This window comes from Solea senegalensis, linkage group LG2, assembly GCF_019176455.1.
Source record: "Solea senegalensis isolate Sse05_10M linkage group LG2, IFAPA_SoseM_1, whole genome shotgun sequence".
In the NCBI taxonomy this organism is placed as follows: Eukaryota; Metazoa; Chordata; class Actinopteri; order Pleuronectiformes; family Soleidae; genus Solea; species Solea senegalensis.
The window spans coordinates 1,020,669-1,076,246 of NC_058022.1; the positions used below are offsets into that span (position 1 = coordinate 1,020,669).

Here is a 55,578-nt window from a genome sequence, read left to right on the forward strand (position 1 = left end):
CTAACACCCCAAAACCACTACTTTTAACATAATTTGTCTCATTGTCTGAGTCAAATCAATCCCCGCCCCCCCAACCATGAAACAAAGAGGTCGAAGGCGGCAGCCGTCCCCAGTGAGCCAGGTGTTCCACAGGGCTCAATTCTGGGTCCTTTTTTAACTCATGCTTTCTCTTCATGTATCTGTATTTGTATGTGTGTGTGTGTGTGTGTGTGTGCACATGCCCATGTGTGCATGAGTGTATGTGTGTGTATAATGGCCCCTGAGCATGGTGTGTCTGTGTGCAGCTGCCTGCCGAGGGCCCTCCTTTGTGTCCCGCTCCCAACAATTGTAAGCTCTGGCCTTCTCGTCCATTCATGGCCCAGGCTGGCGGATGGGCTGGCGGTGTGTGTGCGTGTGTGTGTGTGTGTGCGTGTGTGTGTTAGAGAGGTTGTGGTTGGGGAGGGGGTTGGAGTTATCCTAGTTTATCTTAAAGTCCCTTTTTACTGGTGGGGAGGTGTGTACAGAATACACTTTGGTAAAGACAGGAAAGTGAGACGTGTGTGTGTGTGTTTGTGGTCAGATCCCTGCCTCCCCATTGGTCAGTGGGCAGACCCAGTGTGTGAGGAGGGGTAGGTAGATGCATCAGCCTCCATCTGTTGACAGTCACACAGCAAAACGTGCAGCTTCAGGACACTGCACTCTGCTTCCAAACCAAAAAGGAGAACTTGAGGTCTGATCTCGACGGATTGCTGCTACATTAAAAGCCCCTGTTGGATTGACTGCTTTGGAGTGGATACTGAAATTTGAGTGAATTTTTTTATTGCATTGAAAGGGAATTTGCTTCCACATTCAGGCGTGTTTATCACCACCACCTCTGGAAATTTGTTCCTGCAGCTGGAATCAGACGTGGATTTGCTGACTTGCTGTTTCTTGGAGCTGTGTGGTAAGTTGTTTATGTTTATACTTGCACGTCATATTCCACAAACATCAGTGGCAGCATATGAACGTTGAACTGGTCTTGTATATATTTAACAGAATTCCTTTGGATCGCATCCAATCATGTGATTTAAATTTAGAAAAGGGAGCAATTTATGACAAAATTTTGATAAAAATGTCCTCTTCAGATTTTAATTGATTTAAAGCAGTTTGTGTATGTGGAGTAATGCTACATCTAAAACGTTAATTGCTTTATTTGCTGTGGTGATTCTTGTAAGTAAGTAAGTTTGAATTGTTGAGTTTGTTGAGTGTGTTCACAGAGCCTTCAGTTTGTTCCTGTAAGTGAAAGTGAGACTGAAAGACTTTGAATCATTTGGGTTTTCCAACAAAATTTCACTCCAATTAACCAGTGAATTCAGTAAATAGTGTGTGTTTGTTGAAGAAAAATTAACTTTGAGCATTAGTCAAAGTAAATGTTCACGGAGCTTCTTTGTCATTTTTGTAATGTCATTTATTACATTTACTCAATAGATAGATAGACGATAGATAGAATTTTAGCTAACTAGATAGAAAGATAATATGTTTAGCTAACTTTATACTAACTAGATAGATAATATGTATGCTAACTTTATGCTAACTAGATAGATAGATAATTTTTTTAGCTAACTTTAAGATAACTCGACAGATCATATTTTTAAGCTAACTAATTTATTCAGCGACAGTGGCAGACGTTAGCCAACAAAGAGAGAGTCTGAGGTGAAAGTGAGATAGAACTACCCACAACCCCCTACTTCAAAGGTCACATGACAAACACCGGGGACAGATATGTTCCACTGAGGACAAATTTAGACACCAGTTGCAGGGAAGCAGTACAGGAGCAGGAGGAGAAGGAGGAGGGAGGGAGGGAGGAGGAGGACGGGGATGCTTTCACGTAGGTCCCCTGTGGCTCCAGCAGGCATCTGTTGCCCCGCTGCACCACCACCCCCACCCCCTCCACCTCCTTTGTCCCCCTCCCAGCCGGTCACTGGTATGGCAGACTGGTTCACTGCTGGGCTCAGCTAGCAAATGGCAGCCATTCTGTGGCCCTGAGGACAGCCCCCACACACACACACACACAGAGCCCCGGTCTACACGGCCTCGGGGGAGCTCATCCCTCCTTAACCCTGGACCACGACACATGCAGAGAGAGAGTGCAGAGGCAGAGCAGGCAGCCGGGGTCGCGGAGGTCGAGGTCGCAGCATCTGCTCTCTGTGGACGACCTCCAGGCTCCGCCTCCCTCACCTCACCTCACCTCACACACACACACACACACACACCGACACACGTTATACGCAAGCTGAGTTATAAGATATTCATTCTCTCTGTGTATTATGTTTGGAGTCCAAAATAAGTTGCATTTAAATGGTTCCCAAAGAGTGGGTCGGGACCCAAAGATGGGTCACGGAAGGCCTTTTTTTTGGGTCCCCAAAACTAAACGTTTATGTCATGATTTATGTCTAAATGCGTCCAATAACATGCGTAAAATAACGTTTAATGGATTTACCAAACGTCATCAGAGCATTTTTTGCTCTTGGCACGATTTATATTGTTGACAGTTTGACAGTTATTTAAAAAGTGATTCATGAGGTCGCTCGACTTCAAATATCTCATCTAAAACGTGCAGGTTTTTTGACTGCGTGAGGTTGTCATGTTTACACAAAATATTATCTAAATAATGTACAAATATTTGTTCCTCCCACATCTAAATTCACCTTAAATATCTAGTTTAAGATAAGATCTGTCACACTTTGTTGACTAAACGTAAACATGTTTACAGATAACATTCAAAACAGGCAGAAAGACCAGAAAGACCATGTTGTTGCTCAATATTTTGCCCTAATTTTATGAGTTTACTTTCATTTTCAGTTTTATTCACTAATTAATTTATAAATAAATTAATTAGTGAGGAATTCTTATTATTACATATATATTATTATACAAGAATTCTTATTATCAGTGGGAGGTCATCACAATTTTATCATATGTCACAAAGTGAAATGTGTAATCTGGGTATAATGTTGATAAATTACTCTGAAAACTGGGATTTATGTTGTTTTATATTGCATATTTGTCTAAAACTTTAGTGGGGTTTTTATAAAGTAAAGATCACAGACTTTGTATTTTAAATTTTGCTGAATCACTGTGTCATTTTTCTGCTGAGTCTTCAAACATTCTATCTGGAGACGTGTGAGTGAGTGAAGCTGCTGAATTACCAGGCATCAGAGGAATGAGTTTGTGTGTGTGTGTGTGTTGTTGGGAGGGTGAATAGGTTTAAACCCCCCCCCACCCTAGCCTCCGTCTGTGCATGCTGCTCAGGCTGACAGAACAATACTCCCGTCACAGGAGGACAGATTGGGTGGCAGCTGCATTGTTGAGCGACAGCAAGCCAGACACACTTCTTCTCCCCCCACACCCACCCACCCTCTGACACACACACACACAAACACACTCTCACTCCTTCCTTTTTGTGCCTCTTTTGTTGTTGTTGGACTAAATTATTCCAGCTCTCTTGTGGCATTCAGGCTGACGAACAGTAGCGCGGCAGCTTAGACACGAGGGGTCGGGACATGAAGAGACTCCCACATGACCAAAGATCCAAGATGTGTCTCTCTGTATGTGAGCGTTTTGAAATGTTTCAACCCAGTGACTGTGTAGGTGACACATCTGGAGAATGATTAGTAAGCATACAAATAAAATGTTTGAAAAAAAAACAAAGAATACTTTGTACTAGTGCAGTACCCATACCCATTTTTATACCATTCTTAGTGATACAGTCACTGCTGTATCACAGCAAAAAAGCACTACTAAAAATAAGCAAAATAATTTTAACTCTCAGACATCAGTTTAATTTACTACACTCTTCAGTCATTAAGGACGAAAATGTCCACTTTCAAAATACTGCTATAAAAAACATCAGCCCTGCTCTAAACTACCAAACATTCAATCAGAGGATTTTAACCTTTAAATGCCAAAAACCAACAACAATAAATTTGTTTGTTTATTTATTTATTTATATCGGTCTTGTATATATCAAAACATTGACTTTGACTTTTATTGTTTTTTGTGCAGTATCAGATTGTGTATGTACTGCCCTCTTAAGTCATTGAGGACTTTTAAAAATCTGTGTTTTTTGACTTCATAATAATCAAACTGGCATTTAAAGGGAAACAACTGTTTGGTGGTTTTGAGCAGGGCTGAAGTTGTTTGAGAGATGTATGCAGAAAAAACTGTAATCTTCCTTAAAATTAGGAAAAACAGGCCAAAAACTGTCCAAACGTTAAGAAAGACATGCTCATCATCAGCAATGAAATTCTGTCACATAAGAAATGTTTGAAGAAAGAAATTAGTCTTCCTTTACTTTTAAACCAACTTTCCCACTAAGCACCAACATTCTTCCTTTTTAAAAGCACCTATATTTGACCTTATTATTGATATCAAATGCTAATTAATTTTTAACGATTTTAACCATTTAAATGCTTGTTAAATGCTTTAACACTTGACAATGCCATCTAGTGGAAATAGCTTGTTTTTTTCTCCATATGCCAGTTATGGCCAAAAACTGTGCCATCTGATGGAGAGTAGTAAAAATGATCACTTCTAAGGCAGAAGCCCAGATTGACACCCAGTTTCAATAAAATGCATGTATTACACTTTATTAGAAGTGAGATCAAAAATTGCAGTTGAATGGGTTTCAATGGGACATTTTTGGCACTTAACGGTCTGAGTGTAACACTTGTTTTTACACAGTGTATTTTAGCCTGACTGTAGGAGCTGAGCTGGAAATAAAAAGGTCAGATAAATATACACAATCTGGACAAAAATTAATGCATGAATATGTATGAACACATGCAAAGAAAAGCACATAAAAAATGTGCACAACCACTCGTCACCGTTAAAGTTTAATCCAAACCGGAGAGAAACTGAAGCTGACAGAATGACAAACACACTTATTACATATCAGTGGTTAAAGGTAAAAACACCAAAGCCACAGAACAGCTGACACATTCAAAAATTGAGTCGTTAGTCCATGGAACTGGTTGATGCTTTGGAAGTACCCTTTGTGGGTATTTCCACACAAAACAACACAGATTTCCGTGGTTTGAACTGGTGTGAAAATCGGCCCACAGCTACTGTGTGTGTGTGTGTCCATATCACAGCGGTGATCACTGGTGCTTTCCTGCAGCCAGGTATCAAATGACTGAAAAAAAGCAAGCCAAGTCAAGGCAACTGAAAGAATGACGCTGCATTTTTTTTGATCATTTGCAACACAATGAAGAAAACGCCCTGAGGTCGTTCTGAGGGAAACTCAAACATCAAACAGAGAAAGACTCGATGAAAAAGTTCAGTAAAGGAAGGATTAATATGTGTTTAAAAAAGGATGATCACGATCAAACGGAATGCATTTTCTTTTTAAATGGGTCACTGAGCATTTTTTATACTTTATTTTTATACCTAACTTTGTCTTAATAAGATATTACACCTTAGTTTAAGATTTAATTACCAACAAAAAACAACCAAGGAAGATTTTCTGATGTTAAAAATCACTATCAAAGATTGGTGTTTGTGCAAATATAGGGCACTTCAGCTTAATCAAGGAAAGGAAGACTCATTTTAAGTAAACACTTCTTACCTGACAGACTTTCTTTGCTGATGATAAGCATGTCTTTCTTAAGGTTTGTCCGGTTCTTCCCCTCGGTGTTAAGGATCCTTAGAGTCTGAGAGAGGCTGTAGATTTATCCCATTGGCAGGTGCTTTTTCTGACAAACAAGAAGAAGATTTAAATACATTTATGAACATGTTGCTTATTTCTACTAGAGCTGTTTTTGCAGTGTGCACTGGCAACTGTGGTGTGTGTATGGATAATGCAGTAGTACATGAATATAAAGAAGAACACAGATAATTGAGGTTGTGATACTGCTCTTCTCTCCTGTGTTAAAGTAAAAGTCATTATCACAGTGTGGTGTACGTATGCAAATTTAACACATTTTAACACAACTGACATAATTTCTTTGCTGTGATAAGTTCAACTTTTCAGTTTTGTGTAGTTTTTGTCCCATTTGTCCTTATATTAAAAAAACATTACAGTCTGAAAGTGGCTAAATTTACAGGCTAGTACATTTTCTAGTCTAGCAAAACTTTTCTTTTTGTTAAAATAAGAAACAGTTTTGAGACTCAGAGCAGCATTTGTGCATTTTCCAACAAAAATGTAGAACAGTGCATGTAATGTTATTTGTTGAAACCTTATTCAATTTCTCTCTTAAGCGACCAGCTTTCCAATTTTACATCCAATTTCTTTCCCCTTGAGAGCAAGGTACCCAGTACCCATTGCTCATTGTTAATTGACCCCATGGGGGCTACATCTAGTGCCCCAAACCCAGATAAAAGGGTATGCGGTGTAAAAATCTCTGCCAAATCATATAATCAATATGGGGATCATCCTCTGTGGTGACCCCTACATCACTCTGATGTTTACCTGCTGTCTCCTGCTGTTCACTGCACATGCGGCTCCCAGCAGAGAAAGGTAGAAAGCGAGATGTCTCTACTCTATATGATGATGTTATCGGTTATTAAATCCGTCCATCGATTTTTGTCACCAATGTTGACTTATCGTTGCAGGCCTACCCTTTATGCATCATTCGTCTGATTGGCTGTAGGTCTATTCAATTGTGTACGTCCATTGGTCACGCATCTAAAGGTCCTTGTATAACAACACGCAGCATGCAGACGGGTTTTAGAAGTGAGAGGTGCTTACACCCTTTCCAGACTCAAACTCGATTAGAGATGCACCAGTACTTAGCGATACTCTTAAATTTCTCCTTAACTTGGTGCTGAGGACACCTGAACATGATTTTAAACAATTTCTGCCAATAAACCTTCCCAAATGTTACAAACTGGATATTTAACAGCAGCTATGTCAACCCATATTTGTTTTGCGTGTTTATTCAAGGGCATATTTTGCATTCTGGATAAACATAATGGTGTGTTGATTGTGTACACACTCTGCTGCAGATGCCAGTGCAGTCCACGCGTACGCTGATGAATTTATTCACGAGTGTGGTGCCGTCTATTCACACAAACTGTGTGAAAAACAGACATAATCACCAACGGACGTATAATTATTTTATTTCTCTTGGATTCTTGAGGGCATCGATAATACTGACTGACACCTTCTTGGCCTCGGCTCCCGGTAATTATGTACATGTCAGGGGAGTGAGGTGTTTGGCACCGCTCTGCTTGGGTGCAGCTCACAGCAGCTAAAATGCAAATCAGCAGAAGTGGAGCAGCAGGTAAGGGAGGTTACAACCTTTTAAACCTTTTCTCTCTTTAAATGCCTGTAAAAACAATACGTCCTGATAAGCTTTACATTAAAGCCATTAATTATCTGGTGTGTGTATATATTATTACCTCAGCTGTGTGGTAACGCTTCTATATGCAAATTAGTGGGTGTAGCTTGAGGCCTTGAGAGAGAGAAAGAGAGAGAGAGAGGGAGAGAAAGAGAGAGAGAGAGAGAGAGAGAGAGGGAGAGAAAGAGAGAGAGAGTGTGCGTCCATGGTACAGGGAGGTTTGTTCTGCTGCAGACTCACACAGGAGTTGTAGGTTTTTGGAGGAGATCGCAGCACAGAGTAAGGTGACTTTTCCCCTTTTCCTTTGGTTTAAATGTACCCATTTGCATGAACGTGGGTTTTTCTGTATTTGAGTGAGACTTTCAGGCACAAATCACAAGGTAACGTCAGGTGTCATGAAGTCAAATGGGCTGTTTGGAATTTTAACCCCTTTTTATTTTTTAAGTGTTTTCTTTTCGTGTTAATACAAATGACATACAACTTGACCTTTACAGCTATAATTATTTTTATCACCATCGTCATTATTATTACTAGAATTGTAATTTGAATGCCAGTTTTGCAATATCTTCCTCATACTACATGATGGTAAGATTTACTTTAGAGGAATAACACAGGATTTGGATTTACAAAAACATTTGTAATTGTTTTATGATTTATTATTTTTTGTGTTGTGTCACTTAATCCCTCTCAGCACCTTAAGTGCCAAAAATGTCCCGTCTATATCCGTATACACAGCATTAAACAACAGCTTTTTTTTCCATCATAAATTTAACCAACATGCGTCCATGTCATAAGAAACTGAATTCATTTATTTCAGTATTTTCTGAATGGGCCCCCACTGCCCAATTATACTACAACACCACCTGTGTGGGATATCACATCTAGGCCAAACAGAGGTAAATTAGTCAACATGATAGTTGACTCATTTAGCTCAGAATGAAAGTATAATATCATGGAAAGAATGACACGGTGAGAGTTTATAATGGGTTTGAATAAGGACACTTTGTGTGCATAAGACACAGAACGTAACTATTTGTTTTACACAGTGTAGTACGGCCAAGTCATAGTCTGAATCCCATTCAGAATAAGTGTACAGAAGTATTATGCTGTTATTCTCACATCCTGTCAGGACTTTTTTTATCTCTATAAATAAGCAGTGCATGTGAGACATTGTGAAAAAATAAAAAAGTATTTATGATTACAACTGGTTAAATTGAACTAGTATTCCGTGCCTCTATGTGAACAGTTACTGAACAGTTTTCAGTAATTTAACCAATCGTTTGTTTGTGTTTCCCAAAAGCTTTGCTCCTAGGATCAGTCAGGGAGCAGTGAACTACCGGCAGTAACAGTGGGGTCAGTTCAGAGCCCGGGAGGTGACGGAGGGCGTGGAGCTGGATGTATGAGACGGCTTCATGGGCCTGAAGGACCATCTGGAGGATGGAACAGGCCACATCCTCAGCCTGGAGCTGGACCTGGACTACCTACATGTGGACGGTACTGAGCGGCAGGGCAGCCTAAGTGCTGCAGCGGGGGCTGGGAACATCCTGAAGGTCAGAGGTGGAGCCTCCAGTAACGGCACCAACAGTATTGGCAGCAGCAGCACTAGTTTTAGCTCAGATTCAAGTTGCAGTAACAGCAGCAGTTGTAGTAACTTGTCAGAGGAGAGTGCAGTGTCCGACAGCGAAGATGAACGACTTCAGAATGGGTCCAGTTCTGGATCTCATCAAGATCAGCCTCATCTCCACCATCAGGACTCTTCCTCTGTCCGTCAGCCAGTCAGGCTGGACCTGACCCTCAACCGATCCCTGGAACCCCCCACACAGGCAGAAACACCCGCTCTAGTTGACCCCGTCACCGAGTGCCGCACCAAGGTGGAGTTTGCTCTAAAGCTGGGCTACCCTGAGGATCTGGTGCTGCTGGTGCTGAGGAAACTGGGCGCAGACGCACTCATCAATGACATCCTGGGTGAACTGGTTAAACTGGGAACCAAAACAGAGATGGAGCAACAAGTATGTCCAACTGTGTCCCAGTCTCCATCTGCCTCTTTATCCTCCTCCTTCTCCTCTTCCTCGACTTTCAACTCCTCTCTGGACTCGTGTCGGCTGCTGTGTCCATCCCAACTCCTGGAGGACAAAGAGAACCTTCGGCCAGTCGTGGTAGACGGCAGCAACGTAGCCATGAGGTAAGGAAAAGAAAAATCTGGAAGTTTCCTATTGTGACCACACTAATCCTTAACCCTGGCCACATGGCACACAGGAGTTGTGGCTAGCACTGTTCCCTCACCAGTTCAAATTTCGGTTCAACTGAGGGTCTTTCTGTGTAGAATTTGCATGTTCTACCCTTGTTCTCCAGGTTCTCCAGTTTCTTCCAACAGTCTAAAAATATTCAAGTGTGCTCTCGACATTACTTTATATCCTTACAGTCATGGAAACAAGGAGGTGTTCTCCTGTCAGGGCATCCAGCTGGCTGTTGATTGGTTCCTGGAACGAGGTCACCGTGACATCACTGTGTTCGTTCCTGCCTGGAGAAAGGAGCAGTCGCGACCTGATGCTCTCATCACAGGTAATAACACGTCTCATTACACCTACTGCGTCATTTTAATGTTTTTTTTTAACATTATCGGTCTCTCTTTCTTCAGACCAGGAGATCTTACGGCAACTAGAGAAGGAGAAGATTCTGGTCTTCACTCCTTCCCGACGTGTGCAGGGACGGCGCGTGGTTTGCTACGACGACCGCTTCATCGTCAAACTGGCCTACGAGTCGGACGGAATCATCGTCTCCAACGACAACTACCGTGACCTCGCCAACGAGAAGCCGGAGTGGAAGAAATTCATCGACGAGCGTCTGCTGATGTACTCCTTCGTAAATGACAAGTAAGGAATTTGTTAGGGGGAAATAAATGTGATGATTAAAACATTTTTTTAAAAGTAACTTTTTTACTCAAAAAACGTGTATTGCACAAGCTATTTTCAGAGGCAATATGATCACGCCAGAATAGAACACTTTTTCACTTCCTCATCACTGATCTTTTGATCTTTATTGCTTCCCTCATTTTTGCTCCAGTGATCGATCCCTCTTGACTCTGACTTTAGATGTCCTCTTTCAGTTTTTCAGGCTGTCTATTTTCCATAGATTATTGAAGGCAAAATATGTTTTTGCTACAGTATTAGCTTAAAATCTTAAACCGACAAGTTAAATCATTTTTGTTTAATGGTTTTCTGAATTATCTTGGGATTTAAATACACTGTAAAAACCTGCAGGTACACAATCGTGGAGCCAACTGGGTGTCAAGATGCAGGCAAACAAAAGACAAATGCAGAAATATAAAAACACAAGATCATAAAAGAACTGACAAACTCTAAATAAATCTAAATAAAATCAAACAAAATCCAAAAGAAAAGGGACATTGGACCAAAAATATGTCAATGTGTCACTGTTGGACATCTCAGTTTGTCCTGTAATTGTTTATACCAGCCATTCCCAAAATTAGAAGTGCTGGGGTCAACTTTGAAATCTGAAAATCCTTTGACGCCCACCCAAACCTTAAATCACAACTCGGATCAACACACGAAACTAGGATCCGTAGGAATTCCCATATGTATATTGTAGTTTCCATGTGGACATGGGATATAACACCGAGTCCACTTTATTTCTGAGCTTGTATATATTTAAACACATGCAAGTGGTTCTTTCAAGTTGGGTTCCATGAAAGGTTTAACTTCACAACAATGTGAAGATATGAGATACAGGAAACGGAACGTATTTGACATTCAAGCCAACTTAACTTGTTACACAGTGCAAATCCGGTAACACCTGGTATACTGGGTCAAATAAAAATTAATCATTTAAATGCCATGGCTTTGTTTCACTTCTTATGTTAAATATTTGCTAAAATTTATCAAACATATTTGACAACAATTTAAAACTTAATACACAACTGAAAACATATATTTAATGACCATCCATGGCTCACCTGCAGTACCATCAAGGTACACTAGGGGGCTGCAGCCCACACTTTAGGAATTGCTGGTTTATGCTTTTTTAAACTGTGTCTATTGACCGTGATTTCAGATTCATGCCACCTGACGACCCGTTAGGACGCCATGGACCTAGTCTGGAAAACTTCCTAAGGAAGAGGCCTATTATTCCCAGGAAGCAGCCATGCCCATACGGTAAAATTTATATTTATTATAAACGTGTGCACTTCTTCTTATTCTGTGTGATACTACACCTTCTTGTTTATTTTCAAAGTAAATTCCCAGAAATAAGCTGAATTGACTTTCTCTTTTGTTTTCTAGGTAAGAAGTGCACTTATGGTCATAAGTGCAAGTTTTACCATCCTGAAAGGGGCAACCACCCCCAGCGTGCGGTGGCGGACGAGCTTCGTGCTAGTGCCAAAATTTCATCGACAGCTTCCAGAGGTCTGCTGGAAGACGCTCTGATGATGAAGAGCCAAAGTCTGGGTCAAAATCACCGAATGGCTGAGGTCGAGCCAAGTTTGGGCACTCCAAAGAAACAGCCGAGCCGCAGCCCTCAGCGCTCCTTCACTGAACTCGTGGAGGACAGACTTCAGGAGCAGTCCAAATTGGATGGACGTAGAGGAAGCAGCAGCAGCAGCAGTAGCTGTGGCAGCAACTATTTTGGGCATTTTGCTTCAGGGGCGCCACCTTCATCTGGAAGCCTGGATCGGTGGGAAAATCCAGGTGGCAGTGGTGGAGGCAGTTCCAGAGTTTCTGGAGCCTCAAGTTCAATCCAGGCTGACACGTATCACAGGTGCAAGTCCCCTGAGCTGGGCTACAGCTCACTGGTAAAGGCCTATTCAAGCCTCAGTCTGGATGCTCCACAAAGTCCGGATCGCTTTTTCCCAGCTGACCTGCGAGCTGGCTCACTGCTGTCAGACTGTAGCAGTGAAGGCAGTGTCAGCTCAGACTCTTTCTCCCCTGACCTTTTAATCGATGATGGCCCCAGATGCCACCATCACCACCACCATCACCACCACCCTCATCTCCATCATCAATGCTCCAGCCAGTACACCCATGCCACAAGCCGCGCCCCACCTGGATTGGGGCAGCACAGTCCTCATAGCTACCCACTCCCTCAAACGTTGCAGAAACAGCTTGGTTTTGGCTTGGATGGCCCTTTATCATCGGCCTCCTCTCACACACTGCCACATTCTTTCAAAACCCCCTCAGCCCACATCCCATCACACCTTCAACACCCGTCATGGAACAATTTCCCACGGGATTTCCTAGCTCAACCACAGTGCCCACCGCCACAAACACCCAATTCTAACCCTCAGGGCCGCAATCCGATGGGCTCCCTCTGGCAGGAGGGTGGGCTCCCGGACTCCCAAGCGTACGAAGGGTCACCACTTCATTCCAGCAGAGGCTACTCCGGAATGAACCACCCACCGATAAATTGGGACCTCCAATCTCAGCAGTCTCCTAAGTCTTACTATGACCCGTTTACTTACCAGAGCAGGGGCCGGCAAGATCTTTATCATTCACCAGCCCGTCGTCCACCCCTCCCTCAGATGGTCCTCACATCCATTTCTCCCCATAAAAGTCACCTGCCCTCAGTCCCTCAGCACCAGAAGCCGCCCGATTTAGCTCGATACCCGGACCTCAGAGAGAGGATGTTTCTCAACCTGTGCGGTATCTTCCCTCCAGATTTGGTGAGAATAGTGATGAGCAGAAACCCTCACGTGAGGGACGCCCAGGAGCTCGCAGCTTTAATTCTGTTGGAGAAGTCGCAGCTCGGGTCTTAAATGTGAAGTCGCAGCTCCGTCTTAGCTCCTGCTGATGAATCCCCCTGCAGTTGAATCAGGATGAACATGTACAAACCAAAAGCACAGGTTTTGCGTCTCTGTAGTCTGGAAACTGACCGTTTATTTTCACTGCAGGGAAGAAGTCGTGTCATTCATTTTAAATCCCCCAAAATTTGCCATATTTTTCTATACGTCGGCTATTTCAGCACTTAAGACACCGATGTGCTTCAGGAGACTTATCACTGTGTGTAAAGGGTGACAGTGTTGTTCATTTAAATTAATTTATTTGTTACATTTTAAGTTATTTACCTATTTTTTTATGATTATTATTATTATTGTTATTGTTCTGTTTTTGGCACTTTTGTTGTTGTGGTTTTTCTTTTCTTTTTTTTTTTTTGGCAATCATATCAGGGTACAAGCGCTGCTTAAATTCACACACACTCGCTGAGACGACGGCAAATATTGAACATTCCTACTAAAGTAGATTCTCTGTGCTGTGGCAGGTGGCCGATCAGACGCTGTGGTGATATTTTGTGGATTTCCCCAACAGGGAAGTGAAACTTTGCAGCACCCACAAAAAGAAGACAGCAAAAAGTCCACTCGAAAAAGCCCCCACACTGATGTTGTTCACTTTTGAACGAGAGCTTATTTCCTCTGTTCACTCTGAATTTTTTACATTTTTATTTAATTTTTTATATTTCAAAACCAACCCGTCTTTTTATTTCGTCTTTAAACTACATATCGAGGTGAATGTTGTGACCAGAGATGTTTAGGGGGGAAGATTGTTGGTGTTATTTTAACTTTATTGTAAAAAATGTGTGTTAATTTATTACCTTTGTTGCCCCTGTGAGGGTTTTGGAACGAACTGGATGAAATTTGGAAAAACAACCTCTTTAATTTTTATTATAATAATAATAATAATAATAATAATAATAATAATAATGATAGTAATAATAATCTAATATAGTCACGAGAGGATCATTTATAAAAATATACAGTGTATATAAAAGCACTGCTACAAACTTTTCTTTCACTTATAATCTCATTGGTGAAATGAAATTTACAGATTTTAAAAATATTCATTATCAGTATTATTTTTTTGATCAATAAAATGATGGGGGGAAAAAATGGTCAGCGCTATTTCTATTAATCATTTAAAGAGAAAATATAATTAATTTCAGTGTTTTTTAAACGACGTACAGTTTTGTTTTTTATTCCTGCCTTTGCTGTGAAAGTATTTCTCCTCTCGATGTTTAAAGCACTTTGGGCTGCATTTGTTCAGAATGGAGTCATTCTGTGATCCTCTCTCCACCAGTGGAATCGTGGTAACGTCTGAGGAAAGTGTCTGTGAAGCCAAAACTCTCGCCCTGGTTCATGAAATATTCAGACGACGCCTCGCTTTGTTGATACAAATTGTATCCTGTTAACAAGATCATTGTTTTATATGAGAATATAAGAGTATTTGTGGCAAACTTTTGCCAACTCTGGTACTTTATTTATATACAAACAGGCTTTTTATTCCCCCCAAAGTGCAGGGAAGAAAGTGTCTCTCACGCACCTTTGGAAAGTTTCTATTGTCTGTGAAATGAAAGCGTGTAATTGTGTAGCTTGACTCACCTTTAATGTTTGGTTTTAGAGGATCACTGTGCTGAAAACCACAAGTGTTAAAGGTATACTGCAACTTTTAGCATTTCCTAGACTGTGAGTGTGAATGCAGTGGAGATGAAATGGGGGGGGGTGGGGGGTTCTTGACTTGAAGCAAAACTGAGTTTAAAAGTTGATTTTTTTCTTGTCCCTGAAGCTCTCTCACTTTTCTTTCTAAGTCTTCAGCGTCAGTTTCAGGGACAAAACCATGCAGACAAACGTCTGATAAATTAGTTTACAGCCTGGGGGCCCAGGCCTGAGAGGGGGGCCCCTCATGAACAGCTGATTCTGTTTCAGAGGGAGCCCCTTACAATTTATGATAGTTTAAATACAGGACTGGAAAGCTAACAATGTACAAAGCTTTCGGCTCAGCCTCTGGGTTAACAGTGAATGTTTTGGAGCTTCCAAGACGACGTATAAGCAGGGTTAAAACGTACGTTTTCTATTTGTACTCTTTACATTCCAATGAGCGAAAAATCCACTAAAAACAAAATCCACTACCAGTGTTTTTTAACAACTAATAAATGTTTGATTAATTTCATGGCTGACGCATTAGCCAGTACGTTTGGAGCTGTGGTTGCAGTCAGAACTAAAGGAGCTTTTCATTTAACAGCTATTGGTCAAGTTGTGGCCACAAATGAACAGAGCAGGCAGCGTTCTGACTTTGTTGTTGTTTTTTACCCCCCGAGGTTCAAAAACACTGGATTAGTGGAGCAGTAGCTAAGTATTTTAAAGAAAAATGAGCTAGACTACCTAGCAGCTGGTCAGCTAACTAGTTGACTTAAAAGTTGTTCAGCCAGCTAGCTAACCAAGTGCTAGGTTTCTGCAGTTCAAAAACACCAGTTTGAACGGGTAGCTAAACATTTTAAAATGAACAGGAGTAGTTTTGATGTAGCCAATGTCTCTGGAAACAGTCATGCAGTTGTTCAGCCAGCTAGCAGATTTGACGGTTAGTCAGCTAGCTAGATTTCCAAGCAGTTGATCAGCTAACTGGTCTGCTTGGAAATCTAGTGAGCTGAACAACTGCTAGTTCAGCTCACTAGATTTCCAAGCAGTTGGTCAGCTAACTGGCTGAACTAGCAGTTGGTCAGCTAACTAGCTGAACTAGCAGTTGGTCAAATTAGCTGAATTGGCAGTTGGTCTAACTATTTTGCTGCAGAGTTGCTGTGTGAAGATTCCTTGTGAATTTATATAAAAAGACACTTTCTACTGTAATTATCCACTTGAAAAAAAGAGGCTGTTTTTCTACATGTATGTGATGTTTATGTGCCTGTGTTGCTAACACACATTGCCAAGTGTGCCAGCATCATGTTCTTAGCTACTTGAACTAATGCGTTTAAACAAAGCATTTCCAGGATGATTTTTGACGTGTGGTTTTCACCTCACACAGCAAATGTAAAAGTGTACATCTTTGTCTCAGACTGACCTCAAAAACCCAGCAGGGAATTCCAGCTTGTTTAGCACCAAACTTCTGGTTTGTTTACTCCTTCCCGCTTTGCATGTTGAGTGGCGTTCTCTCTTCAAATATTGTGTACCTGCATGAGTGAGGGACGGGACACAGGGAAGTAAATGTTTGCTGATCCACTTTAGCACGTGAAGCTAAGTTTGCATAAACCGAGTGTGAGCCTCGCATGCTAACGGCTTTCAAAAGGTTGAATTACGTTTTGTTGCTCCTTTTTTTGTACCAGGTTTTATGTCAACAATGTCCACATTTATTACATTACACTCCCATTTTTTTTTATCACTTATGTTCTGTAATATTAGCTTAAATTCGAAAATGATGTAAGTGCTGCATCTTCAGGGACCAAAGTCAAGTCAAAAGTGATTTATTGCCTTCTAATGTTTCCCCGTTCTCAGGTCAATGGTGCTTATATTAAACCAAAATGAAAGAAAAAAAAAAAGTATTTTGCCATTGCTGCTGTTTTAAGAGTTTCATTTGAATGCGGGACCAAAAACACATTGTTTTAGCCCAGTCTTTAAAATGACTGGGTTTTTTTTTGTCTTTTTTAATATAACGATATTTACACTGTTTTTACAGAAAGAAATTGCTTTAAGGTGATATTGAATTTGAAAGTGTTCTATGTTCCCGGTCTGAATTAATATAATTATTTTCTTTACCGTCCTGTGATTAGTGTTGGTCTTGTACGTTGTTTATGCTACTGGAATGGAACTCAACTGAGCTTTAGGCAAGAAAATGTAAAACAGAAGCACAATAAACCTGTGTTACCTACAGAATCTGGTGTTGATGGTTTTTGTATATGATGTGAAAGTGAGTTTACTCTGAGTTTACGTTTCATTTGGGAAAGCTGAGGAGATCCAGCTGGAGGAGACATGACGGGGGTTTGACCACGACGACCCACAGTTTGACCCAAATCACAGAGCCAAATGTTGAAAGGATTCTGTCAAGGTGCACGACTGTAGTCACACCAAACGCAATAAGAATCTGACGGACGCAACGGAAGATGGAGAATTTCAACTTCAAAAAATTTGTGTGATGCTTCTAATGGGACAGCTTGGTACGGTTTGGAATGATGTAGTCCTGGGTCAGGCTAGCTTCTGACAGAACAGTACCATTACTTGGTAGGTGGGGTGTGGGCGGGTTCTGTTACCCAAACAGCTAACCGTCGCGTGTAGAGCTCGACCATACCGTATTATTTTACTCTGGTAGCCCAAGAATGGAACTTTTGGAATGTTTTTTTTTTTTTTACCGTTCCTTATGGAAACGCAAAAAAATACATACAATCCTGTATGCAAACCAAACCAAACCAAACAAACTGTTCCACTCAACGGAAACACAGTAACTCCACCAACCCTCTCTTCTCTTCCAGTGGAAATAACCAGACTTGTATAGAAAGACGTATATATATATACTCAACGTACGTCCATCTCGAACGTCATCGCCGTCACTACCCTACACAACCCTGTGCGTCTTTGTGTGTTGGTATGGACGTTTGCGCGATACTTCACCAAGACTGCAGTGACAACCGGGTACCAAGTTACAGGAGAAGAGGTTAATTTATTGTGCTTGGTCCGAAAATTGATTGAAACACAAGTGGATTTCGTGGTTGTGGAACGTACGACTACTGGCAAGTTACTCTCCATTTTCTGGCAGCCATTTTAAAATGCCCTTACTGGACTATTTACTCTAGTCCAGTAAGGTATACTTGCGCCTCAGGGTCCTTTACTATCCCACTTCACCATCGGGTGGGGGTACACGTCCGGAGGCAGGATATAGAACATGTTCCTACCAAAGAAAAAGAACAAGGCTTCATCTCCCTCGGTCACGTCTGTTTCGAGTGGCTCACAGCGGAAAGGCCCGTCGGGTCTCAGCCGTTTGGAGGGTCGCCAGGTGGAGGCTTGGATGACTATCCTTGGCGACTTCTTCTCCACCTATCGGCCCGTTGATGATGCATTTTGCGCCGTGCGCAGAAGTATACCAGCTCCTTTAAGGGCTAATGACGAACGCAAAGTACGGACGAAAGGCTCCGCCCATCTCCGTTTTTAACAGAGAAACAGATGTTTCCTTTTTGTATTAATCAAAACGTACTTTTACTTCATCCTTGAGTCCAAGTGAATGTTTGTGACAAACCCTCAAAACATTCTTAAGAAATCACATTTACAAGATTGGGAGGGACCGAGTCGTCCGTCCCGCCTGTTGCCGGCACAAAAACACCTTAATGACAAACTCAGTTGCAGAACTCAGATTTTCCTTTATGTTTACAGCGTGTCAGGTTTTGAACGTGCATCTCCGACTCGTCGTCGTTTGTCTGTGAACCCAGTTCTACCGGTTCTGGTCTCAGTCAGGACTCTGAAGATCATGCTGCAGCGTCACGGTTGGAAATATAAATTCATTCTTTATTTGGGGGCAAAATATATATTTGAACACAAGTCTGAGTGGAAGGAGAACGTCAGCGCAGTTAGCGTTAAAAACAAGCACATTAAAGTCGGCGTTGCTGCTCCTGAGTGTGAGCGTTTGTAACCTGATAAATCAGCCGATGTCCAACGACGCCGCCAGCAGAAATGAACTTTCACTGACGGACACGGAGGAAATGAGACAAAAAAAATTGGTGTTATTTTTTCCCTTCTTTTTCTTGTTTAAACAAATTATTTCAACTGTTTGACAACAGAAGTAAAAGTTAGATATTAAAGCTTCATGGACACGTGTGCCAGCAACGTCAAAAAGCCACAAACGGCCGCTTGATATCAACCAATTCTGTCATTTTCTCTACATGCAAGCATTAAAATTGTCAGTATTGTAAAAGATGAGACGTCCGTGTTCGACAGAGTGCGCTGCTTGCTATTTTTTTTTTTTCCAACAGATTAAAAGGTGTGTGCTTCATTGGGGGTGGGAGGGGGCGGAGCTCCTAAAAAAAAGCAGGTGGCGGTTTGATTGGCTAACCGCTGCTGGGCAGAGCTTTGGCGAGGCTGAAGCTACAAAGCCGGTCAGCTGGTCTTCTTCCAGGACGGGTTCCCGCGGTTGGAAGCAGGTTTTTTATTGGGCTTTACAATGAGAAGTGGTGCATTGACATGACAGCGAGACTAAGCTGTCCCCCTCTTCATCGTTGCGTCCGAACCTCTCACATGGACTCAAACTCGTCAATGCGCTGCTTGGTGTTGCCCTGGCGGATCTGGCGCAGGGTTTTGTACTTGTCTCTCCCCGCTCTGACGTTCTCGGCGTGCAGCATGTCGTTCTGTGTTTTCTTTGTGTCGTCCCGGGCCTCGGCCAACTCCGAACTCAGAGCCTGGAAAACGAGACAGGGATGACATTAGATGACAATCTTGTTTAGTTACCACTCGTTTTACATTTAAGGAGTACCACAAGGTTCAACACTAGGCCCCATCTAGTTCACCCAAAAACAGCTGTAGAATTGAAGTACTTGTAGTGTATATTATTAAGTATTTATGCTCTACCTGCAGCTGTTTCTTGACACGTTCGTTCTTCTGCGCCTCGGTGACGCGCTGCTCTTCACTGCGGTGGCTGGAGACGCCGTCGCTGAGCAGCTCGGCGCTCGCCTCTGCGTTCGTTTCGTCCTGCTCGTCGTGCTCTGGCGCCGGTGGAGAAGTCATGGCCGTCTTCAGCTCTTCCCGGGTCTTGTCCAGGTCCTCCTGCGCCGACAGAGCCTGGGAAAAAAGAGAAAGAGTACAGAAATCAGAAGGAGAATTCCCAGATGACACACACAAACGTGACACAAGTACAGGGATAACATTACTTTGTGTTGCCACTCGGTCGCTTCCTCTTCTTTTTTCCTCTTTGCCTCTTCAAGCAGAGCGATTTTGGCAGTAAACTCTGCTAATTCAGCAGCCTGTTGGGAATTAAAAAACACATGAAAGTGAAAGTTCCCATTTCAAAGCATGATGTAATTTCAAATATACATATATATGTATGACAAAGGCAGAGTTAGCAACTTCTCATTTTTTTAAGAAACTGATCAAACTCAATAATCTTGCCAACGTGGAAAGTCAGTTTTCAAGGTATAAACACTTTCCAACTGGGAAATGATGTTTGTAAACTGGTTAATCTGACACAACAAATCCCATAGAGAAAATCAGTGTCTTTTGCTCACAGGGACACAGGAGCTGCTCGTCTACTGCTGCCACCTTTGGTGAGTTTGTGTCACTGAGGTAAATCTGAACAAAGGATTTCAAACACCAAAATCACTAAATAACACATTTGAGCTTAGTGATGAAGGCAGCAGTGGAGGAATAATTCCTGTTTGCTGTGATATAAAATCACGGATTTTCTCTATGGGCTTTGGTGTGGGAGATTGAACATGTTACAAATCAATAATAAACACTGTTTAATGGTAAGAGAGAGCAGTAAACACATCCTGAAGACCACACTGACATAAGCAGGCACAGATTGTTTGAGATTAGTCTTTTGTTAAGGGGCTAAAATTGGGTTTTCCTCTCCTGTCCCTGCTGTGGTGGCCATATCATCGCTGAGAGAGAGTGTGTATGTCAGTGTTCCTACAGACTCAGTGTTACCTGAGTTAAACGTCGTATTGAAAAGTAAAAACACTGCGTGGGTTGATGTGTGTGTGAGTGCAGCTACCAGCTGTTCGTGGTTCTTCATCTGGTCGGCGGCCTGTTGAGCCAACAGAGCCTTGGCCTCCTCCGCCGCCTGCCGCTCCCTCTCCAGACGCTCCGCCTCCTCCTTCGCTCGCTTCCTCTCCTGCTCCAACTCCATCGCTTTGCGGGTCTGCTCCTCCAGCTCTGCACACAAACATCTACATTGAATACTACGCTTTCAGCAGGAAAATACTGTCTTTCAGTTGTTGTTTTAGCCGTTAGCCCTGAAGGATTCAACATTGCGTTGAACAATTACTCTAAATTTGATCAAAATTGCAATATATGCAATATTTCTTGAAGCCAAAATGTGTGTCAAAAAATAATTTAGATGCAACACAAATCTTATGTGGGCAGACAGCGAGTGTTCTTTTAGCGTCAACTAAGACACATTTTCAGGACAAAGACGTCTCAGCTAGCTGGCAAACTAGAGACGGTGGTTCCAAGGTGTGGGTCTGGACCCATAGATGGGTTGTGGGAGTTTAATTTTGGGTCCCCACCTCAACTTGCTGAACGTTCCCAATATTAAAATCATTTTAATGAAAACACAGCCATAAAATGAAGTTTAATTTATATCTTTATAGCGTTTGAAGAGGAGAGTTATGCTAAATATCACACTAGTGACACATGTAATGTCACTAGTGTGTCATAGAGCCGCATATTTAACTCCATAACTTATGTTCCCACACATATTCAGCCACTAATTTCTTATATCTATGAAGTATGAGGAGTAGAATCTCTGCTTCATGTGGACTTGAATTAATCTTAACCCTTTAACACCTAAGCTTAAAATGTCCGTCTGCTCCGTCTAACAATTTACAATGAAGGAATTGAATTTCTAACAGTATAAAACATATTTAAAGTTTATTTGAGTATTTGTCTCAATGAGCAATAACAGGCCAAAAAAATGGAAACTATGTGATTCTCCAGCTTTCTGCAACAGCCCGAGTGAAATTATCGTAATAACCACACGCTTTGACGTGCAACTTGTCAGCTTTCAGAAATTGTTGGATTTGTTCCGATAGCGTTCAGTGTGTTAATCTCAATTTACAGATTACATTTTCAATCTTTTGATTTATATTCCGTGTTTGTGCTGTTGAATCTTAAAAGTGCTGTAAAAAATAAAACTGTCTTCCCTTTCAAAAACACTCAAAGTGTTCAATTTACATGATTAGTGTCTTTTCTGTCAGGACACGTCGTCTCTTCAGCTTTAAAATTCCCAGGATTTAATTCCAGGTCTGATTTTATTTTTTTTTTCCCCATTTAAATGGAACATTTTTGTTTCTCACACCTTTGCATGTGAAGTCAGGCGCTTGAAAACTTATCTCTCTCTGAAATCTCTTTGTACAATATGACTTTACGACATGCGGGTCCTTGCAGCTGTATGACTTTCACAGGAGGATTTATGTGAGGCAGAGTCTGCAGCCGCCTGAGGCTTGAACCCGGCCACAGACACCAAAAACAACACGTCAAACAGTGTCCACTTTATGCAAATCTGCAGAAATGTGAGCGGATTTGTTTCGTTTAAGGACCTAAGTGTGTGTGTGTGTGTGTGTGTGTGTGTTTCTGTAAATGGTCTCACATGAACCTGTGAAACCAGCTGCAGTCTGTGTACAACAAACAAAAGTAAACATTTCTGGAACACGTTCAAAAATGCAAATCTGGAGCGGAAGTGTGGATTTATGCTGTGTCGTTCTCTGTCTTCTGTACAGTTATTTACAGTCATAAGATTGATGTCAAACACAGTGAAATAGGTTTAGTATTCTCAATATTTTTGACATATCCAACACTGCATCACATACTTTCTTACAGTGCTGCTTATGTTTTTACACCTGTACAATTTTAGACAGATCAGGCTGAAATTTTAGTGATGGGTAGGTGATCACCCAAGTATGTTCCCATTCAATTTTGGTAAGAATCCGCTCACTGATGACATTACAAAACAGTGTCAAACTTTCAAGAAATCCCATTCTATTTCAGTGGGCAAAACTGTGAAAGAAACAATCGCATCTCTGTCAAAACTTGTTGGATTTTGACAGAATTTAGTGTGTGTAATCAGGATCACACACTCTACAATCAGACTAAATTTCATCCAGATCTTATGCAGATTACAGATTTGGCAGGAAATGAAATGTAACATGGTTCAGCCCCATTGAAGTTCAGATATCTACGTACATCAAGCAACGCAGGGCGTGAAACAGTAGGTGGCGTCGTAACAAACAAGGGAGACATTTACCTGAATATGAACTTCACTTCTTAATAAACACAAAATTCAAGCACTTTCAATGACCGATTCAAATTCTGTATGAATTAATGTATAAAAAAACCACAAAAGAACATGGATTTTATCACGTTCACATCGCCTTTTCACTAATCTTGCAAACATTGATTTCATAGCAAGAGAGGTTTTCAAAAACCACAAATTGTCCCCCTGTGTGTGTCTCGTGTCTTACCCGTCTGAGCTTGCCGCGTCTGCTCCTCGATCCGTGTCAGCCTCTGCATCAGCTCGTCCTTCTCTCGCTCTATCCGCTCCTTCTCCTTCTCGGCGTGTTCGCGCTTCTTCTTCTCGTTCTCCAGCTGCGCTCTGTCGCCAGCAAACACGGGAGACAACGGTCACACATAAATGCATAAGATGACATTGTGATTCACTTATCCGACATATTTCTTAAAAAAACAGCCAGAATAAAAGGAGCCGATACAGAAGGGTAAGAATATGTTGGTCCACTTTACAAAAACCTGTTAAACACTTTATTTGTTTGATTTATAGCTCAGTTTTTGTTAATCTATACAGTGAAATTTGGTGCTCGCTTTTTCTCATTAACAGCAGCAGCAACTCGGCACCAAGCAAACACTGCCCCCTACTGTTCAAACAAAGGCAAACACGCAGTATGTTCTCATTAAAAACACAAATTTGACTATTTTGAAGTGTTTTTTTTGTTTGTTTCTCTCATTTTTCAGCTTCTTAAATGTGATCATTGTCCTGGAAGATAATCACCAGATTAAACAATTAGGAAAATAATCGTTAACTGAAGCCTTAAACTCAATTTGTGCACGTTTCTAAGAACCCATAAGTCATCGGTGTATTAAAACATAAGAAAACTAAATTATTTGATTATTTTTTATTCATTCATTTATCCAGGAAGTGTCCTGTTGAGATACAAGATCTCTTCTTCCAGGGAGTCCTGGTCAAGATAGCAGCATAAATAGTACAAATAGTGACAGAGACAAAGGTATTTCAGATATAAAAGTCACGACAGAATATAAACGCTAAAAGACCTGGGATTATGGCGTCATCATTTCCCTAAAGTTCCACGGAAACACAAGGCCGGCGGTTTGAGATTTTCCCTCTCAAATACCGTCTACAGTCCTAAAACGCCATCTCCATGTGGACGGGCCTTTAATTAAAGAAGAACTTTCCAGAAGGATTAAATGAAACAGTGAGGGTAGATGAAGGAGGAGCAGCTCGTGCCGCTCGTACCTCTCCATCTGTTTGTGGTGCTTCTCCTCTCTGGCCTGAGCCTTCATCTGCTGCACCTCGATGGTGTCGGGCTTCCTCCTCCTCATGTACAGCTCGTGGTTTCCCATACACAGCGCCAGGATGCGCTTGTTGATGCGCAGACGAGGAGCGTAAAACACAAAGTCCTGAAGAGACAGAGAGCAGACACACACACACACACACACACAGAGAGGCTTTTAACGACGTTTACAAAACACAAACAATATAAACCGCGTGAATTGAGCGTCCAGCGTCACTTACTGGAGCTTTCTTGTCGATGGGTTTGATGACAAACTTCTTGTCGTTGAAGGAGATGTTTCGGATTTCGCTCCAGGGGAAACCGATCTTTGGCGACAACCTGAGGACAGAGCCGTGAGATTTGTTTAGCTTTGTGTTTTAGACACTTTATTTATAAGAGCTGCAACTGTTTATTCATTATTAATCAATTGGACTTTTTGCCGTCGTCCTTGAAGCCGATATATCGGGAACTAATATCGATATAAGCTTTTTTTCCTGGCGTCCAAATTCATGTTACAGCAGATACATTTTCTTCATTTTTGGTGTGTTTGCCGACATCCCATAATACATTTTCAAGTCAATACGGATAATATCATGCATTCATGTCGATCAACATATTGTAAGGGATGTTTTATAAAATGATGTCTGAGATTTCAGCTTCTTAAAAATGAATAATCCTGTTTTTTTCTGCTGAATATAAAAACTAAGTTAATATAACTGTATCATATATATATATATATATATATACATATATATATATATATATATACACATATATATATATATACATATATATATATTGTGTGTGTGTGAGATTCACTTACTTGTCTTCATGCTCGTAGATGTTGAGGCCCAGCGCGTCCACCCCGAGCCACAGCTCCGTTCCCTTCTTGTTTTTGATTTCAAAGTAGTTGACGCCGTACATCTCCAGGTCCTGAGCGATCTTCAGATACTCCATCATGGCGTCCTCCCTGCACATATGTGATTCTGATCATTTCCATGTGGATTTAGATTTTAGTTTTATTGTCATTGCATATTATAAAAATACAAAGAAACTATTGTTGGTGTCAGCAGAGCCGCACCATTTGAATAAAGCTAGCGGTCAAACTTTGTTAGCTCTGGAATTAGCCGCAGGAGGTTAGCCACTAGCTTGACATGACAACGCTACAATATAATTGTAACGATGGTTTGATGATACAGTGATGAAGTTATGATATAATATATCATGACATACAGTAAATACGCATACTTCGCATCAAACGCTCTTACCTGAGCATGCTCCTGTGCTCCTCATGCCAGGACTGTATTCTGTCCTCCCACTGCTCCTTTGTCAGCTTGTGCTGCTCCAGAACTCTAAATTACACACACACACACACAAAGGTGTAAAACCTACATTTTCTTGGCCAGTTAGCGGTTAGCCGCTAGCTAACCCACAGAGCTTTCTACATCATTATCAGACAATGAGCAGATTTTACTTTACCATTTAATGTAAGAAATAACAATATTTAAACAATATTAAAAAATCACATGTTCAAAAGTTTGATTTACTTATTTATTTAGTGTCTCAGATAGAAGCTAGGTTCATGCGAGATGTGGGTGATTTTCACCTTTTCCAGTGTGACATTGTGACTGGCACCATTTACTCAGAAATCTAACCCAAAATAATCTAATCTAATCTATTTTAATTTAATCTAATCTAATCTAATCGTTCAGGTGCTGTTGAGTCTGCAAGAGGCACAGAAGTTAATGATACTATTATATATATGATAATTATAAAATAAAAGCATGTATCACTATAGATCTTTTCCGTATGTCATACAGTATATATATATATATATATGTACACACACACGTCTGTATATATATATATATATATATATATATATATATTTATATATATATATATATATATATATATGTACACACACACACACATATATATATATATATATATATATATATATATATATATACATATATATATATATATACATATATACATATATATATATATATATATATATATATATATATATATATATACATATATATATATATATATATATATATACATATACATATATATATATATATATATATACTATATATATATATATATATATATATATATATATATATATACACATATATATATACATATATACATATATATGAACGCACGCTGTACCTCTGTGGCAGTAGCCGGTCAGAGCCCAGGTAACCTGGCTTGTGAATATCTTTGTTGTAATCTCCGTATTTGGCCTGGACAGCGTAGGACGCCAGCAGCACGGCCGTCTCTGGAGGACAGTAGTTGTCATCGTTCAGTATGGCCTCCTTCACCTGAGCAGGAGGAGGAGGAGGAGACGAAACACAACATCAACATATATAAACATGACAGTAGGGGCATGGGGAGGCGTCAGCGTCACGCTCTGACCACTAGAGTGTGCTGTTGGAGCAGTCACCTGCAGGAAGAAGAGCTTCTGCGTGATCTCCTGGATGAGTTCCTCAGACACGTCCTCCGGGAAGAACTTTGCTCTGAACTTGAACTGCAGTGGATTCTCCTTCTTCACGTCCTGCTGCGTCACCTGGACAAACAAGGTTTTACTCAACTTTAGTTCATTTACATGTGTGTGTTTTTATCACTTTTAACGTTTTTAAATTCATATTCATTCATTTTTTTTTCTCTGGCCAGGTCTTTATAATCGAGATGTTTTAATAGCCTTTGTTTTTACGTCTGGTTGAGCACTTTATTTTAATTATCTTGCAAAGGACTGTGTACAAAGTGCTATAATAATTAAGTTTATTCAGATTATTACTGTAAACCTGCCACCTTTAAATCCTGTGACGCCAACAATCGATATATAAATGTCCAATGTTTGCACTTTAACATGATGAAGAGTCTCATCATTTATGTTCCCCCATGTTTTAATGTGAGAGGTCCACAAATACGATGACACCAGACTCACAGAACATACACATAAAGTTCATATTAAATCACAATAACATGAAATTAACTTCGTATGGTCTACCTCCTGCGGTATACGTAAGGGCCACCAGGGGGCAACAGTCTACACTTTATACAGTACAGTGCATTCACAGTTTATTTTGAAAGTGTGGATTATAAAGCTGTCTGCAGATAGAATATTAGAGTGGGATTAAAAACAGCAGTTTACAAAGATCTTACTTTAAGAAAGGATTAAAAAAATGTGCAATATATAATGTGTTACTTATATAAAAAAAACAGTTACTCTCATAGAACTCTTATTCTTGTCATATTCATATCCTGCATCAAATTTTTCATTTAATCTGGGTTTTTTGTTGTGTTAATTCTGAAGAAGCAAATTTAATAGCACCCAGTTTCCACAGGGATTAATAATACATTATTCTGACGTGATTTATGAAGATCGTGTCGTCTTCAGAGTCTCTCACCTTCTTGTTGAGCTTGAGCCACGTGACGTAGCCTTTGCTGTCCGTGTACTGCAGCCCGAAGAACCACACCTCCCTTAATCCCACCGTCTTCACCACCTGAAAACACACACACACACACAGCAGATTATTCATGTGTTTATTTATTTCATTCTTGAAGAAGGAATGAGCTCCCACTCCACTTCAGGCCACCGCCCCTCCCCCAACACACTTTTAACCCAGAGTTGAGTCGTTTCCGTTTCCTACGTGTGTTTTATCTCATTTTTCTTTTGTATTGTTGTGGGTTTTTTTAAACGTCTTTTTACTGGCTTTTATGTGGTGACCTGTCGCCCTCATTAGCCCCCTTATTGTTGATTTGTATTATTATAGTATGTCCTGCACTTTGGTATAAACATAAATAATAATTATAAATAAAACTGGATTGGATTGAAAGAGAAAAAAACAAACACATATATATATTAATAAAAAATAATAATAAAAAAAAAATAATCCTAAACAAGAATGAAAAGGAGCAGGAAGAAGATAAATCTGATAAGAACGTTCCAGATTATAAACTTTTTCATAATTAGATTAGATTAGATTATAGGAGGTAGACCAATTAACGGCCTGATATTAGAGATTTTAGACGTGTAATTTTAACGATTACTCTAAATGCATGTGTGCCATAATATTGTTTATAACATCGATATCGACCCTGAAAAACTGATATTGGTCGACCCCCCCATTATAGATTAGATTAGACTATATTAATCCCACAGCAGGGGAAATTACAGAAAATTACAGAAGCAAAAAAAGCATTGCAAAAACATATAAAAGAGGGAGATTTGAATCAAAATAGATTTATCATGACAGGGATATACATAAATGACATTGTTATTTTAGATAATATAAACCATGTCGCCCATGTATTAGATCTTACAGGACTGAATATTTACGTCTTTCATAAATCATTGCATTTATGTGACTATACAAAACAAATAATGTGAATAAAACATATGTCAAGAAGACAGAGAGAGAGTCCCTGAGGGAATAATTATTTATGTAATCAATGCAGCAACAATCAATACATGTAATAAACACACACACACACACACACACACACACACACACACACACACACACAGTGTGTAGGACCTGGGGCAGGGAATGCGCTCTGCAGAGAACAGCTATGCGGATGCTGAGAGCAGATTTAAGAAGTGACGCTTCAGAACCAGGATGAATGTGTTTGGGAACGACAGCACAGAGAATAATGAGAGGAGGAGGAGGAGGAGGAGGAGGAGAGAGCGAAAGCGCGAAAGAATAAAGCTGATTGCAGCACTGAACAGGAATCTTTTATGGAAGATAAACTCACTCACAGTCCTTTATCCAAACTTCAACCATCACAAATAAATAAATGTCTAACCCTTAATCTAAGCCTGACTTATTCTTATAATTCTAAATCTAAAACCCAACAAAGTCTTGATAAACTAATGTCGCCAGGACCACAATTGCAGTTTTAAGATAAAGAGTTCCTTATTAGAATATACTGACAAACACACACACACACATACACGCTGGCCTAACTTTAACCTTAACCTAACTTCACCTCAAAATGCAATAATTTGGGATTTGATTTTTGTCCCCATAATGTGACTGTGTGAACAGATTTAGGTCCCCACAACATGAGGAATACCTGGAACACACACATAAAACTTCATAGACATAATGCCGAGCCCCTTAAACTTAAACTGGACAGCCTAACCCTAACCCTTAAACCTTAAATCCCTTACCTTTAACCATAACCACAATTCAAATCTTAGTCCCCTCAGAAATAAGGTTCTGCCTCATTAGGACCAGGTTTTGGTCTCCATGATGATTACTGGTCCTGACAGAAAAGAGGCAACACATACAAGGACACACACACACACACATATACAAAAAAACATAGCGGTGTAATAGGCGGTCAAAACCAAAAATGATTTTATTTTCTTATTTTCCCAGAAAGAACACATTTGCTGACTCAGATGTTAGCTAAAGTTGTTAGCTTAAGTGGAGCTAACAGCTTGCAGTGATTTACGCACAGGAAACAGGAAATATGTAATAAAACATATATTTAAAAGATTTGACACCCATGATAATTCATGTACACGTCACAGATCACGCGTTACTGTATCTATTTTATTTATTTTTAGCTCCTGATGGACACATGAGACCTCACCGTGTCCACTGACGTGTGTGTCGTTACCTCGACACCTGTTTGACCGCTCACTTTTCACCGTCTGTCTCCTGAGGTTCACAGTCTGAGAGTCTGACGAGATGAAGGAATGAAGCTAATGATTATTAGCTTCATTTATCTCCACCTATACACAAGGGCTGCCCAAAGTGGGGCCCATTCAAAGGTTTAATTTGGCCCTCTAGACTTATTTTTAAAGAAAAAACTTGAGTTATACTAAAAAAAAAAAATTATATTATCACCGTTTATGTAAAATTATTATTTAAAGTGTAACCAAACCCATCAACCGGTGTAAAAAATACCAAATTATTATCATTACTTTTCTTTCTTTTATTTCTTTCTTAATATTTTTTGCTCAATATAACAAAGAAATCATTAAAAACTGAATCATTTTTGTTTGTGGTCAAAACAAGACACTTCAGGATGGCGGACGCTTTATTATCCAAACAACTAATGGATGAATCGAGAAAATAACGATTAATGACGAAATAATGATTAGTTGCAGCCCAATGTGGTATGAAACAGATTGATTAAATCATGTTTGCACTCACATGAGACTCTAAACATATGTATAAATATGTAATTCTATATAAAACTGAGATTGTGAAAACATATAAATATAAACTGTGCGACCGTAAAACAACCACCCGCTGATTCACTTATGCTACTATTATGGCAGCAGCAGGAGCAGCAGGAGCGTGTGTGAACCCATCATTGGACGTGTGACAGCCGGTTGCTATGACGACGCACGCGGACACAGCAAGCCGAAACATTCAGATCTGGTGAGTCAGCTGTGTATGTGCACGCGTGCATGTGTGTGTGTGCATCAGAGCTATTAATACGACTTTCTAATACATCTAAAATCCACCTGATGCAATCAAAGTGAATAAAATCACGTGTTTAAAGTGACAGATCAGGGTTTTGTATGACTTACACATAGTATGACTTGTATGACTTACACGCAGACTCGCGTGACACATTAAAGGGACACTCTCTGATGGATGTCCACCACTTTATCTCACTTTTACATTCATGAGACTGAGATTTGTGTCACTTTGTAAACCACTCACTCTCCTACACCAAAGCCCATAGAGAAAACCAGCTATTTTACATCGCAGCACACAGGAGTTGTTGATCCACTGCTGCCTCTCACATGTGTTAGTTTGAAATCTCTCGTCTGAATTTACAGCAGCAGCTCCTGAGTCCCTGTGAGATAGAAATGCTGTTTTTCTCTATGGACTTTGGTGTGGGAGAGTGAATGCTTTTCTTGGTGTCCCTGCTGACACAGCATGTGTCATTAAACCTCTTACAACCACACTTAATTGTTAAGTTTTTGAAAAGTGTAATAAATGGTGGTGGTATTTAATTGAACACTTGTTTTGGTCCTCTTATGGCTAAAAAAAGAAAGAAGAAAAGAAGTGAGATTTACACAGAGCTAGAGGAACATACAGAGCCTCATATGACACACGTGTGATTTGATCTACAGGTATAAAAGAGAGAAAACAGACATGACATGAAACTACTCTGAAAGCTGCCCTTTACTTTACACTCTGCACACACACACACACACACAGTTAGACAAAGAGTTCTTTGTATGTCATCTCTGTGCAGAACCAGTACCAACCCAGAACCAGACCCAGCCAAGCACCCACTGGTACACACACGCAGGTTTGCACAGCTGCTCTTCTTGGGACTCTGCATTCACTTCCATTCAACCTAACCACAATTCAAACCTTGGCCCTAAATTTCTGGTTCTGCCTCAAACAGGTTCTGCCTCATTAGGACCAGGTTTTGGTCTCCGTGAGGACTACAGGTCCTGACAAGGTCAGTGTTTATGACAGAAAATGGTCCTAAAAAGGTTACAAATACAAGAACACACACACACACACAAAAACCTTATTCACACAAAAATATTCTGAATTCCTGAAAAAATGCATTCAAGAAACCTCGTAAATTTCATGATTAAATTTAGTCTTTATTAATAATGCAACCAATGGCAGTTAAAGGTCAGTGTGTAAGAATTATCCACATCTAATGTGTCTAATGAAACTACAGTGGCCTTCACATACCAGAAAGGATGTAACCTTCATTTGCAAAATACACAAACTGTAACTGGTTTGTCCTTTCAGGCTGCCGTAGAATCCATAAAGCAAGACCCTTGTCTCAAACTGACTTAAAAGGGTCGTATTTTCACTTTCTGTCAATGAAAACCCTCTTGAAGGTCACATACTGGACACTTCTCTAATATTTACTGAATTATGTTCACATGTTCACATTTATACACTTCATAGCATCAGAGTGTAATTGTTACCTGGTCAAACAGCTGTTTGCCTGTGGTGTTGGGCTGGATGGCAAACTCCAGCTCAGCGTCCATGGTGGTGACGCGCACATTGATCTGCAGACACACAGAAAAATCAACATTCATGAATGAATGAGTGGATGAATTAGGCTTGAAACAAAGAAAACAATGTAAGAAATGAAGGAATCGTTAAAGAAAAGAAAATACCTAGTAAAGTAGTTCTACAATCAGCCCCTTTAAATCCATTATTCTACTTTTTTTTTATGCACTTTGACTCGAGTAGTAAACGCACCCCAACAACTCCAAACATACGCATACGTTTGAATTATTCATGCAGAACTACATAAATGAAAATATATCACTGCCACTGGAAAAGCTGCAGTGGAGCAGGGGGAGAGGCGGAGCTGCAGCAGAAAGGAATTCTGGGAGTTGTTTGTGGTCGTTTGTGACATTTAGACGTAAAAAAAACCATCTTGTTAAAATTGGTAAAATAAACACCTTTATAATAGTAAATAATGTACAAAATTGGTAAAATAAATAAATAAGTATTTATTTAAAATACACGTATGTCTGTCTCTCCTGTTTGCATCTTATATAGAAATGATGCAGATGCTGTTAAGAAATTAACAAATAAATGTATGAAAATAGATAAACATGTGCACAAATGTATAAATATCTGTTCACCTCGTTCAAAACACACTGGATTCACTAAATTCAGGTAAAAACCTGTGTAATGTTGAAGTGAAACTTGATTTGAATGTCATTTACCAACAATAAAAAGGAATTAAAACATGAGTTTACAGCATTTACAGCACAGAATTTCCACCAGCAGCATTTTCCTCTGACTAACTGGTGGCGCTAATCCAATCCAATCCACTCCAACTTTATTTATAAAGCACTTTAAAAACAAACAACAGCTGAACCAAAGTGCTGTATTTCAGAGATACATAAACATGTAGAAACACAACATCTAAAAGACCTAAAAAAAACAATAAAAGAGTAAAATACTGTATACAATTGTAATAAAGAAAACACGTCCTGCACTTTTATCTTTTTAGGGACATTTTCTTTATTTGTGTTGTTACAGGATTATCTTCTGATATATGGATTATTGAAACATATCGTTATTGTGAGTTACCCTTTAATTTCAGCCTCTCTTCGTGTGTGTCTGCATTTTGTTACAGAGAAACCAACACCAGTGTGCGTGCGCGTGTGCGTGTGTGTGTGTGTGGTGCGGTGCTGGTCTGTGCTGCAGTGAAACAAACTCGCTGTCCTCAGGTGACCCTGAGAGACAGTGAGAGAGAGAGAAACACTTGGAGAGTGAACGAGAGAGAGAGGGAGAGAGGGAAAGAGAGATAGAGAGAGAGAGAGGGAGAGAGAAACACTTGGAGAGTGAACAAGAGAGAGAGAGAAAGAGGGAGAGAGGTGGGAATAATGGGACAGTAAAAAACCCTGTAAACTGCATTAAGAATGAACTGCTGCATGAGCAGTGTGTGTGTGTGTGTGTGTGTGTGTTCACCACCAGATTAAAAAGACATACAGCTTGCCTTGTCTAGTCCATGTGGGGTTAAGTGTGAGAACGCAACCATATGGTGTGTGTGTGTGTGTGTGAATGTGTGCGAGTTCTTGTATGTGCATCTTTGTGAGGACCAAAAAAAGTATACACCATATGTTGTGGGGACAATTTGGCAAATTAAGGACATTTTCTGGCTGCTCCTCAAATTCCGTCACCCCTTAAACGGACCTTCTGAGGGTTAAGACCTGGTTTTAGGGTTAAGGTAAGTTTAAAGGTTAAGATTAGGCACTTACTGGTGATGGTTAAGTTTAAGGGGATAGGTGCAGGAATGCATTATGTCCTATGAATGTTGTATTTATACTTGTATTTGTTGCCTCTTTAGGACACTTTTTTATCATAAACAACTGATTTCTGTGGAACTGGTTAAAGTTTAGGACTAAGATTAGGTTAAGGTTTGAGTTAGGGATTAATTGGTTATGGTAAAGGTTAGGGATAACGGTTTTGTTGAGACTGTGTGAATGAATGAAAGAGTAGCTGTACAAACACGGCAGTTTCACACGTGTCTGTCATGGTTTACCGTGAGTGAGTGAGTGTGTGCGTGTTACGTCTCTGTTCTCTGGCTGATAAGGTTTCCATAGCAACGCCCTTGAGGGCTGATTTTAAATGTAATTTCCTAAAAAGCCCCGTCGGGCCGCGGGCCTGAAGAAGGATTTAAACACTTCACTTGTCAGTGTGACAAGGTCAGAGGATGGACCCTGACCTGAGGTGATGAGGTCAGAGGATGAACCCTGACCTGCGGTGATGAGGTCAGAGGATGAACCCTGACCTGAGGTGATGAGGTCATGATGGACTACAGATGGGCATTTCTAGCAAAAATGCTAAATTTAAAATTCAATGGTATTTTTCATCAAATATTCGAACATTGTAAACTCCAGCGCATCAGAGCTAGTGAAAGTAATGCAGGGTTCACATTATGTCGTTAACAGGAACAGGTAACGAGACGCATTCAAGGACCCTGGTAAATTCAATCACTTTCGGTAATCGATGCACCGGAAATCAGGGGTTAAAAGATAAGCTTTTATGAACGCAATCAAAAATAATAATAATCCCTAGACCAAACAGGGCCAGAGATTCACAGTTTGCACAATTTCTCGATTGTAGATCGAATATCGATCAAAACGACGTCACAATCTCGACCTTTGAAAGCAAATGTGGATTCAAGTATAAGATGTAGACAATCGAAAATGGGAAGTCAACATGACCTAAAACCAAGGAACTAAACTGGACAAGTCAAAAAATTGTTTAGGGTTCCCTAACCCTCGAGGATTTGGAGAATCGTGACTGCAACCCTAGGCTGAATGAGCTGCTGCCTCCTTGACCTCAATGATTGCACAATGACTTTACCAAACCTTACTGTACCATGATGGAAACACAGCTTAAAATGAGTGGAGATGAGGAGAGAGACGAGTGTCAGACGGGACATGTTAAGAAGATGAGTGGATGAAAGAGGATGAAGAGACGTGAAGAAGACAACGTGGACCTTGTTTGCCTTTAAAGCCTCTGCTAACCAGCTTAACTTCAAACGGCTTTAAATAATATGTCTGAGTCAACAGGTGGGCTGTGTGTGTGTGTGTGTGACTACTTATAAACAGTAGTCTACTATTTAGTTGTCACTACATGTTATAAATAACGAAGAGACACAGGAAGTTAAATTCCTATTCATTTTGTCATTTACATCAGTATGTATGTATGTATGTTTTCTGATCATCACAGAATCGTCGTATCGCGATATCATTAGTATCGTGGACCATGTATCGCATATCGTATCGTATCACGCATAAGAGGTTACCGCGTGATTCACACCCCTAATAGCTAGGACGTGCATGTATACATATACATATATAAACATTAGGGCTGGATTAATCACGTTTTCAGATTATTCAGCTTCTTAAATGTGAATATTTTCTGATTTCTTTGCTCCGTATAACAGAACATTATGTTTTTGAGGATTGGGAAAGACTATTAACCAATTAATCGAGAAAATAATGGAAAGATTGTGATATCCCTAAATATTAATAACCACTTTTTTCTGAACATTATAGACAGTTTCCCTGATATGGAACAGGGGAGATGAATGATGGGATGGAATTAAACTGAACAAAGGCAGAAACAAAGAGAACCTGGAAGGAAAAAAAGAGAAGAGGAGACAATGCAAACATTAAACACACACAGACACACACCCTGAGGTGGACGACCACTGCTGCTGCAGAATCCTTGATGAAGACAAATTGATTTCCAATACGTTTGTATGTTTCACTCATCAGCGTCGAGAGTGTGTGTAAACACCAGCACACACCTGTGATTAAACATGTTTCCTAACACGGAATTTTGTTTGTTTGATGTGCACACATCCGTCCTGTGTGAGTGTGTGTGTGTGTGAGTGTGTGAGTGTGAATAATAATAACAACACACATCAGGCCTGTTCATCCGCGGTGCGAGTGGTGGCGGGACGTCGTGCATTATTGATTTATGTGCTGCGTTTTGCACATGTTGCCCTCTCTGGTGGTGATGGTGTCCCCGGGGGCCGGGGGCTGCTGCAGGAGGAGGAGGAGAGGAGGAGGAGGAGGAAGGGGGTGTTCAGCAAGTCGGTGGTGGAGGAGGCTTTAAATATTTCAGGGGGCCATTTTAATTCACATAATGGGAATTATCCAACTCACTAAAACTAATTAGAGGAAGGGTGTGAAGCTCACCCTCCCTCCATCTCCTCTAACCTCAACTAAACCCCAGTCACTGCTTTACTGGAATGTGTTAAAAATAACTGCAGGCAAAGCAAAAATATAAAATCACACATCATGATGATGATGATGATGAGTCAGAGACGTTAACTATAATCAGTTCAGGGTTTGTTTGTTTGTCTTTTTTAATAATCAATCAAATAATCAGATTTTCCAGCTTCTTAAATGTGAATATTTTCTGGTTTCTTTGTTCCGTAAAACACAGAAATCATTCAACTGAATCATTTTGGTTTGTGGACAAAACCAGGTATTTGAGAACAACATTTTCTAGAGGTTTGGGAAAGACTGATCAACATATTCTGACATTTTACAGACCAAACTACTACGCAATTCATCAAGCAAATCCAATTCCATAATGGATTAATCTTTTGATTATTTTCTCAACTAAACAGGAACTTGTTGGAAAAAGGCTAATGGCTGTTTCCCAAACCTCAAAATAATAATGTAATCAAATGTTTTGTTTTGTCCACAAACCAAAACTATTCAGTTTTTCTGATTTCTTTGTTATATTTAAGAAAAACCGTAATAAGTAATCAATGACTAATTGATTCATTGCAGCCTTACTCTAGTGCATTGATATTTGAATTGGAAACCGAATTAAATCTGGCGATATCCAGCCCTAAAACAAACAAGCAAGGGCTAAAAAAAAGGCTTTTTCCTCAAATAACTTGTAGTTTAGTTTATAATTATTATATTATTAATAATGCAAGTGAAATATGAGGCAAAGGAACAACTGTTTCATGGCATTTTCTCTTTTATTTCTTTACTTTTATTTAGCTAACATCACCTCACTCTTTGTCTAGCCTCCTCAGGTTAGCCCAGTTCCTCAGGTTAGCTGCTAACACCTAACTAACAAACCCTGTACAACAGGAAAGCCGTGAAAATAAACACCAGGGTACACCTGTGCTGTGTTTTGGGGGGCTGTATGTCCACAGTCCACACAGATAAGCACCATTAAAACTCAGCCTCAGGGCAGGTTTCTGAACTCCAGACCAAATTCGCTTTTTAATGACACGCCTCAGGCTAAGCTAGCTTATCGCCTGTCCTGCGAGTGTAGAGTTCCTGTTACTCACTCACTTACTCCTGAACTCACTCATTCTTTTATACATTTTTATCTTTGTTTTTTAACTTCAACACTCCACTCTTTTATATTCATGTTAATTAGCTAACATGCTAATGGAGTCAACCTTTCTTTTGTGCCGTCAAACGTGCCTGCGGGAGCCACTTAGCATTAGCGCTTAATCCACAGTGACATTTTAGCATGGTCATTGTGAGAACAGAACAACAGAGGACGCTCATATGAAGCAGTGAAAGGTCCTGATGTGGTTATTGTCCCGCTGCTGCGAGGCTTAATGTTAAAGTATAGCCGACTGTAACCGGAGTGGGATTTTCCCCTCTGGGGCGACCTGGGTGTCGTTTTTCTGGGCCGTATGTGAACAAAGTGGCCGTCACTCACTCTCCCTTCATTCTCAGTTTTCTTCCCTATGGGTTTTTTCAATAATCTGAGCTTTTCCTTTCTATTTTTCTCGTATTTTTCGTCTCTTACCTCCAGCCCAACAGAGATGTTAGCTAAAATCACAAATGCTTTGTTCTCATTTGCTCTTGCTTAACGGCTGGTTTACCACTAACATCGGGCTCAGACAATATGAATGACTTTGCCAGTCATTTGTGATTTACCAAACTCATAGCTGTGCTCTATTGTCAGTTGTTAAGTGTGAACTCTTGAGGTCAAAGTTGATCAGTCAAATTCAGCCAATCAGAGACCAGGACGGTGTAATGATGGCTAAAGTTTTGTACCAAATGTTTAATTGAGACAGATTTTGGAAAAACTACAAATCGGCTACCATATCCACTGCAAGGTACCAGCATCGGTACCAGTACTGGTCTTGATTTGGGCCCAGCCATTAAGAGGTTTGAGTGTTTATTTTTAAATAATAAAAACACATTTTGAGACAAAGACAGACTGGTATGGATGTAGGATATTTTCTAGTTTCTTTGTTCCATATAACAAATCAAAACCCAACATTGTTTACTGTTTTAACTTTTTCCACGTTTTCTGACATTCGATGGACCAAACAACTTATTAACAAAGATTAATCAATTATGAAAAATCATTAGTTAGTTGCAGTTGTAGTTCAATGGTCAACCCGGTGGTGAATATTCTATTCCGTTTCTTTCTTTTCTGGATACAAAATATCACAGATCCTTTGTGCCATTAATTGCTTATCATATTTCTCTAGGTTTAATGAGACTGGACAAATTAATCATGGGCTCCACCAGGTGGAAGAAGAACACATCTGACATTTAATGGACCAAAGACAGAATTGATAAATCGAGTATGTAAACGATCATGAGTTGCAGCCCTAGTTAAAGAATATTTCACTAGTATTGACCAGACAAGTGCTTAAAAACCGTACTCTCTCTTCTCCTCGGCTCCTCTCTGTCATTTCATCTTTCATCATGATGAGCTCTTTCATATTTCCCCCCCTTCATGTTTCCATCTCTAGCTCTAACACACTCTCTCTCTTCATCCTCTCATCCTCTCACTCCTTTGTTTCCATCACACATCCCTCGTCTCTTTCCAGTAATTGGGCCCGGCCTAATTCCCCATTACTGAGATTGATGGAGCAGCGGCTCAGTGCAGTCGCCGGTCGGCTGCAGATAAGAGCAGCACTGTAAACACCCTGCAAACATAAGCTTCCTGGTGCTCACTCACCTCTGACAGACGACTGTGGGCATTTAACTGTGGTAAAGGTGAGCACGCGGGCCTGGATTTCCTTAGAACTGCACCACTTTTTTTAAAAATATAAACAAGTGTCTGTTGCGTTCGAGCCACTGTCGAGTGAGTTCACACAGCGCTGATTAAGCCGCGGTCAATGCCACGCGAGTGTGCTCATCACTGCATTCCTGTGGTGCACACAGGAAGCGGTTTGTTATTAGCGAGGCGGCTACAGGTTGACTGAAAACACAAGCAACAAAAACCACATAATGAAGCTTTAACATCTGAAACAGATATTATATAAAATAAGATTATAAAATAAAGATTAGGGTTGCAAAGGGGTGGAAAATTCCCGGTAAATTTCCTGAAACTTTCCAAGGGATTGGGAACTTTAGTTTTGGCTCTATATTTTGTTCATGTAGAACTGTTTCTGTTAACTAAAAGGAAAAATAAAATGTCTTTATTTAAAAAAAGGAAATAGGTTGAAGAAGATTTTGATGCAAATGTTTCTAACTGTGAAGTCTGAATGTTAAATTTGAACAACTCTTCCGGAGCAAAATAAATTTATTTGAATTTAATTCTGCTAGCACATGTTTTTATACATCATATTAGAGGTAAAAGAGTTAAAATTAAAAAGTAAAACACCTGTTTTGTCACCATTGAAACAATAGCATATTGCATTTCTATCAAATTAATTTCAACAGGAGCAGCTAATGAGATGCATTCAAAGGCCCTGGTAAATTTCATCACTTCTGCAAACACACATGAAGTCACTTGATTCCTCCTGCTGTAGAAAGATTTGTTTTTATAAATACAAGAACTTTTTTTTGTGCATATTTTCAATATATTATGAATTAGGGGTGGGAATCAAAAACGACACAAAACATGATAAATGGTTTGCGATACCAATAAGATTTCTCTATTTATTAATTAAAATATCGATATTTGACCCGGTGTATAAATTATTGTATTGCACAAGGAAAGAGGACGATATATCTCCTCCTCATTCGTGTTATGAATAGTCACAGTAACTGATCGATTTTTCATAATCAAACGAATAATCAAATACTTACAATTTAATAAAGGTATAATAAAATAAATGGAACAATCAGCTCCACAATCATGACGCTATAATCCTGTTATTTCAGCTGCAGAGCAATCGTGTTTGTGTCAGAGTGATGTGAAAGCCCCCACTGTCTTTCAGGCCAAAAATAGAGCAGAGAAAGACACAAAGATCCCTTTGTGTTTGCTCCTTTCAATGGACAGGACAGTTCCACAAAGTGACCGACTGTTGCGTTTCTGCGTGTGTGCGTTTCCAAAAACTCCTGCGCACTCCTGTAACAGATTACTACTGACGACAGACTCCAGGCTGGCTCTAAAACAAACACACACTGGTCTGTGCAGCTATTCGTCTCAGGACTCTGCATCGACATCCATTCATTTGGACAATCTAAACAAAGGCTTATCCCTTACCTCAACTTAACCATCATTCAAATCTATGTCCTACACTTAGCCAACTCCTCAGGAATGAGGCTCTGCCTCATTAGGACCAGGTTTTGGTCTCCATGAGGACTACTGGTCCAGACGAGGTCAGTGTTTATGACAGAAAATGTCCTAAAGAGGTCACACACAAGTACACACAGGGCAGGTAGGAGTGGTTGCATGATAGAAATAAAGAACAATGGCTTATTTTTATTTTCTATTTCCAACTTTCTTTCTTATCAGTGCCTGAAACTCATCCTGAATCTGCGTCTGTTTTAAGCCAAAGACTTTAACCTCTGGGGTTTTACTGTATACAGTGAGGCTCTAGGTGAAGGTCAATTATTTAAGGTATTTTTGGTCTATGTGCTTGTTGTATGAGGTACTCTGGCCGCAATTTTTAACCTTTTACAGTTAGCATGTTAGAGTAGCTACACAAGTATCTATGGTTAGCATGTTAGAGTAGCTACACAAGTACTTACAGTTAGCATGTTAGAGTAGCTACACAAGTATCTATGGTTAGCACGTTAGAGTAGCTACACAAGTATCTATGGTTAGTATGTTAGAGTAGCTACGCAAGTATCTATGGTTAGCATGTTAGAGTCACTACTCAACAGGTTTTTATGGTTAGCATGTTAGAGTAGCTACACAAGTATCTATGGTTAGCATGTTAGAGTAGCTACTCAACAAGTTTTTATGGTTAGCATGTTAGAGTAGCTACACAACCCCTTTTTTTATGGCTAGCATAGCTGCACTACAGGTTTGGTGTGGTTAGCATAGCCAAACAACAAGTCTCTTATGGTAAACGTAGCTATACAAAAAGGTTTTATAGTTTAAGTAGCTAAACAAATGCTAGCCAATGTTATCTTTATGTAGGTGATATTCTTTGGACTCTGAATTTTCTGAAATATCTCAAGACTTTCGCTTTTGAAGTGAGAAAAACAACTTTCCTCTTAATCTTCACAAGAACCAGCACATGTGCAAACACGAAAACGTGCAAACTTGTAGCCTCAATCTCCTTATAGTACGTGTATTGCCAACATGGTTGTGTCACTTTATAATCCACTCCCTCCCTCTGCACCAGGGTCCATTGACAAAAACGTCTGTTAGAGCTCACAGGACACGGGAGGTGCTGATCTACTGCTGCCTCAGACACACGTTTGTGTTACTCTGTTAAATGTGAATGACGACTTTTAAACACCACAAGTGACAACATAATAGAATTAGACTTATTGACGGTGGTAGCAGTGGATCAATAACTCCTGTGTCCTGTGAGCTAAAATCGCTGGTTTTGTCAATGGACCCTGGCGCGGGGGGCGGGCAAGACATTTACAACGTGAAATAAAATTCAGTTTCCTGTCAGAAAAGGTTGTCTAATAGCAGAATAAAGTGGTGAACATATTCTTAAAGTAGTATGCACTTAAGCTGATGTAGCGTATGAGCTGAACCCTTTTATTTTAAGTGGCTGAATTTTTAAATATTTTTTATTGGGTTATGACTGAGCTTGTGTCTACCGTTGACTGCTCTGCTGCACAGATGGCTCTCAGAGTGCAGTCACCTGAACGCAACAACACACTTTGTGTAAGTACTTCATACAACCTCGCATCGAAAATCCACAACTGTCTGTTTCAGTCAAAACTCGTACTGAGTTTTTATCTTCATTAAATACCTTTCTGCAGACTGTAGTTACACCAGCTAAAACACTTGCTCTGACATTTCACACATGAAAATGTTGAATTTTGTTCATATTTAGTCAAATATTGAAGCACACATGTGAATTTCCTTTTGCTGCAGAGGCTTCTTTGGCTCCTGAAATCTATTCCTGCCCCCTTCTGCTTAGAAAAGTGCATTTAAATTAGTTTTTTTTCCACGCCTGCTGCAGCGTAAGCCGGTGCAAGAGCTGACATAGACTTATAGCAGAACAGGAATATCAGCCAAGAAATGTACATCAGTGTATAAAGAGCTCAGGCCACAGCGTAGATGTAGATGCTGCACTAACTCAGCTGTGGCTGCAAACTCCCCGAAGCCACATGTGCTGCAGCGACGCGGCATGGCAACCCTCTCTCAGCAAACAGCAAACACAAAACGTGTAATAATGAGTGCGGCACCAACTGTGGAATGCAGCAGACAAGAGGGAGGAAAAAAAAGCCTTGTGGGATTTTTTAGAAAAGCAGCTACTGACCGGTTTGGGCATCTTTCTCCTCTCTCCGCCCTTCCCTCGTTCCTGAGAAACTAGTAGTCGTCGTCCGTATTTCCTGCTTCTTCACTCCCGGGGCACCGGCGCCTGCGGAGAGACAACAACAACACATGCAACAACGTCAATAAACAATAAACAAACAACATAAACAAGAGAGACACGACACAGGGATTAATGATGTTGGACAGCAGCGTATTCAGGCTACTGTTTTATAGTCATTATCGGAGGATTGTGGCGTGTTTGCAGAAACCTGAGAACACATTTTAAAAGCCAATATCGCCCGATACCGATGTTGATCCGATAATATCGCGCGTCCATGATTCCCACACCAATTAAGCACCAGATCATTTATACAGATTCAAAGTTGCGTTGGCGACATCTAACCTCCCTGACCTCAGAGGAACAAATTAAACACCTGCTCTCTGGTGACAAGTGAAGCGGTTACTGAGCCTCAGAGAGAGAGAGAGAGTGTGGGAGAGAGAGAGAGACTCGCTCGTGTTAACAGCTGCAGCCGAGCTTCTCTGGCTACGGCTGAAGATTCTCCAGAGACCAGGCGGAGGTTAGAGAGAGGTTAGAGTGAGGTTAGAGCGGCAGAAGAAGAAGAGTTTCCTGGAACTTTACCAGTGCTCAACACGACACGCTGAGTGGCAGTTTAGGAAAGATTACTTAGAAGAAGAAGAAGAAGAGAGAACTGGTGGACCTGGGTCATAGTTTCCACTTTCTGTGTTCTGTGAATTTGTATGTGTGTACAAGGCCGTGCGGTTCCATTCATTGGAAAGAAAAACATAAAGACCAGAATGGGTCATTCTCTCCTGAAAAGGAGAAGCAACTGATGTTTTATAAACATTATTTTATTTTTTAACAGCTTTATTTAACAGCTTCTATTGGAGCCACTGTGATGCTTAAATGTCTGTTCGTGGAAAACCAGCCACGCAAGACCAGGGCCGCCGACCCGGAGTCCTCACATTTAGGAGGTCTCACCAGAAACACAAATTACCGGCTGTAAGAACGAGGCAGCGAAAGCATTATTTTAGAGACGTTGAAAAAGAAGCAGAGAAAACCGTTTTCGGAGGAAGTGAGGAAGAGGGGAAGGGAGTGGGGAGAGTCAATGGTGAGTTTTTACCACGGCTCGACTTTACTTGGTTTGGTACAGTTTTTCATTACTATAGTTCCTCCTCAACGTCATCATAGCACGGCTACGTGAAACAGCCGTGACGCTGCTTTACACGCGACAATAACTGAATCGTTAGAATCAGTCGATTGTTCACAGAATCGTTCAGTCACTGAACTGAAATACCACCGAACGTGGCCGTGATTCAAACTCACGATCGCCATCTCTCTGCAGTGCTGTGGCTAAATACACCAGACTCCTCATTTTAGACATTTGCTTAGCTAAAAGCTGGAGATTAATGTTAATGTTTTCAGGGATTTTTTATGTCTTTTTAATTTTGATCTGCAGTTCGTTCATTGTTCGCCTCAGCTCACTTGGAATCTCGTCAGAGCAGGAACTAAAAAAAAAAAAAAAAAAAACCAGGTACCAGGTTCTATCACTGGTGATGGAAAAGCAAGAAAAGCGAGTAGAGCCGAGTCGTGCTAGAACTGTGTGGTGGAGTTTGTCAGAAGTGGGTCATTTGGTTAAAATACATACAATCTAAGCAGAGTGTGCAGAGTTTCCTCGCTTCTATGATGACAGATGAAGACAGAGAGAGAGAGAGTGAGGGAGGAACAGAGGAGAATATTAATGGAAGAAAAAGTCAAGTGAAGGTCAGTCACATAAGGATTCAGAGCTCGTCTTGACCCACATACCTGCAGACGGGAGACAGAGGTGAAGACGGTGAATACTGAAATAATGCACATGGACTTAAACCTGCTACACATTTCACTGCTCGGCTATAAATTCATCCCTGCTGCTTTATTTTTTATGATAAACTTGTTACAGATAAAATTCCTCTTCCAGTCGTACGCCTGATATAATCTTTGTCTACATCGGTGCTTCGCGTCAGGGGTCACAACGGATGATATCTGGCTTTGTTTTCCATTTTCAGCTCAGCGTTTCTAGATCGATGGGAACATGAATGAAGCCAAGCGGCGGCTAAGATAAGAACATAAGAATTATCATAGAGTGATAAAAGATCAACAATCTCCAAACACAAAGGGGAAGAAGACGACGTCGATGACGGTATCAAGGATCCCAAAACATCAGTTAACAGATTCTCCAGAATTTGTTTTCATGTGTACGCTCCCCCCTTAAAGACATGGATAAGGTGTCTGCAGTATGATGATATTTCCTGGTTTTTGTTGATAATAATCATATTTATTACATTTTCATATTAAATATTAAATACCATATATTAATTAGAAAATGCATGGAATGGACACAATTATTTCAAAGAAAGAAATAAACCACGTATCATCTAATCCAGATCATAAACAGTAGATTATATTTTATTCTACAGTGTATTTACAGTGTATTGTCACTATCTCGAAAGAGTCCAGAGAAACAACCTGTGTGCAGCTTTAGATCCACATATTTCTCGTATATCAGGATATAAATTACAAATAAACTCATATTATTTATTAGACATATCGCCCAGAAAGTCTCTTAAGAATTCCAGTCATATGGACAGCCTTAACAAAGGGTTTTCCCTAACTTTAACCATCAAAACAATTCAAATATTAGCTCTAAACTTAACCAGAAATCATCAGAAATTAGGTTCTGCCTCATTAGAACCAGGCTTTGGTCTCCATGAGGACCTGACAAGGTCAGTGTTTATGGCAGAAAATGTTCCTTAAGAGGTCACAAATACAAGAACAAACACACACACACACACTCCAACAGCTGTTTCTACAGCCAGAAACTGTACCAACTGCTTCAACAAGGCTTCCTGTTGTACAACAACAACAACAACAGCAGCAGCAGCAGTAGCGGCGGCGGCGGCGGCGAGTGATTTGTTGAGCAGCACAAATGTGGAGTCCAGGTTGTGACCCGTGAAACCACAAACATAAACGGACCCTGCGACTTTACACGACCCACCGCTGTGACTCTGCACAATCAGTCAGTCCAGTGAGTCTCAGTGAGGCTCTGTGTCAGTGTTACACATTCAGAGAAGTGTCATGCTGTGAAAGTTCATTTGTCACAAACCTCAACCACAAATAAACCCAAACACTCACTACAGTATCTACGAGAGGTGTTAAAGCCTTCACAAGGTCACATTTCATTCTGATTCCTTTTCCAGGACCAATTCCCTCAAATTCAAGGAATTTTTTGGAGTTATTTCTAGGACCAATTCCCTCAAATTCAAGGACTTTTTGAAGAATTTCCAGGACCAATTCCCTCAAATTCAAGGACTTTTTGAAGAATTTCCAGGACCAATTCCCTCAAACTCAAGGACCTTTTAAAGAATTTTCAGAGACAGTGTCCACAACAACGCAAGCAATTATGACTCCACGTTTGTTCTGTGTGGTCTACACATAAGTAGGTGGCGTCATAACAAACAAGGGAGACATTTACCTAAATATCAACTTCACTCCTCACTAAAAACAAAGTTCAAGCACTTTCAATGACCCATGTCTAATATTTGTTTAATTATCTACACACTCTGGTCAAAATTCCTCAGCGCCACACAGTTCACATACCCTGGTTCATACAGTAGAACATTATTTCTGATTTTCTTTCATGTACCACCAGAGGAAACTCGGGTACCACTGGTGGTACACGTACCAGTTTGAAAACCATGGGTTTAGAATCTTGGAGGATCATTTTTTTACATGTTTTTACCATGTACAATTCTTCTGAAGACACAAAGGGTCACAGAAATTAGCGTTGCCGTCTCTTTCTGTGTTCTCTTTACATTTTATTTATCTTTTGACGAGTCCAACAACAACCACAGGACGGTTTACTCAGCGTGATTAATGGTCATGTGACCAATATTTACAGCGATGAACAGATGGTGGTGAAGAACCATCTGTTTCAAATGAATAGAAATGAGTGACATGGTCCCTCGTGGGTGTCTCTGCGGGGAGCGGACACTTAATCAGGTCCACTTAAAAAGGATTTAGTGGCTTGATGTTGAGTGTTTTACACCAGACCACACACACACATACTGAGACTAACAGATCAATCTGCTGCACATGGTCCTTTTTAAAGTAATTGGTCAATTCATTTCACAATAAATCTTGTTTTTTAATGAATAAAATTACAAAAGAATATGAAAAACTAAACCCCATAATCATGTCACATTTTCATAGATAAGACGCTAAATTCAGACTAATTGTTTTCGTTTTATTGCCGATTAATTTAGTAGTTGATTAAAAGTCCATTTATTGCCGCAGCGCTGAACAAAAGAAAGACTGGTTTTCATTCCCACAACAACTTCCTGGGTTCACTTTGTCCTAGTGTAAGAATTAATAATGCATGCATGCATTTTTACAATAATCTGCTGTAAGGAATATTCCTGGTGTGAGTGTGTATTTTCTTTCTTTCATCCAGTCCTTAGTTTCAGGTTTCACTGGACCAGGTATTTAAACAATTAACAATAAAACACCTGAGAGAACAACGGGATACTGACGGAAATGTCTAACACTAAATATTAAGAGCACAAATACAACGGAAACTAAGACGGAGAGAGACTGCATCAGGCGTCAAAGACGAAAACATGACACTGAGACAAATCCGCAGCTGCTCTGTGAAAGATTTGGTCCAGATTAATGAGTAGAATTTATTTAATCTATGAGTTTATTTGTGAAAATTGGCTGGACTTTGTTTCTGCACTGAGTTTGTCCACATGTTGTTGGAGGCTCCTCAAGAATACCTGATTTCCTAGAGACGAATTCAAAGTTCTACCAACTGCAGGTTAGGGCTGCACATATTAGGGATGGGACCATACCACTTTTGAGTCCGATACCAAAATCAAAAACTTGAGTATCTACCGATATTATTACGATACAGTCATTTCAGACCACGTGTGATGCTGTTAGCAACACATTTGTGCCGACTCATTTCAAAGACATAATTCTCCAACTTCCAACTTTGTCTCCCAGAAAAAGACGAAATTAACAACCCAAACATGACTCAGCTAAAATGCTTTTGCTGACTTTTTATTTACATATTTACAATTTGTGCATCGTGAAGCGTGAGATATGTAGGATTTTCTTAATTTTTACATTTTTATCTGTCCTATATCCGATCCACTGATTTTCGTCTATAACATTCTTTGAGAATGTACTTGTTTTGTCCACAAACCAAAATTATTCAGTTTTAATGATTTCATTGTTATATGGAGCAAAGAAACCAGAAGATATTCACATTTAAGAAGCTAAAAAATCTGAAAACTAGTTTTAATTCAATTAATCGATTATCAAATTAGTGGACGATTAATTTAGTAATCAATTACCAATCGAGTTTAATACAGTTTCTTTGTATCATAGATTGATTTACAATTTTACAATAACACAGTAAAGGCCAAGTTAATGGTGGACAAATATAAACGCAGAAGTTGCTAATTTACTCATATTGTGAATGCATTACACGTTGCCAAACTGCATTGTGGGCCCGTTGCTAAAAGTTGATGTCACCAAGTCAACACCAGTCAATCAAACATTGATATCCACATATTCCTGCACGGGTGCTAGCTAGCCAAAAAAAAATCAAATTTAAGCATTTACCTTAACTACAAGCCCAATATCAACGTTGAAAGTTTGAACATTATATCACCTTAGCTTAAGCAAAAATTAGTAGTTCTTACTAAATAATTAGCTGTGGCAAACACTGCCCTGCTAGTCTGCTCTGCCATCACTCAAACAATGCGTTGTCCAAAAATAGCTCTCGTACGAGGCTGTTCTACCAGTTTCTATTGCAATTTGTCAAAAGTGTACCCAACAACAACGTGGACATTATCACCTTAGCTTAAGCAACATTATTTAGCTGTGAAAATACTGCCCTGCGCGTTCATTCAAACATTGTCCAAAAAGAGCCAGTGTTTTCAGTGTTAACCACCACTTTTAGCAACTACAAACGTGAGTTCAGCATTACACTATAAAATCATAATGATGAAGGTCGTAAAACTCAATAACCAGAGAAGATGGACATTCTCACTTGGACATACACATGGACATCTGCTGAGGACAACACACATCATTGTCCTCTGATCACAAGCTATGACATTATTCAACAGGTCAGGCTACAATAAAAAAAAACCCAGCTGAGAGAAATCTAAAACCGTCCGTCAGAGGTATCTCATGTCCTGATGCTGAGCCTCTTTCTCAAATGAGTTGTAATTTGGTCCCCGGAGGGGGCGGGGCCTGCAGCTAGCAACAGTAGCATTTTGAGTGACAGGGGATAATGACCAATAAACGTGCTCCTCCTGCAGTAAATGAGTCCGATCACACATTCCTAACTTCGGAAGGGAGCATCTGTTTGTGCCAGATGGAGAGATGGCATCGAGTGAGGGCGCGCAAATGTCACTGCGATGTTTACGCACGGGGGTTGAGGGGGGGAGCTCACGTGGGGCGGGGGAGGCTTAAGTAGCCTTCAACGGCATTCATACCTCATGCTGTTAGGTTATTTCACACTGTGACACAGTGCTGTCATTCACGTCATAAAAACGAGTGTAAACGCGTAAGACGCGGGCACAAATGGCGTAATTTGAAATTCCAAAGTCACACTAAGCACGAGAGTCGAGTTACAAACATGTAATGGATCTTACATTCAGGTACTGCTGTTTTCTGCCGTTATCAACGCAGAGATTAAAAAAAAGACCCCCCCTCCAAAAAAGGCGCGTTCGCACAAAAGTTGCGGACGCATGGTTTCCGCCGCGAGCCTAGCAACAAGAGCGGCGTGAAAAAGCACCGACTGTCCGTGAACGACTCACTTTCACCACAAACCAAAACAGTTATGTGCTCCGCGACGCGCCTCCACTTCATTCTACGCACAAAAACGAGGACAAGCATCTCACAATTACTACTCCTCTTCTGTTGCGTAACGTTGTTTTCTGAAAGGAACACGCTAACGGCACCTCGCGCCGGTGACACCTCGTTACTCACCCGCGTACAAACGCAGCCTGCGATGAAGAAGCCTCCGTGTATTTGTTTTAACTTATAAGCGCCTTTTTTGAAAGGGTGCGTACGTGAAAAACGAGATAAGCGCCGTTATCTCAGCTTGGATGGAGAAGTAAATCCCTCCCCGGTTAGAGACGGCTTAAAGAAAAGCAGGCAGCGATGAAGAAAGGCGGTCAAACTCACCTCTAATGCCCGGCGCTGAGGATGAGTCCAACTGTCACCTCGTCCAGCTGGAGGCGCCACCACTTTTTCTTGAATATCCACAGAGAATGTAAGGAAAATAGAACGCTTTCACGACTCCGTCCTCTGCGGTGAGTCGGTGTTTAGCGTACGCGATGTGCGGTGGAATCCACAGGCTTCTTTCTCCAGGTTAACAACCGCCACCACCTCCACCGCCGCGGCCGGAGACGAGGTACACACAGCAGTCAATATGGCTGACGAAGTTACCGTGGCGAGGCGTGGTGAGTCCTGCAGCTTCACCCCCTCCCTCACCCCGTGACTGGAGCCTCACTGCGGGGAGTCAACCAAAGCGGGGGCGGGGGGGGGCTCCCAAACTTTACCACTCCCAAACATGGAGGTGTTTTAAAACCTCACAGGTCCCCTTTTCAACTATATAACCCATATATTATTTAAAAATAATAATAATTATAATAACAATTTGGAAAAGATAGTTTGATTTAAAAAGAATTGTGGAATTCAAAGAGTAAAAGAACATTTGAATTTGAACTGGAAATAACATCATGAATTAAGCTGAATTTAACATTTAATGTTTTGGGGGTGTTTTTACATTAAAGGGGAGTAAAATTCACAAAAAATGGCCTAGTTTTAATGTCAAAAAAATCATACTGTTTACTAACTGTATATTGTTACTCATTTATCCAGTTCTTGTATATTTGTATATTCCTTTCATATATTTTCCTAGTATACTTTACCGAGCATATGTATCGTAGTATATTGGCTGTGAATGTGTTATGTTCTGTTCTTGGTTGGAGCTGTAGCTGTAACAAAAGCATCTCTTGGTCCAATTCTGTCAACAATTTTATCTTATATGATCTCATGTCATGTCATGTTAAATTTACTCATCTTAAATTATATTGTGATAACAGGTAAAGTGCTTAAAGTGACATAAAAAGGGTTAGAGTGTATATATAAGTGACACAACACCACTGCACAGACAGAGGATTAAAATGAAGGGCAGATGATAATGATGATGAATCCCCTGGGAGGCTGATTTTATCAGTTTCTATCTCTGGCCTATATTAAATATTATAGACGACTGACGGACATGAATATATAACAATAACAGATTAATACACGGTGCTTTACACTCAGAAGGTTAAGTCTCTCATGGTGTTCTCACAGAGTCTCACAGAGTCTCACAGAGTCTCATGTTACTCACATCCTCCCACCTTTCCTTCCTCTTCTCCTCATCTTCCTCCTCCAACGAAAAGGTCACGTCCTTTCACTTTCTTCAGCGTCCCACTGTGTTTCCACTCAGCAGTTTTGGGACACACTGTCCTACATTGAATGTGGGACAGAAGCTACAGTGATACAGTTGATTCTTCAGTCTTGTAAAAATGTCACATTTTAATCTCACTTTCACTGTTTTAATTGCATCATTGTGTCATTTATTGCTTTTAGCTGTGTTGTTTTTCATATTTATTGTCTTGTTGTTTGTTTCTAGGTTTTATGTTTCTGTAAAGCTATTTCAGCTGTTGTTGTTTTAAAGTGCTTTATAAATAAAGTTAATTGTATTTAACCAACATTTACTGCGTAATATTTCAAAGTGCCACATTTATAACCTGTTTATTTGCTGTGAAAGATTTTATTTTTGCTGCTTTATATAAACCACCATGTACAACGTTTTATAATTACGTGGATATTTATTTTGTTGATCAACACTGACACCTTGTGGCCAATGAACTGTATGACATCAGTTTGTTTGTCCCCAAGGCAACAGCAGAGACAAAGGAAAATGAGTCCCGGGTGGTGTGGCTTCGATTGTAGGGCAGACAACAATAATAATAATAATAATAATAATAATGATAATGATAATTTAATCGTATGATTGATTCAGATTTCACACACTCAGACAACGTTATTGATCCCAGAAGGTTTTCAGTTTGGATCAGTTAGGTAATTCAGTATGATGTCCACCTTAACTGCTGAAACACAGGTAGGCCTATTTAATATTTGAAAATGATCTTTCTTTGACATTTACGTGTATGTTACTTTAGTTGTTATGTTTTCTTGAGCCTTTACCATATTGTATTTTTGGTTTTTTTTTAATTGACTTCTATGTCTCACACGAGGAAGGCTAAATATACTGTTTTGTTTTGTTTCTTCACGTATTGTATATGTTTTTGTAAATAAAATAAAAGGAAGAAAAGACAGAAAGGGGGATAAAGACTTAAGTGGTGTTTTTTTTTACCTCTTTGTTCATTATTTTTGAACAGAAAATCTAATGAAATCACACGTGATAGACGAAGACTGTATTTGACTCACACCAAAGTCCATACAAAAAAATAGTCGATTTAGCTAGCATGCTAGCTACCTAGCTAGATAAACGGCTAGCTCGAGCTCGATAGATAGATAGATAGAAAGGTTGATGGGTAGGAAGGTCTTTACATAGGTAGGTAGGTAATTGGGTAGAAAGGTAAGTAGGTGAGTAGTAAGGTATAATGTAGGTAGATAGGTAGGTGTATACATAGGTAAATAGAAAGGTTGATAGTTGGTAGATCTTTAGACTTTTATTCTCTTTTTTGCTTTTACAGTATAATACTTTCAACAATAAGCATTAGTGAAATTCAACAATATGAATAATACTGAGAAAAACCTATTCCTGTCTATAAAATATTTTTAAATAAGTGTAAAATATTAAAAGTAATATTTTTTACTAAAAAATAATATGTTTTTACTAAAATATGAATAGTAAAATGTGACTGGACATTTCCTCCACGGCCACAGGAGGGCAGCAGATCACCACCTGCTGCTCCACATTCAGACCTGTTCATGATTTATTTTGTCTTTTAAAAAAATAAAAAAAAAAACCTTAAACACACACACACACATTTTAAGCTTTATGTTCTCATGTCACATTATTCATCCATTCATTCTGTGGAGTTTAAAGCAAACAGAGGTTTGTCGAGAGTCAACACGGCGCGCATGCCGAACATTATGTCCACGCGATAAGTCAAGTACAGCGCGGCCTACAATAGCCAGTGTGTGTTTGCAGATGGCGCCGCTGTGACGTCACAGCTCGGTGTAACTCTCCGTAATGTTCTCTGACCACAAATGAACCTTGAGGAATTTATACAGCAGGCGCAGTTTTATAGAAGAACTGAGACGCAGTGAATGATTGATGGTGAAGCTTGAACTTATTCTCCTTTGTGTGACTCGTCGTGGGTTAACCTGAGGATTAGGTCAACATTATTGGTTTATTGTTTCTGTCAACAAATCCCATGAAAAGACCAAAACTAATCATTAATACAGTCCATTTTAAATGTATATTATCCTTATTTAACTTCACTGGTTGATATATTACCATGAATATGCAGTTTATTTTTTTATACCCTGCATTACAGCAGTGTTTCCCGACCTTTCTTTATACAGAGACCCACTTTTTAAAGACGGCAAACCATCATCACCTAAATCCCCGTTTTTGTACGTAAGGTCTACCAATCTTTGGTAAATTAAATAAAACTACACATAAATCTTGATTAAAATGTTGTTTTGGGACCCAAAATAAATCACCAATGATCCATCTGTGGGTCTGTGACCCAGAACTGCACTTGCGCACCTAAATAAAAGTTTTGTGTTTAGTTTTACTTGATTTGAAAAGGTCAGTTCTCTCTTTATAAGTACGACCTAAACAACTGATTGCCAATTATTCTGATAATCTATCGATAATTTGAGGTTTTCTTAAAAATAAACGTCTTTTTTTTGGTACGTTATTAATCCCTCTCTGCATGTAACCCATCCTCTTGTAGGATTATGGAAATTAGGAGCAGTGGGCAGCAACTGAACAGCCTTTTGACCTGTGGGGGTTGAAACTGGCAACCCTCCATTTACAAGCCCTGTTTAGCACTAGCTAAAACATTTTTATACGCTTAGCACTAGCTGATTAAAACACAAGGATGTGTTAAGTGCTAGCCTATTAAAATATGTTAGTGTTTAGCACTAGCTAAAACATGTTCATATGCTTAGCACTGGCTAATTAAAACATGGTGTGTATAAAGATAGCTAAAACACGATGCATTTAGAGCTAGCCTATTAAAATATGTTAGCGTTTAGCACTAGCTAAAACATTTTTATATGCTTAGCACTGGCTAATTAAAACACAGTGTGTTTAAAGATAGCTAAAACACGATGCATTAAGAGCTAGCCTATTAAAATATGTTAGTGTTTAGCACTAGCTAAAACATGTTCATATGCTTAGCACTGGCTAATTAAAACACACCGTGTTTAAAGATAGCTAAAACACAATGCATTTAGAGCCAACCTATTAAAATATGTTAGTGTTTAGCACTAGCTAAAACATGTTCATATGCTTAGCACTGGCTAATTAAAACACGGTGTGTTTAAAGCTAACTAAAACACGATGCATTTAGAGCTAGCCTCTTAAAATATGTTAGTGTTTAGCACTAGCTAAAACATTTTTATATGCTTAGCACTAGCTAATTAAAACACGGTGTATCTAGAGCTAGCCTATTAAAACATTTTAGGTTTTGAGACACAATTAAAACATCTTTTTGTGGTTAGCGCTAGCTGATTAAAAGACAATTACAACACCTGTGTTCATTGCTAGTCAATCAAATCACATTTACTGTATGTGTTAAGCACTAGCTAATAAAACACATTTACATCTTTAGTGCTAGGCAATAGATTAAGGTTTATGTGTTTAGCACCTGTATAAAGATTAAATAAAACAATATAGATAAATATGGTGTTGGACTGTGATGGGATGATGCAAAGTTCTGTCTTTTTTCCTCCTGTGGAGTAAAAAACATGTATGTAAAATGTTTATTTATGTCCTTTTTTGTCAACAGAGCTGTAAACTCTTGACACCTGCTTCGACTCGAGCCTTCCTGCCTCGTCAGGAACATGGAGGGCCGCCGCCTCGCTCTGTTACGACAGGACTGTGAGTTAACTGCCGTCGGATGACAACATGAATCTTCTGAGGGGGAACAAAGTGAACCAGAAGTGTCAGAGATGTGTCTGAACATTTCTCAGAGTGTCTCCGTGTCCTCTGTGAACCTGGAAGATGTAAGAAGGGAGGAGATCGCATCCACATACCTGACAGGCAAATACCTGTAAAATAAAAAATACGATGTACAGAATTCTGGGATGTCTGACTTCTTAATTACATGACGAGAACATGTGGATTTATGGCAGGTGCGACGTTTCGCTACACCCTCAAACGTCTTCATCCCAAGAACATAACAGACTTCTTATTTCTGAAAGGAATTCAGTCATTCTTTCAAAGCCAATAAAAAGCACACATAAAACAAGATTATATGAAAAACATGTACTCAATAAAACTAGTGTAAATAGACTTTGAATAAGAACTTGTCTTCCTGAATCAGTTTTA

At 40.0% G+C, this 55,578-nt stretch overlaps 2 protein-coding genes and 1 long non-coding RNA gene across 7 annotated transcripts; 2 read left to right on the forward strand and 1 right to left on the reverse strand.

The window, feature by feature from the left end:
• Positions 1-318: 318 nt before the first annotated feature.
• Positions 319-13,343, forward strand: LOC122765407 (probable ribonuclease ZC3H12C). 4 transcript variants are annotated; one of them, XM_044019644.1, is made up of 6 exons: positions 319-922; positions 8,599-9,480; positions 9,721-9,860; positions 9,937-10,171; positions 11,370-11,470; positions 11,597-13,343. In XM_044019644.1, the coding sequence occupies exons 2-6, from the start codon at positions 8,711-8,713 to the stop codon at positions 13,063-13,065; spliced, it is 2,715 nt and encodes a 904-aa protein (XP_043875579.1). In that variant the 5' UTR covers positions 319-922; positions 8,599-8,710; the 3' UTR covers positions 13,066-13,343. The 4 variants fall into 4 exon arrangements, with proteins under 4 accessions (XP_043875579.1, XP_043875582.1, XP_043875580.1 ...); XM_044019647.1 differs by lacking the exon at positions 319-922 and adding an exon at positions 7,209-7,241; XM_044019645.1 differs by lacking the exon at positions 319-922 and adding an exon at positions 7,529-7,577.
• A 4,890-nt stretch (positions 13,344-18,233) lies between these two features.
• On the reverse strand, positions 18,234-50,497 carry LOC122759256 (radixin). Of its 2 annotated transcripts, none has more exons than XM_044013977.1 (15): positions 50,172-50,497; positions 42,918-43,019; positions 32,239-32,322; positions 27,719-27,814; positions 26,752-26,874; positions 26,478-26,629; positions 25,559-25,642; positions 25,114-25,260; positions 24,533-24,629; positions 24,254-24,417; positions 23,229-23,359; positions 20,762-20,922; positions 19,920-20,012; positions 19,621-19,830; positions 18,234-19,451 (listed from the first exon to the last, which is right to left on the reverse strand). In XM_044013977.1, exons 2-15 carry the CDS (start codon positions 42,927-42,929, stop codon positions 19,287-19,289), a joined length of 1,719 nt encoding a protein of 572 aa, XP_043869912.1. In that variant the 5' UTR covers positions 42,930-43,019; positions 50,172-50,497; the 3' UTR covers positions 18,234-19,286. The 2 variants fall into 2 exon arrangements, with proteins under 2 accessions (XP_043869912.1, XP_043869921.1); XM_044013986.1 differs by lacking the exon at positions 50,172-50,497 and adding an exon at positions 49,974-50,132.
• A 1,188-nt stretch (positions 50,498-51,685) lies between these two features.
• LOC122765267 lies at positions 51,686-55,327 on the forward strand. The gene is made up of 2 exons (XR_006359948.1): positions 51,686-52,164; positions 55,037-55,327. It is a non-coding gene; the product is annotated as an uncharacterized LOC122765267 (long non-coding RNA).
• Positions 55,328-55,578: the final 251 nt, after the last annotated feature.

What these genes read in the sequence shown, in the direction of transcription:
- LOC122765407 (XM_044019644.1), top strand. Translation starts at nt 8,711, where the DNA reads ATGGGCCTGAAGGACCATCTGGAGGATGGAACAGGCCACATCCTCAGC. An exon ending in TACTCCTTCGTAAATGACAA is followed by an intron (nt 10,172 to 11,369) that starts GTAAGGAATTTG and finishes CCGTGATTTCAG; the next exon opens with ATTCATGCCACCTGACGACC. An exon ending in GAAGCAGCCATGCCCATACG is followed by an intron (nt 11,471 to 11,596) that starts GTAAAATTTATA and finishes TTTGTTTTCTAG; the next exon opens with GTAAGAAGTGCACTTATGGT.
- LOC122759256 (XM_044013977.1), bottom strand. An exon ending in AGAAGCTCTTCTTCCTGCAG is followed by an intron (nt 26,630 to 26,751) that starts GTGACTGCTCCA and finishes CCTCCTGCTCAG; the next exon opens with GTGAAGGAGGCCATACTGAA. An exon ending in GACCGGCTACTGCCACAGAG is followed by an intron (nt 25,643 to 26,477) that starts GTACAGCGTGCG and finishes TGTGTAATTTAG; the next exon opens with AGTTCTGGAGCAGCACAAGC.